A 72089-nucleotide genomic window follows, 5' to 3' on the forward strand; every position below is an offset into this window, starting at 1 on the left:
TTCACACCCGTACCCGTGTTGTGATTGAGCAGACCTTTGGCCTGTTGAAGGCGCGGTTCCGCTGCCTAAGCAGGTCTGGTGGGGCACTCCTTTATAGGCCTGAGAAGGTGGCAAAGATCACCATGGCTTGTGTCATGCTGAACAACATGTGCGTCCGAAGAAATGTACCACTGCCACCTGACATTAACATGCATGCACCGGGTGAGGATGATGAGGATGGAGACGGAGGTGAAGTAGCCCCCTTTCCAGTACATGATGCACGGGATGGCCATGCAGTACGCCAAGCACTGATTCACGAATACTTCTGAACCACAGGGACTATTATAGACATGTGTCAGTGACACACTGGGTCCATGTGGACATGCACACAGGGATTGTTGGGAGTTGGCCACAGAACACTGTCACACATTAAATGGATACACACAAAATGAACAATGTCCAGCCATTTAATGTTTTTTCTCACAACGGATGTATTAGTTCAAACAGCAAAAATATGACCACCCCCCATTCCCCAGTGAACTCACAAAACCACCCAACAAACTCCAGAACCCCCCCCCCAATGTACTCCATAAAATGCTCCTCCTCACCCCCAACCATGTGTCACACTCCCATTGTCCGCCCACACTACTTTCAGGACTTTTTGCTGTCCGGGGGTGGCATTTCGGTGTGCCGTGCACTCCTTCGGGTCTGGCGCACAGGGCTGGTGGGGACTGAGGAAGCAGGTGTTGTGGCTGATGATGAATCAGTGGCAGGTTCCACGCCTGCTCCAAGGCGTGGCCGCTGCATGTGGAGCAGGATTGAAGTAAGTACTTGTGTTACTGCCCCCAGACAGTCCCTCATTAGTACAGCCGACGCATTCAAAGCAGCTGTGTTTGCTGCAATGGCCGCTGTGGTCCCCGCAATGGCAGTGGCGATTCCCCGCCTGGTGTCCTCTCCATCGCAATGTATTGTCGCAGGAGCTCCAACATGGCCTCCTGTCGGGCCTCCTCCCTCGACAGACGTGACTCGGAGGGTGTTGGTGGGAGCTGGAGTGGTGGGTGGTGCACTCATGGGGCCTGCATTTTGGGTGCTGTCCTCCTCGAAGGGGCTCAGGTCTGAGTCATGGAGGCAGGGATCAGCAAGGCTGTAGGTGGGTGAGGGCTCCATATGGGGTGGGGGGGTGGACACAGGGCTTGGGCTGGGCGGACATGTCACTTCTTTGACTCCCTCCTGGTCCACATTGCCATCCATGTCATCCTCAGTGGTGTCCGGTGCTTGTATGGACTCCCCTTCAACTGGTGTGGGTGTGGGCTGCTGGGTCTCAAGTGTGTCAGGCACACTGGCAGCAGGTGTTGTTGGCTGTGTCTCGGCTCAGTCAGGCACACTGGCTGTGGGTGTGGCCTGCTTGGCTGCCACGGAGGTGGTGGTAGCCTTTTTCTTTGGGTGGGACGTGGATGCCCTTGCGGTGTTGTCTTGTCTGGCATCTTCCTCATTGGTGCCTGCTGGGTAGAAGAGATGCAGGGTATCAGTGATGGTGTTACATGCCAGAAGCATACAATGGTGCTGTTCATTATTCGTTTAATCATGCATTCATGTTTTACAGGTGTGTCACACAGGATATTCTGAAGGAGCATTTTGGCATTCACTGCATGGCAGGTGGCATGCCGCGAATTTGGGGTTTGTGTGATGTGTTACATGGGCACGGTCCAGTCGTGTTGGCTGTGTGTGGATTATGGGATTGACACTCAGCATGCATTTCTGTCTGGCAGGGTTTGGCCCGCCATCTGGACTTGGATATGTTAATGTGGGTGTTGGAACATGCATTGCCTTTCCTAGACTCTCTTCCACCTCACTTGTGCTACGTCATGGTTTCCCCTACAGGTATCTGCAGGGTCACTCACCTCCTTCTGGGGATGATGCCGCACCCGTCTCCATCTCCCCGAATCCCTTGATGGACTCTGGATCTATGAAGCTGCTTGCGGTCTGCTCCCAGGGCATCATTTTGGCAGGAGAGTGGGGACCCACGCCTGTGGCCATGGCCTGCCTCCTGTTGCTTGCCATGATGTTGGGGACCCTCAAGCGGAGGTCATCCCACCTCTTCCTGCAGTCCTTGACACTACGTGGGGTGGTTCCTACGGCCGACACCTTGCGGGCTACCTCCTGCCAGATGTCCTTCTTCATCTGCAGCCGGGGGGTGGTCTTCCGGGTAGCCTTAGACATTCTCAAAGTATTGGCACAGAGCTCTACAGGAATCAACTGGTGGTCTGGGAGGATTCCAATGGATTTTAAAGATGGCCGCCGGCCATTTCCCGTTCCGACGCAATGACGTTATTTCCGGGTCCGGTTTTTACGAGCTCGGTATTAGCATGTTGGTATTACCGGGTCAGTATTTAGGGGTTCCTCCTAGGCAGTGGCAGTATCGGCGGGTCCCGTGATGGCGCTATCGGGGGATTGGAGGGCCTTTTGCGGCATGCCGATATGGCCATTACCGGCATGGGGGTTCGTGCATGCTCGCGCACTCGTAATCACCCGCTATTAGCGGCATCATACGAGCACGGAACCGCTCGTTCCGCCATGCCAGTAATGACCCCGTTTTTACTGCGCTACTCGTAACGAGGGCCATTCTGTTCGGGAATACTTACTAGATTAAGAATTGTAGCTAAGACAGTTGATTTTTCTCCTTTCTCTATACATTGTTTAGCCCATGCATACAATTCTCTCTTCTCATCTTTAGAAACTGTACTTCGAGTCACTACTTTTGATTCAATAATCGCCCCTTCCTCATTAACAAGCGGAGCAGAACCACTTGGGACAGAGAGAGTAGACAGATCCTGTACAACAGGTAGTGGAGACACTACCGCTGGTAACAAAGAAGAAATTACTGGAACAGTAACAATCAGTAAAGGTGGCGGTACAGACAGAGGAACAACAATAGAAAGAGGAGCAATAACTGGTGGTGGTGGAGCAACGGGAAGAACATGAATTGCTACGGGAGGAGGTGCGACAGTGGGAAGAAGTAAGATAACAGGAATAGGTACATAAGGAGGTGGTGCAGTTGGACCAGGCCTATGTTCATTTAAGAGTTTATTAATTAGTTCATCTGAGACATGAAAATCTTTAGATGGATATATTTTCTGTATACCAAGTTGAAAAACCGTATCCATGTTTCTAACAGACTCTGACTATTTTTGTTGATCATATAATGATTTTTCTGAATTTGATATATGGCGACGTGTATGCTTCTCTTTGCTCTTAAGTTGCTGCATAGCTTCCCTTTTCCAATTCTGAATTACATCAAATGCTGCCGGTCTTGCTTTTTTCTTTAACAATATGGTTTCTAAATACTCTATTCGGGCAATCTCAAAGCTACCATTGACTGGCCACTCAAATTCGGAAGCATGTCTAGCTTGTCTGTGCCAAATATCGTTGAATACTATACTACCAATGCCGTACTTACAGTACATAGTACATACCGGTGACCCCTCCTGTGGCGCCGGTCGGCCAAATTCCAAAGATTGTCTATCTCTGCGGAATAACGCCCTGAAACAGTCAGACAATTTCCCAGGCATATCAGATTACTGGTTTTACCTGGCGTTGCCTGTGCTCGCGAGTACAGATCTGCAATCAAATATCAGCATACTTAGGAATCGGGGCACGACTCACCTGATTACAAAGGACAAAGTAGGTCCTATCGGATTACAAAGGACAAAGGACCCTTGAGGTTGGTGATTTCGGCAAATCTGCCCACCTCGATATGTGGAGCATCGTCAAGATGCTGTCTCGGTCCGCGTGCTCACCGTCCAGGGATCGGATTGTGCAGTACTGTTGAGGTATCGCGTTTCATCCTAAAGGGGCCCCCTTTTTCTCACCGTCCAATCCCGGTCCGATAGCCGCGTCTTTCCTTCAACGAGGTGGCATCAATCTTGAGGGTCAGTATTCGGGTGCCATCTTAAAGAACAGAGACATATTGAGGCTGAGTACCACAAATGAAATATACCAATCACGGTCTGAAAAGATACAAGTATCTTTTATTACTGTACAGTTTACAAAGCAAAACAGATAGCTATCTGGACCCAACACCTCGCCATGTGTACCAGCCGACACAGAGAGGAGAGTGAGGTACTGGACATCTAAACACTAGCATTTTTATACATTTCCTACAATATTGTACAGTCTCTCTTCACGTTAATAATTCATGTCTAGAGTTCATGCCTAGTTCATATGACAGATTTTACAATATTATGCAAAGGATTACATGAATTTACATTTCCATGATAATACAATGGTGGTATTGGTTCTCGAATCTGCGGTAAGCCTTGTGTCAAGAATCTTTCACAATATAGTTCACCTAAAACATACGATCGTCGTTTACTCTTCGTTGTTTCAATGTTTATACAAGGATGAGGCTTGTGAGCCCAGACAACACCCGAATAGCAGTTCATATGAAGCACAAGGTTTCTTTGTTTTGCTTAAACAGTCGGCTCGCAGACAACCTAAACATTAACAGAAATCAAAAGGTCGGTCGGCTCGACTATCAAGACGAAAACACAGACCACCATTTTAGAATATGGAACACGAATGAAAATCGAAATGGCGGAGAAGTAAAACTCAAAATCGGAGCTTTTGCAACACGGTTTTCCGTGTAATGCGATTGGGCTTAGGCCAATGTTAAATATAAGGAGGCACTATATAATTACGGTTTAACAGGTGGGCAGAGATACAATGTATAATAGTGCACAATTGTAAGAGAATCAAGGAGCAAGACAGGGAGACAGTCCAGAAGCGGCAAACTAACAAGGCAAAACTAGTGGAAAAGAAACTAAGTGAGGTTGTTGTCTAAGCACCAGTGATGGCACCGGCTCAGGGGGAAAGGACAGGAGACACTCAACAAATTGGGAATTGCGGCCCTATGGGATGAAGGAGGACAGGGGCAATGGGGCAGGGGAACAGTACCCCAACCCACAGTGGCAATATGAAAGAGCACCAAGGGGAAGAGGAGGATTTTGAGGAGCAAGAGAAGGAAGCTTTGGGGGGATAGGGCCTCGGGGAGGAGGATTGGGAACATCACAGTGCTGGTATTGTGGTAAATGGGGGTATTTCGCAAGGTAATGCAGGAACAGGCCTGGGATGAGATTTAATTATGGGCCATCACCTCCAGGGCAGGGATTCCAAGGGCCTCAAGGAATGGGACAACAGTAATTTGAGTGAGGGAATAAAAATCAGTTCCCTTATGGGACTGACAGGCAAGGGCAACAGGGGCAACAACTACAGCAGGGTGAGGGAACACAGTTTAACAGGATGGCAGGGGGAACTGGTGCCCCATTCCAAGGAGTTGCAATGGCGGGGGCAGCTCTTTTTCATTCTCTGGGACAAATACATATTCTGATTGGGACAGCCCACAGAGAGCACTCCCATGTCCAATCCTATTGATAACCGCAGCCCCTGAAGAGGAGCCTTTGGTGCAAGAGGAAATGGGAAAGAGGCAATTTATATTTATGGTAGATTAAGCTGCAACCAAAACATGCATTATGTAGGGAAACTTTCCATCATCAGGTAAAACTCTTTATACTCAAGGATTCTTTGGGGCTATTTCTATGCTTCCATACACTGAGGAGCTGGATATAAAAGTGGGCGGGGAGGAAGTATGCGCCCCCTTGTTATATTCAGAGAGTTCCCCTGTGAACTTGTTGAGTAGGGATCTGCTCAGTAAACTAAATATCACCATATCATTTACAGATCAAGGGGTAGTGTGTTCCACTTCAGGGATGTGTGTAGCTCGGGCACTGGTAATAATCAATGCAATGTCAAGGGAGTCAGTAGTACATGGGGTTCCTGTGGTCCCAGATATATTTTTCTAAAGTATTAAAGGAATTAGTAAAAGCAGTGCCTCCAATTGCGACTAAGTGTTGGCAACTGCCTACAGATTTTATTTTCCAACCCATGCGGCCACCTAAGATGGTGGCAGGGGACAATGTTGTCATTAGATTTGCAAGGACTAGTAGTGTCAGACAAAAGAATAGTGTTGATTGGAACAGACCAGGATGGTTGAGAGTGGCGCACAATATTCTGTATAGACCCGACAGTCTATTTGAGGAAAGTGAGTAAATGGGGAAATTATTTTGGGAATCTGCAAACCCTGTGATATCATGGTGCAGTATAGGAAGGTACAGTGCCCTCTGATGGCAGTGGTAACTCAGATGATTTTATTTTTTTAGGAGGACATGCGATATGTGCCAGCAAAATTATGGACTGTTAATCCACATGATGATGGGTTACTGAGAGATGTGATCCCAGTACAGATTACATTGAAGTAAGGTGCTTAGCACAATCAACCAGTATGTGGATGGTCGGTTGGTATGTAGTGAAAATGAACATCAGTGCAGGAGGGATGCAGGAGGGATTCTGTTGCATTATTGTAATTGCTGGCTCACAAAGGGACAAGGCAGATAAAAAGAAGCTACAATACTGCCAACAGGAGGGACTATACTTAGGACAACTCATTTTTTCTAAAAAGGTAAAAATATTACCAGATAGGGTGGCGGCAGTGCACGCCACCCCTATGTCCAGTACTGTGAAGGAAATGTAGCAGTTGTTTGGGCTTATGTAATTATTGTAGGGCATGGATCCTAGACGACGCAGTCTACACAAGGCCACTGTTACAAAGTCTAAGGGAAGGATAGAGAACAAAATGACTAGACAATTTGAGGACTTAAGCTATTTGCACAGCCCCTGTTTTAGCAACTCCGGATTATATACAGGAGTTTTATTTATTTTCCCACTCTGATGAACGGCTCATGCATTGATGGAAGGAGATATATTATAAGTTGGTGGGTCATAAATAATTGACAAGGGGACGGGACGGAAGCACACAAGGGCGGTAGTGGTGTTGCAGTAAAGGGGGAGAGAAATAGTGACCATCCCTGTAGAAAGTGAGACCACAGTTTCATACACAGCATTGCCCATATTACAACTGGATCAGTATTATCTGAGGATCTGATCAGCCCCAGGTTTAAAGGTCCGTATGAGGTGGTGTTCTGTAGTCCTCTCGCCGTCCATATGAAGGAGTTAGATATTGGGTGCATCTCTCGGATGTCCGAAGAGCACCTGAGACAAGGCAAAGTTTTGTAAGGACATAGCCAAAGAAGAAACATTTATGAGGATTTGTGCCAGGGTGGTGTGCATTGGTACACGCCTGAATTATTTTTTCTTTTTTCTTTCTTTTTTCATTTTTTCATTTTTTATTCTTTTTTCTTTTTTTAATCTTTTTTCAATTTTTTGAAGGTCCAGAACCTGGTCGGCCCTGTTGGAAAAAGGGTCCCCTGCTTTCCTTTTCTCTCTCTCTTTCACTTTCTCTTTCTCTTTCACCTTTTTTTCTCCTCTCCAAGAATAAGCAGAGGTGGCTGTCCGAACTCTCTGTTATGTAGGGATAAGATTAAAACAAGTCATTTCTTCTAGGAACTATGTATTATACAAAGTACTATGTTGTTTTGTGTGACACTGGTCGTGGTTGTTGGGGTGGATGAATGGATGTCTGTTATATGGGGTGGCCATGTAAAGGGGGGTGGACAGTTGGGGAAGCAATGCTAAAATTAATGTCTATAAAAAAGGAAATACAAAATGGCTAACTTTTTGCCAGCCACCCCTACAAGTTTTCTTAGACGAATGAAACAGGAAGTATGAATGATGTATGATTTATATAAGGGTTTGGGCTTTGACACCATTTCTGACATCTAGGGCCTCATTCCGACTCAGGCGTTAAGGGGTTTACGGCGCCGTAAACGGCGCCGACCCTTAACGCCTGATTACAAGGTTCCCTTTGCGGGATGGCTCTTTAACGCCTGCTTTTTGCAGGCGTTAAAAGCCATGCCGCAAAGGGACCTTGGCGATAATTACGGCACCGTAATTTACGGTGCCGTAATTATCGCCTTTCCCCATTCCCATTATGCCCTATGGGGCAAAAATGGGAATGGGGAAGGGGCCATTGGTGAATGGGGAATTACCGCCCCACTCACCTTGGAATGGGGCGGTAATTCCGCCATCCACCATGGCGGAATTGCAACCTTAGCGGCATGGACCATGGTGCTAATAGCACCATGGTCCTCCGCCAAGGTTGTAATGAGGCACCTAGCATTTAGAAACATTGAATAGCTGGTACTACGATATGCCCATTGCAGGAAGGAATATAATCAATGAAAGCTGTTATGTGTGTGCACTTATCCCAGACACATCAGGGGCTCCTAAGGTTTTAGTTCCACATCCAGTTCCAATTACAGAGGCACAATGCTTGGTACATCTTGCACTATACAGGATAAAGGTCACATTCCAGGCACATAGTGAGCAGATGAGGAGCATTGATCTAGACCCAGCGTTATGCAATGGCAACACAAAATACTGCCAGTGTCTACAAGTACCATATTTCTCCTTGGGAGGCTACTCAAATGACAATGACAAATGGCAGGGCACCACAGTCATGTGCCTGGTAGATGGACTGATCAAGTACAGCGGAGAAGCAATATCCCAAATAGAGATGTGTGCACAAATATGATCCAAACACTTCACAACGCTGACACGGATTGCAACAATGAAGAAGCCATTGTGAATACCTAGAGCCATAGACTCAATGAATTAACAGTTCCTGGTGGCACAAACACACAGTGCAACCACACTCTTGTGTGGCTGGGTTTGTGGCCGACCAGCCTACTTTCACCTCCCACTCTCATAGAGGGAAAAGCGTTCACTGGCCACCCTGAACTCAGTGCTACTAGTAATCCTGGAAGAACACCCGAAGGGAGAGGAAATGCCTGTTGAGGTGCCAACAGCCGCCCCAGCTCCTAAAGAAGCTTGCAGATCACACAAGAATTTTGTATGCTGCCAGAAAAAGGACGATTTCAATGGCGGGGAAGAAAGAAGAGCTCAAACTGTCTTAAAAGACTCTTCCTACTGCTTTTTTAGCTCATCAGATACTTTCTTGCTCATCTTTATTGGCTCCTGGGGTACAAGCAGCTGCTGCCCTTTATACCCCCGTAGGATGCTGACAATGGGTCACTATCCCACATCCTTAAGGTGGTGCACAATCTAGGTGTTCAAATGAAGAAAGAAGGTGGAGTTCAGAACACAGATTGGCTATCACTTGCTTTTGATTGGGTCTCATCATGGCTGGGGGCAGCAGGAAAACTACTGTTGCCTGTGATCGTGTTCTTATTGGTTCTCTTCTGCACGTGCCAATTGGGTCTCCGATGATGTGTTCATATAGTCCCTAACAGTGCAAAGATGATGGTATCAATTGGGGGATCTAAAACACCTTGCCATACAATAAACAGCAAAATTCAAGCTAATATTTCTGGGATTGTAGATATGTCGGGTGGGGATGAGTTTGTTACTGTAGAAGTAACGAAAGGAAGGAATGTCTACAGGAGCCAGCCACGGAAAACAGAATGCCGGTCGTCCTCTGCCCTCATCCTCATCTTTGTACAGATTAAAGTTTGTTATCCTTGCAAAATGAAGACTCATGGCCTTAATTCCCTAGAGGGGTGCATTTACTCTTGTGTGAGCATGATTATGGGTACCCCAATATATTTAAGGGGTACCCTGTAAGTTGGGCTACCTTTCAACAGTCTATTCTCCATGACAGTGGTTGTGGATTATGGAGCCAGTAAAACCCAGTGCCTTTCAGGACAAATGGATTGACCCTTAGTGTGTGCTGGAAAATGTTAGTGAGGTGAATTATCTCATTGCCGTGAAAGGACCTAAACAGACGTGCAGGGTCTTTTGCGTAAAGCATCTGAAATCCCAATATAGCCAGGATGACTTGGTCATGGCATTAGTGACTGATGGAGAGACTGGAGAGACTGAGGAGGAGACCGATCCCCTGCCAGACCTCCTGCACATTGAAGCACATTGAAGCCACAGATGGGTCAGTTGAACCGATTGCTCACGCCATTCCTCGGGCAGATGAGCTCATTGACAAGCTCGGCGCTGCCAATCTTTGACCTCACGGCAGGGTACTGGCAGGTCGGCTTGACAGCTGGAGCAAGAGAAAGGTCAACATTGTGAACCCCAGAAAGACATTCTCAGTTCACTGTGATGTCCTTCTGATTGAAGAATGCCCCTGACATTTTTCAGTGTATGGTTAACCAGGTTTTGTCTGGGCTGGAAAACTTCAGTGTTGCCTATTTAGACGACATTGCTGTGTTCAGCCACACTTGGGAGGATCACGTATTCCAATGGAAACAAGTGCTTCAGGTGCTGCAGAATGTAGGTCTGACTGTCAAGGCCACAGAATGCCAGATAGTACAGAGACTTACCTAGGCCACCTGGTCAGTGGAGGTAAGAAACAACCTATCGAAGCAAAGGTACAGGCTGTGAAGGACTGGTACATCCCCACCACACAGACGCAGGTGAGAGCCTTTCTATGTCCCACCGGGTAGTATCGGTCATTCATCAAGGGGTATGGGACCATTGCTATGGCCCTGATTGCTGTAAATTCCAAGAAAATGCTGACGAAGGTAACTTGGACCCCCATCTGTCAAACCTTCTTTCAGGATTTAAAGGATAGTTGGTGCAGGGCCCCAGTTCTGAAAGTTCCAGACTATAGTCAGGAGTTCATTATCCAGATAGATGACTCTGAGTTTGGGATTGGAGCAGTGTTAGGTCAGCTAAACTCTTAAGGGGGTAGAGTGACCTGTTGCCTACATTAGCAGGCAATTGACAAAAAGGGAAAGGAACTTGACCATCTTTGAAAAAGAGGCTTACGTGGTCATGTGGGCCATAAAGAAGCTGAACCCCCTACATCTTTGGGTCGCACTTCATGATCCTGAGAGACCACCTGCCTCTTCGATGGTCAATGGCCATGCAAGGGGAGAACACTAAGCTTCTTTGTTGGAGGATTAGATATGGACATCCAGCACAGAAATGGAGATGGAGATGACCTCAGCCGTTACTTTCGCCTTGATGCAAACCAGAACTTCAGTAGGCTGGTGGTTCACATGTTCAGGCTCGAGGGCATGTGATGAATTCGACCATCCACACCGTGGGTGTGCGCTCAGGTTGTCGTTTTTGAAATTGTAGATGAAATTGAATGATTGTAGATCAACGTCTGGAAAATGTGTGGGGCTCATCAGCACACATTTTCCTATGCTCACCGCACGACATATGCATAGACCTTTGTATCTAGGTGGACACAGCCCACAGCCTACAGGCGCATTCCCCTGTCATATTTAGTTGGGATATAAAAAGTGGCATACATAATCCATCTCCAGAAGGGGGAGGGCCAAACATTCCCCCTGCCATAGGCCAGCCTAATTAACCAACAAAGGATCCATGGATACATGTCCTTTTGTTGAGCCCTGTAGCTGGTGGTAGCATTCACATACTAATCAGATTTCAATTCAAACAGGACCTCCTGGGGCCTGGCTGCAGAGGCTAACAAAGGAGACAGGAAACTCCAGCACCCTTTCATATGCACTGTGTCAACCCAATGCCAGCTCCCGCCCTGAGAATCGATTGACAGTGAAATGTCATGTTTGGGACAATGTGTTTACAGTAGGGATCCCTGCAGAGAGACACCATTCAGAAGGTATGAGTATGTGGTTTAACAGAGCAAGAAGCCTGGTCTTGCCACAGCTTCAAGGGAGAACTGCCGCTTTAATCAGGAAACGCAGAGGGCTCCATTAACCAGAGGGACCCTTTGATCCACAACAGACCGGAAGATGGTTGGGGCTTAGTATTACATGTTTTCACCCCTTTACCTTTTCTGTTGCAAAGCACTCTGGGTATGACCTCACGCATACAGGCGATTGTTGGTGGGGACCCAGGATTAGTTTACTAGGGTAGGCTTAGCCTACACCAATCCCTGAGGTCCATTTGGCTTTAAAAGAGGGCTGATCCCCTCTTTTGGCAGATGATCGGAAGGCTTCACCAGAAGCAGAAGGAAGAACTCATCATTGGACCCTGGCTGAAGGTACAGGTCTGCCTTACTTTCTGCCAGTGAAGGAAGGCCAGGACCTCCAAGAGAAAAGCAGGATCCCTCCCCTAAACATCTCCGATGGAACAGAGGGAGATACCGAATCCAGAGGATCCTCCATCAGCTCCAGAACTGGTACCCAGCCAGAACACAGCATGCCCTGCCATGCACTGCAGCAAGCTTCCTAGGTGGGAAGTATCAGAGAGTCTCTGAACCAAACCAAGGACAAGGCAGCTGCCTGCAACACCTTCCTCCACTTTGGGCCGTCCGCCTTAAAGGACAACACAAGTCCAGTGAAGTTTCTACCAATGTCCACATTAAAGGACCTTTTTGAGCCAGTCGAGCCCCGCGAGATGCAACGGACTGCAACGCTGACTGTGGTTACACTGCAGTGAATAAAGCCATCCGAGAGACCTCTACCAATGCTTCAGAATCACTGATCAGCACTGAGACAACGATTCCTGACCTGAGCTTCCATGTAGGCCAGCCAGCAGCTGTCCATCCAGCTTTGCTTGCCGAACTAACTGCCGCTTGATACCTGCAGCTGTCTGCGATCTTGAACTCTGTCGCAGAAGCTGCAAGGTGCCCTGAAACCGACTCAAACCTGTTGAGCACCAGGAACTCCTACAGCAGAAGGTACATTGCGGTTCTGTCCCCGGTCCTTCTCCAAAAGCCCCTAGTGACATTTTACGACCCATTGCTCTCTTTGCGTTGAAACCAAGCATCCTTGAACTATTGTGATTAATTACTATACCGAATAACCTCCTGTTAGTATCCAGAGTGCATCCCTTTTCCTTCTTTGAAGCTGCCTGTCCTCTGCATTCCTTTAATGGGTGGGTTGTATTTTGTAGTGTACTAACTGTTTGTTGTGATAGTAATAAAGTAGATATTTTTATACCACCTGGACTCGACAGTCCCTTTTATCATGGGTTATTTTCGCTTTGTTGAATATAACCAATGATCCACGACCTTTTGGAGATAAGCCATTCAAGTTACCAAAATTGAGCAATGAGGTTTATCATTTTCTTGTGTTTCCAATCTGTTCGGATCCTTTCTGGTGTACCGATATTGGCTTATCTCTTAAACTAACACAATTGGTTACTTAATGCTTAGAGATGTGTTATGCCATAGCTAAACCGTACACTAGGTTGGACCCCTCTTTAGCTATAGAACAGCTGGTACTATGCAGTGAAGTTACCCCCTTCCATGTCCTAATGACAGGTATACCCATATTTGGTTTGGTAGCATGCACCCTGTTATTACCGCCTGGGAGCACTTGATAATATGAGGGAGTTCATATTTTCCATCCTATTCCAAATGGTTACCAACATGGCTGTGGGAGTTAATTACCGCATTGAAGCTCTTTGCCTGTCATCACGTTTCATGCTCTGAAATCTTCTGCGATCCCAAGCTAGATTTCTGAAGAATTCTGGGCCTCATTCCGAGTTGGCCGGTCTAGTAACAAAGTGCCGGTATCCCCGGATACTAGCATTTTACCAGACAGCCCGACTATTGGGGTGCCGGTGGGGCACCTGGGTTATCCCAGCTAAATGCTGGAGGTAAGCCAGGCACCCTGCTGGGCAAAAAAACCCTTGTTACTGCCACCCGTACTGCGGTGGCGATAATGATTGCAAATCCCCTCATGGAGTCCTATAGGACTCCATGAATGGGGATTTACACCGCTCCGCCGGCACGAGTAATCTGGCAGCAACGCCGCCGTACCAGGTGCCAGTAAAGGAAAGTACCAAGTACCAGATGCCAGTATCCTGGCGGCTCTAGCGCCAGGATTCCGGCATACTCGGAATGAGCCCATGTGATAAGCCTAGGTGCTGAGTGTATGAACTGGACGAACTATATGTGTGTATCTTCATAATTACTATGGGCCTCATTACGACCCTGGCGTTAAGGGTTTAACGGCGCCGTAAAAGGTGTCGGCGCTGTTAAACCCTTAACGCCTCATTACGAGTTCCCTTTGCGGGACCCGACCTTAACGCCTGCTTTTAGCAGGCGTTAAAGTAGGGTGCCGCAAAGGGACCTTGGTGCTAAGTACGGTGCCGCAATTTGCGGCACCGTACTTAGCGCCTTCCCCATTCCCATTGAGCCCCATGGGGCAAAAATGGGAATGGGGAAGGGCCCATGGTGAATGGGGAATTACCACCCCGCCAACCTTGGAATGGGGCGGTAATTCCACCATTCACCATGGCGGACCCCGGCATGGACCATGGTGCTAACAGCACCATGGTTTAGTGCCGGGGTCGTAATGAGGCCCTATTACTCTTGTACAAGGTGCGATATGAACTCTAACTGGATGAATTGATCATTTGGATGTTAACTGCAATTTTACGTTTAAAAAAAAACAAGGTAAATCGAAGAACACCCCTGCCACCGGCTGGCACCAATTAGGTAGGACCATCGGAGCAGATCATAGGTGTATTCTGGATGTAATGATTTTTTGTTTGTTTATGATGTTGTGCAAATAGTTGCATATAGCTTCATTCATTTAAATGTTGAAAGAATAAATGAAGCCATTTATTTTTCCACCAAAGTTTGTTCAATCGTAATTGGTGCCCACCTTGTCTATGAAACACCAGGCCACTAACGAAGCGTGGGGAGAAGGGGTTTGGCAGTCAATAGGTCAAGCTGAACAATGGGAACATAGCAGGAGGGGTTGGGCCCACCTGCTTGCGTCCATTGGCCAACAACTTACCTTGTTGGTAACTAGTGAAGAGATGTGGAGCCCAGGGACGTCATTTCACCAAAATGCCAGGGGTAGCGGAAGTGACATCACAATACCACACCCCCAAGAGTGGCATCACAGGAAGTGATGTCATTTGACCCTGCCCCGTGTGATATCACAGGAAGTGATGTCATTTGACCACACCCCACGTGACATCATAAAGCATTACCCCTCAGTACACTAAGAAAAAAATATGGTTACGATATCACTGTATTGTGACATTTTATACAAGAATGGATCACCATATGTACCGTTAATATCAATGCGTATAGGCCCATATTACCAAATCACTGTGAATGCAAGCAGACATCGAAGGCCAAATGAGAATTATGTGTTATTATATAGCACTTACGCTTAAGCGCTCCCCTATAGAACAAATATACATACAATATCACCCCACCTGCGTTGGTACTCATTTATCAACCTTAGCAGGATGAAAGCCTGAGTTGACCTTGCTGGGAGTTGCACCGGCAACCTGCAGATCACACACACATTGTATCAGCCAGCACTCAACCCAATGAGCTATCTTATCGGCTTCTTAGTGGCTTTCATCTGTCAATGTTCAGGTCAGCTCTGCTTGTGTGTTGCCATAGCTCCCAGAATTAGGGTGGTTTTATGGCTTGGCACACTAGGGCAATAGTATATAGTATATGTTGAATCGAGACAAGCTAGGTTGCAGGTTTAGTACCTACCCTGGGATGCAGTACCAAACTGTTTTCTTTATTACTCAAGGGATTAATTAACCAGATGGTTCACTTTGAGTGTGCAACGTGCGCTGGCAATGTTTGGAGGTGGGGGATTTGAGGTTTACTTTTGGCTCACGCGTTACAATTGAATAGCCCTTGTTGGGTGCTAGTTTCGCCGTGCAGACGGTCTACTATGTGCAATTATATGCCTTGTAAAATGATACTGATAATAGGGCCCAGGGGGCAGCCGCGTGGTTAATGACGGCATTAGGGCAAAGTGTCAGGGCTGCATGGTTCGTTGGAAAGCCTAAGACAGTTGGCAAGGGGTCACAGTGATCCGTTGTATAGCCATATTTAAGAGGTCTGAATCCACGCTGATCGTCCAGAAGGAACGTTGCACACATTTTAGAATAACACTAATAAGATTGTTGGCACGTTTTGGGTGCATGAAGAGTATGGTATGGTATGGCAGTTTCTATCTAACAATGCAACAAGGTAAGCCAAGTCGGTAATTGAGAGTACTTATATGGCAATGGAATTACATACAAGGATATCTGAATTGCAGGGAATAGGCAACAGGCCACTTGGTATTAATGAGGAATAACTCCACAATGCTGTGCGGAGGAATGACTAGCTTTCTGTCCATATGTTTCCGGGGGCCTGAAGGGCCACGGTGCCGCCTGGGGCGGGGAAGCCACAGGATAGGAGGATGGGTGTTATGCGCGGTCAGAGTAGGGGGGGCAGACTTGCCAATTACGCGTCCAGAGGCACAGTCTGATAATAAAATGTGCCAAGGATCACACAATGTACGAACTGACACGTCACAAATGCACCAGTGTACCGGTATTACATAGATAGTTTGATGGGATAGTGCACAAATGGTTGGACGATATAATGAGATCTGTGGTCAATGTGCCGCCAGATGTTTATTATATGCAGAGAAGCCATTTTTTTATAATAGGTAATGTGAGTTCATGCTGTGTTGCACGGTCAATGTGCTGCATTATGTTTGACGTTAGGCAAAAAAGTGGTTATACAAAGAGCAATTTTGCGCTCATGCTGTGATGCACGGTCAAGGTGCCGTGATATGTTCAAATCTATGCTGAAGCTCAAGCAGTGTGAGTTACATAATTGAGTAAGGACTACGGTATGGCCGTATGGCCTAGTATAGCTGCAAAATTCTTAAATCACGGAACCAACACATGGCTTGTTGTAGGGTACGGAAGAGCCACAGGCCTGGGGCTGCCAAATTTAAGTTACGTACGACGAGTGCATAGACCGTCGCAAACTCAGGGAGGAAGGGGCAAGCTCAAAAAAGAAAGGGTGGCAGCTGCCGCACCCCGTGGGGGTTCTTTATGGCCCAATTCAATACCTGGAAGGGGGAGGAGCGAGGAGTCAGGCGGCGCAAGGGATCAGGATGGCAATATGCCACGATATGTTGTTAAACTCAACGTAATATAAAGGCTGTTATCCTTTTGCTATAACTCAATGATGTAAATGCTGCATCCTCTGCTACAACACTACGTAATGTGAATGTCCATAATTATTTGTTGCAAGCTCAACGAAGGCCACCGAGCCGTATGAGCCAGTTTAATGAAGCATGGGGTACATGTGCACTCGTTATTGGCTAGACACTCTCCACTCCAATGTGACTTTTGCCTGGGCTTCAGTGGCTCTGGGGCAGTTTTCGAGTGAACACGTTAAAATGTTTTCGATTATTCTCTAACGGTGGGGACAGGGACCAGGGTTACACAAGCTTGAAGTGGTAAACTCTGGGCTTCCTGCTGTGCCCTGTGTTGCGAAATGCGTCCAGGCATGGAGCTGGAAGCCGCAGGTGTTAGGAGTGTGGCAGGGCAAAACGGGTTATGGGGGCTGGTGCAGACATACCCAGATGCATTTTCCCTTGCGGTGCTCCAAAGCACTAGTGCAAATGCCATGCGAAGCTGAACCTGAACTTGTGCCAGGTTTCTGTAATTTAGGGCTCGATCTCTGTTCTCTTACAGGACATTCAAACCTTACCTGTCCTGCACCAGTCCTGCCGCACTATGCTTGGAAGCTCAGCTCACTCCGTCGCGCCCATGCTGCAAACCGTCCTCAGTGTAGCTGGCTGGCTGCTGCAGTCATTGCTCTGCTCTTCAGCTCTGCTCTTTGACCCTGCCCCGGGCCCGGATGAGCTAGGGTTGCTAAGCAACCTCAAGTAATAGACATGAAGGGACCAGTGCCACACTGAAGGCACCAGCGCCTTGTTGCTTAGTGCTTCCACTGGCCAGGCCTGGCGTCAGGAGCTTGCTGGTTTTTTGTAAATAGTTTCAAACTATTTATAAAAAATGCAAGTTCCAGGGCGCCAGGCCAGAGGTCGCAAATGATACCAGAGGTCACTGGGGAAATGGCAGAGGTCGCTCTTACGAATTCTGGCGACCCCCAATTGATGTCCCTGGTGGAGCCACGCCTTCCTGTTGCTGAGGGTCCTGAAAAAGTTCTCAAGCAGTATTCAAGCAAGTGGCAGCTGGCGCTCTGTCTCTTGCCTTTCCCCTGACTCTACTGCCACTCTCAACCCATGCAGAGGGTGTGTTCTGTGTCATTTATCAGTGTCACCCACCATCACATCCCGGACACTAAGTTTTTGGAGAGATGGCAGCCTGAACTCACAGAAAAAGTCTTACTATATGCCCATCTTGTGTTCTTTGTGGTTCACACCGAAATTATTCAATTTTCCATCAACAGGCAACATCCATTCTGACCTGTGGTTAGAAGACAAACGATTGTTGTATGGTGGTTATGTGTCATGTCCCAGCGCCCTACTCTCCCCCGACTGGCACGATCTGGTAAAGCCATTGGAGTCGGGTGTGGGGGGTGTTAGGCAGAATCCTGTGCAGTGCCCTTAGGGACCACTACCAACAATTAAGACTACAAGTGGCAATACAAGTTTTACCTTTGGTACAAGCCTGTACTACTATGTTAAAGTGGTAGCAGTAGCGGAGCAGCCAGGCTTATCTCAAGAGTATATGAGCAGTAGAAGAGATTACACAAAGGGACCACAATCACTGTGACTTAAGCAAACACTGACTCAAGGTTTCAGGTAGAAAAATATAAGTACAACTATTTCACGGCTACTGTATGCAGACGACCTTATTCTACTGGACCAGACGGAGATAGGCCTACAGTACCAATTAAACAACTTGGCGACATACATGGAACAAAACAACCTACAAATAAATAAGAAAAAACCAAAAATTCTGACATTAAGAAGGAGAGATACAAAAAAAAACAGAAGTCACAAATGGTATCTGGATAAGGAAAAAATCGAGGTGGTTACTGACTACAAGTACTTAGGAGTCCTGATAGATGCCTCAAACCAAGAGGACTCCACGCAAACAACTCTTTGGAAAAAAGCAAAAAACCTGGCAGCACAGATGAGAACCCTGGATAGAAAATACGGGAAATTTTCTATCACTCCGGTCATCCAATTCTACAAAGGGAAAGTAGTCCCGACCATCACCTATGGGATGGGTGCCATGTTGAATATACCGAACACCATATGGCAGAAATTGGAAGGGTACCTGTGGAAACCTCTGCTAGGTCTACCTAATTCAGTTTCAGTGGACCTGATTAGCTGAGAGTTAGGCCTGCTCTCTCTAGAACAATCAGTAACATTGAGTGCCATGCAAATCCTAAGAAATACTTTACTACCAGAGGCCCCACCAACATATAAGATTATCAGAACTGAAATATCAAGTTGTAAACTGACCTCCTTAAACAGCTGGATGGACAAGCTAAAAGAGAAACTGGAGGAGGTGGCATGCACAGAAGCAGACTTGCAAGCAAACCCAGAAAGAGTAAAAGACAAATTGAAGGCCCAAGACTGGATAAACACCCTGGAAAAAGCACATGGAAATAAATTGGCAAAACATCTCCCACCGACCTTCAATAGCCTGAATAAACCGCTACCATACTGTACAAAGTTTCCGGATAAAAGATTAAGAGCATTCTACATGAGAGCACGTTTAAATCTCCTCCCGACACGAGAAATTCAGGCAATCCGACTAAAAATTGCACCTAAAGATTGCAGACTATGTGGAGAAACCGACAAACCGGAAACAGTAATGTTAATGGAGTGCCTGGAGAAAAAAACAATACGGACAGACTTCCTCAACAACCTGTGTACCAGCTGGGTAGGCGTACACGGAGAGGAACAAGCCACCTGGTGGAATAGACTAATGTCAGGTGAAAAGACTCCCTGGACCTTGGCCGCAGCAAAAATTCTGGAAGCAGCCTTCCAAAAAGTAAATGAACAAACTGAACAGAGACCCACCGGTGCAGCCAAAGACCCTGATGGAGGCAATTAACTTTATCTAATAACATTTCATCTTCTTCTTCCTCTTCTCTCCTGACTTCTGGGCGCGACCTTGCCACCAGGGCTTTGCTCTGCTCGACTTTTGGACTTATCTTCGTTCGTTCATCCTTCTTCTTTTATGTCTGTAATTTCTTAGCTCCTAAGGAATACTGCAAGATTCTTGTAAAAATTGCTAAAGCAATTATATACGAGTAAATAAAAAAATAAAACAAATATATACGTACATTTATTTTTAAACCATTTGTTATAAACACAACACTTCTATTAATTCAAAACCACACGTAAAATATACTACAACCAACCAATTCACTTTGGTACACTCTAACTCAAGGTAAGTATCCTGTGTTTTAATGGATCGGTGTTGCAAAACAAAAGACGTTACCGGGAATACACTTGCGATCACTTTTTGACAGCAATGACAGTTCGGTCTTACTAAAGAAACGCGTATCCGCGGCAAGAATTGTTACCGGGGCAAAAACACACTTAGCACCTGGGTTAACCAGAGAGAGTTGGGGGCAAAAATCTTAGGCAGTACTTTTGTCAAGGCAGACAGAATCAGAGAACACTATTTGACGGAAATTCAAGAGTCAATAGGCCGGAGCCACTGTCAAGTGGAACCGGGTTCCTGTTGTCGAGGATCGCAGAGTCGGACAGTTCGAAATTCAACGTTGCCAGGAGTACTTAGATATTGTCAACAGAGCAAGCAAACAGAGGAAGCAAAAGTTATAAGAAGGGGGAAGACAAGGGCAAGCCTTGGAAATGAAGAAAAGGGATTCACCCCTCATTCCTCAAGCAGAACACAGTACCTTGTTCAATGGAGAAGCTGGTGCCCTGGCAGTTGTTCCTGTTGGTTTCCTGCAGACCCATGGTTCCTGGAGCTTCGGTGCGAAGGGGGACGTCTGGAGGGGTCTCCACCATACAGGGAGGAAGCCGGCAGCAGCGACGATGAATAAAAGGTGCGCTCCTCAAAACAGGAGATGCTCTTCAGATGGCTATTCAGACCACTACAGCAGTGTGCAGCGATTTCAACCAAGAAGAGGATCCTCTGGCTGTGGAAGATGAGCTGGTTATCCCCACCAAGCTCAAGGGAAGAAGACTCCGGACTGGATCTTCTCTAGTCGTCGAAGGGTAGATAGTTCAAGACTGCAGCAGGGCTTCACCGGGACGGGATAGTTGCAGCAGCGGTCTTCTTCTCCGCTTCTCTTCGGTTCCTTGTAGTTCCAGTGGCGACTCTGACTTCTAGCCCAAGAGACCTGCTTTTATGCGAAAATCCCCTATTCACAGCAGAAGCCCGCCAAAAGACGGTGGACAAAGGTTTGCCGCGCAAAGTAAAACACAAGAACGACTTTAACAAAAATAAATGGCGAATAAACCCGACAGGAGCCAGAAGAAAAAGTATTTGGTCAAACGGGTTTAAGTTTGAGGCTAATATAATAGCCTAAAACAATACCACCTTTATCTACTACAATCGCGGTAGAAAAGTTAGGGTAGATACCACTGTCACCAGCGAAGTCTAACTGTTAAAAGAGCGAAACAAGGCTCTAGGAGGTGCAGATAAAAAAAAAGGGATACAGAGTAACCCTTTCCAGTACTCCATGTAAGATGGGTTGTACTGGATCTGTGGTTAAATGACTAAGTAAAGTTAATGGCAACGTTACCCTTTTCTGGGGGACTGTAGTCAGCCCCAGAAATGGAGTCGGTGGAAAGTCTAAAAGACAACTCTGTGTCACTGAAGGTGCTGTGTAACACACAAAAGAAGGGAACTATTGTTATTGTTATTGTTATTTTGCACTTATATAGCGCCTTATATACCATTGGTATGGTCTGAAGGCGCTGGTAGGTTGAACGCCCTTGGGAACCGAAGTTCAGATCAGTAGAGAGAGTAGGGAGAGTCAAAAGGTGCATGTGTGCACCGGATATGTGTGCAGCTCGTGCGGTACACGTGTGATAGCTGATTCTTATTGGTAGGTGTGGTGGTTGAGAGATCAGGAGAATGTGTTCGTTCAGGCAGGATTTATCCGGAACGGATGTGGCTGCGTTAGGCCTGAGGAAAACGCCTGGCTGGGGGTGTGAGACCGGCAGTGTTTACAAAGAATGATGTGGAGTAAGCGGCGGATGTTCGTATGAGAACAGTTATACCGAATGGTGTCATAGTATCACTGTGTTCTAGTTGAGTGGTGATGTAAAGGGGAGGGTAAGCGTGGGGTGTGGTAAGAGTGGTTATATGCTCTTTCAATGTGCAAACTTCTAAAATCAACTTTCCCAGAGAGGCTACCGGGCGAACTTCTAAGTACAATTTTCCATACAGAGGCTATTGGGAACATTTCTAAATTCAATTTATCAGTGAGGCTACTGGGCACACTTCTAAGTGTAACTCTCGCAGAGGCTATTGGGTACACTTCTAAATGCAATTTTCACAGAGCGTCTACTGGGCACATTTCTAAATTCAATTTTTAACTTTTAACTACTGAAGTGGTGTACTCCATAGTTCACAATCACAAAGAAACAGGTAAAAGACACATGGCAAAACATGGGTAAGAGTGGGGAAAAGCTCACACTCTAACCAAGTGAAAAAATAAACTCCAGAAGTCCAGCAAAGCTGCTGGGGGACTCACTAGGTGAGGGCAATTAGCCATAAATTAGAATTCTCCCTAACAGGGGGACAGAGTGGATCACAGGGATACCAATTGCTCCTGATAAATGTAAGAATTTACAGCATCACAAAGGGTGCCCACGCACCTTTACCAGTATCAACCGGGTTGTTGATTGCTATCGTAGAGGTGACGTTTGCTTTATTGGCATAGATTTGATCTCAGGTAATGTAATTGTGTAATTCACTTCATGAGCTGCTTTCAAAGTAGACAATGGGCCTCATTACGAGGAGGGCGGTAAGGGGTTAACGGTGCCGTAAAGGTGCCGGAGCCGTTAACCCCGTACCGCCCTATTATGAGGTCCCCTTGCGGGATCCGCTCTGGGCGTCTGGTTTTACCAGACGTCCTTTGCGGGTCCCACGAGGGGACAAGCATGCTAACAACAGGCCCATCATTAACGGGCCCTTTGTTAGCATGCTCCCCATTCCCATTGAGCCCTATGGGGCTCAAATGGGAATGGGGATTAATTTTTACCGGGTCCATGAAAAGGGCAATTACCGGATCCGTTTAGGTCGGCATGACCCGGTAATTGCCCATTTCATGGACCCTGTAAAAATTAATTTCCAGCGGCAGCCGTGCCCTTAATAAGGGTCCTAATGAGGCCCAATGTCTTAGATTATGGAAGTACATTTGGCAGGTTTTCGTTAATTCAAATTGTGTAAGAATAAAAACGTCCATCAATTTTTCGACCGAAGAATGTGATGGGATTTCTTGTGAACCCTAATTGGTGCCAGATTTGCCCATCTGGGAAAGAAGCGCTGCTTCTAGCATCTCCTTTTGGATCCCAGCCAAGAACTGTGAGCTTCTGTGCATCTCCTCTATGCAAAGGCCCACTGTGCAGACCACCCAGCCTTAAAACTTGTTTTGGCCAATTTGTCCCTTTGCAGCACCTTGAGGGAGAAGACCTCTCTTTCCCTCTGTCTGTTACATAAAGTGTGGTCTTCCAAGACCCAGCCACAATGATCAGTTTGCTTATGCTGTTAAAGGCCTCACAGCATAGAAGCAGTCTAGCTTGTGGCAATAGGGTGGTACAGCGTTCCTGGCACAGTCGCAGAGCCCGATAGACTCCTCTTATGCATCATAGTCTTCCCGATGGCTGAGGAAATGCAATGACCCATTTTACTTCAGCCGTGGTGGTGCTACAGATTTCATACGTCTACCGCTTTGAACTTATTGACTAAGATGCTGCAGTATAACTCTGGAGTCCCACCTAGATTTGCTAATTAATGCACTTCCTTTTCATGAACTTTCTAGGAACTCTAAAAGTAGTCTATGCAGGGCACGTTCTCCTTGCCTTGGTAGCAAAGTACTCAACATTAGACCTGACCTTTTCTAGAGACTCTAACAGCCTCATCCTGATCTACTCAGACACAGACATTTTCCGTACAAGAACGTTATGTTGTGTAGGGCCCACAAACCGATGTTTCATGGCATACATTCAGCAAATCATTCATCTGTCTAAAAATGACTGGACAAAGCCCTAATGACTGATCCTCGATATCGGTCAGGCAGTTTCCCCCAGTTACACAGCAGGGATCAGAAGGCACCCCGTCCCAATCGCCAGCTCCTCTAGGGTCTATACTAAGACGTATCATTGCCTATAGGGGTCAGGGAAAGTATATTTCAACTGTTAATGCATTATGGGCCTGTAGGAAAGAGATACAACTGCGATGTGTATTCTGTTTGTTGTTACTCCAAGAAAGGTTACAACTATTTCATTCAGATGTCCGTCATTACCTCTAGCTTTGCTTAAGTATATATTTTTCAATGAGATGTAGGCTACATGTGTACTACATAACCAGCAAAGACCCTGCTTTCTGAGATTTCATCTATGCCCTATGTTCATGCTGCATTTTATGTTCCTCAATCAAATTCTACAGAGCAAAGCCTGAACGTTCAGCCTTGCTACCAAATGATGGATCAGCTGTTCGTGTAAACCCCTTGTTTGACTGTAGATTTAGGGTCACACGTGCTTGGACATCTGGAAATTAAAAGGACAATCTTTGTACCGCCTCAAATTTCCCTGGAGTTTACATTGCACATCATCTGAAAAGTGTTGTACAGTTAAGGACTTCCTTTTTCTTATTGATCACACAAATTCAAAATCTTGACCGCTTGCCAGAGTCGGGATAATCAGCACTCAGCAGCTTGAAGGCTTTGAGATTCCATGGTAATACATGTATTAATTGCGTTGCACAGAAGCACAGGCTTCCTATTTATCAATGTAGTGTATAAATATAGCACCAGGGCCCCGGGTACGTGGTTACTCCAGGGCCCAGGCACCCCATAAAAGCCAACATCTAATAATGTTAATATCCTTTCTTAGGCAATGCCCTAAAATGTGGCTCCCCTGCATGGCAGGAACCATCCAAGGAAGTAACAGAGCTTGGTTGGATAAAGAGACAACCACGCCACTGCATCATAGGTATGTCCATGGAGTGCATGGGGGTGGCACGTGCTACCCCTGGAATCTGATTGACCACTCACCATCCCTGCATAAGTCAGTGCTCCGCTTGGGCCACGCCAGTCAAAAGAGTCTGCACACCCCACAGCATGAGGGGTACTGTATTATTCATGTCGAGTACAACACGATGCAATCAAAAGGGCATGCAAAGGGCACAGTCGAATATAAGACACACTGACAATTTGAGGTTGGGTTTCAGCCATAGGTTTGCCAGAAAAGACCACACTTGCATTAATTTTCAAAACTTGGCCTGATTTGGTTGCGCTCTAAGTTGAGGCCAACTTTGTTCCAGCCTTCAGGTCCCTTGACCAGCTAAGCTTCCCAAAGTCGTCAAATGCCGGAGCGTTTGAAAAGGCTATTGGTCCATTCAGGTTTGCCCATCCCCACGACTCATTAGGGATTTAATGTTCATCCACTTGTGAGGGGCAGGTTGATATGGGGCCCATGCAGCACATTTTGAAGGTGACCCTGTGCCTTGTAGGAAAGTTGTGGGGTGTGTTGTCAGCTTACACTCGGCCCACCATTTGCTTTTTTAGGATTGCTCTAATGCGGGCTGTTCTTTTGCACGCATCTAACCTAACCTAACTCTGTGACCGCACGGCTCTGCACCGTCTACTCCTGCACCAGCCCTCCCTGCGACAGGTTTGACTGATGACTTCCATTAAATAGTTAATCCGTCTGATTGAATGTTTGCTGCCGCCAAATTGAAACATTAAACAACAACGGGGGGAGAGGAGGCGACCGCAAATCAGTCATGAAGGATTCATCTCTGGCGGAATAATGCATCTCATGAGCTCTGCATGTATAAGTATCCGCGCGCCTCGCGCGACCCCCGGCAGCCCCGCTGCGGGAGACAGGAGTGTCCAAACTGCTTAGGCCCCTTTAACTCTTCGCGGCGCCCCCGGAGGACGGCGGCCGTCAGCGGCAAGGCGCGCCTGGTGCCTGCTCGGCAAATGGCTTTCTGCCGCCCGCCGGGCCTCCCTCGCTTCCCGCGCTGGCTCCTGACTGATATCCGGCGGCGGCGGCTGTGAAGCGGGAGGGGCGCGAGGCCGCGCTCCGGAAAGGGAGATGGATGGTCAACTTTACACAGCCTGACAAAGTGACTCTATTGCCTGGCCTGCCGCCTGACACTGGGGCCGGAAGTCCTGGGACAAGTGAGCAGCAATGCGTGGAGGGCCATGGATCTAGGATTGAAATGTTTATTTTAGTTGTCCTGTCCCTATGCTCTCCATAGACAACAGGACCCCCAAAGGAGGCCCGGCATAAACACCACGCCTGCCGGTGGGTCCAGTTAGTTATTCTGTAGCAGAGTGCACTTACTGTGGAGTAGCTCTGAACCAAGTTGTTGCCCCCGGCGGTAAAACACCCAATTTTGTTTTTGGCAGGTTAAAGCCCATGACTTATATGGATGTGAAAGGGGCTTGGCAGGTGACAGGGCTGCATACATGGCTTGTGAAACTCGCCAAATGCATGTACGTTGAGAGTTATGATGTGGGCAATAGACCCCGGTACGGACACAAAACGGACTGTGCATTCCCAGGCACTAAAACAGCTGTAACCAATGCGTTCTTAAACACGTGGCACATTTTTGGGAGCGTTTAGGAGCAATAATGTGGCTTTAAACCCTCGTTCCAAGGGTTTGAACAGGGTCTTAATGACATTAGCACCCTGGGTTACCAAAGCAGTAACCAAGGGTGCTAAAAAAAATAAGTATTTTCAGTCATTGAACTGGACGCGCTTGGCGACCCGTTCATTGACTGAAAATACTGTGCTAAAATGGCTGCCATGTAAAGGGAAGGGTTTTCCATAGCGGCCAGAGAAGCTGCGAAGCTGCTGCAGGTAAGTGGGATAGGGGAGTGGGGTTGAAAATTGTAAAACAAATAATAATAAATAAGGGGACAGAGGGTGGGGGGAAGATGGCGGTCGGGGGAACCAGCCATCAGGCCGCTTGTAACGCGGGCTGAGATCATAGGTTTCAGTCTGCGTTTCTAGCCACCTGATTGTCTGGTTCTCCCGTGGCGGGTGCTAATGTATTTTAAAACACATTGGACAAGCAGTTTTGATAGGTTCTGCACAGTGTGCCAATGCACATTAAAGTTGTTCACAATGGGCCGGAAAACTGGCACAGGCACACCGTACATTTCCATTGTTATGCTCTGAACCCGATCCATACCATAGCTCTCAACTCACACGCTTTTGGCGGGTGTCACCTGCCTTGTAAAGGGCTGACTCACCCGCCAAGCCCCCTGCACGGCCATTCATTCCAATGGGTGTCTCACCCGCCAAAAACAAAATCGGTGATTTCACTCGCCTTTGCAACACAAATGGTTGAGAGCTATGCCATACTGTACTTGCAAGCCAACTTCAGCGACATGTACTTTTCACCGAATGTCCCTTTGTGTACTGTGCTGAGTGTAATGTGTCTATGAGTACGTTCTGCACACTGCCTTATATTGTAATGTGTCCGTGAGGATAAAATGCAGTGTACTCAGTTGGCTAGTTTCCCCTTTGTTTACTGCGCCCAGAGTACAAAGAGAGGGGGTGTTTAGGGAATTCATGGGTAGGGTGAACCCAGGCCAAGCCAAACCAGAGGAAGTAACCAGGTTGAAATGACCAAACGCGAGATGTTCAGGAAAATGGCTGCATAATACATGGGATGCAATGTATTGCAAAGCAAATCAATGTTTAGTACTAAGAGAGCTAGTGCTGGTAATATATGTGAACAAATTACAGACTGGCCTCAAATTCCAGGCTCGCCACTTACAAAATATGTGATTCTGTGCAAATCCATCACTGTTGTATCTTCCCAAGCTGGGAGTCCCTAGAAGCAATTGTTTTTGCAGCTTCACATGTGATTTACTACAGCCATATGTGATAGAGACCATTCACATGTATCGCTCACCACAGGGTTATTTGGCTTTTACTCATGGCAAATTCTTGCTTGTGTCTTAATCATTCACATCTGCAGAGGATGGGAGAGGCAGTCGAGTGTGATGGGACGGGGAAAATGAATGGACCTGATGGTGGTGGCATACAGAAGAGACAAGGGCATGTAGCAGGCTATGTCGAATACCAGTGATTGCCACAATCCCCGATCTAAACCACAGAACAGACTATGGTGTGGTGAATGGGCCCACACATGTGATGAATCCAATGGTGGTGGCTAGGGAGAGAGAAAGGTAGCAGTGGGAGAGTAAAGGGGATGGCCTCTCTCTGGGAATAGGGCCCCAGCTCAGGATACAGATCGGGTGAACCCTGTGGCCTGCAATGCATTCCTTGTGGAGCACCATTTGGACATTAGTCCCCCAGCTACTCTCCTCCTCCACTACAATGAAAACATGAAGTGATTGGCATCTCTTTACTGCCATTGTCAATTATTGAGTGGTGGAGAGGCAGGACAGAAAGTCAGGTAGCAGCCATCTTGTATGTTCTGTGGTTCCGTGAGCAAAGATTATTAAAAAAAAATACTGCCATCTGTTTTTTGGGGTAAGGTGGGCAGCAGGTGAGGTTCAAGATCACTACAAACATTTAGGAGACACGAGGGTTACTATAAAAGGACTGTTCCTAGAACCAATTATGAACAAAACACATGTAAACACATGTAGCCCTTTCATACGTTCAAACACAGGTGGCCATATAAATGAATAAATACAAATGTATTCAGACAAGTAAAATACTTTCAAAAGAATAAGTACACAATGACTGTGATTTCACACATTGAAACGTAACATGAACAGATACAAAAATCACTCACACTTCTCATATTACCCTCTACATACATAGGGGGTCATTACGAGGTAGGCGGTAAGGGGTTAACGGCACCGGTAAAGGTGCCAGAGCTGTCAACCCCTTACCGCCCCATTACGAGTCTGCTTGCGGGACCCGCTAAGGACGCCTGGTAAAACCAGGCATCCTTAGCGGATCCCGCTAGCAGACGAGGATGCTAACAACGGGCCCGTTATTAATGGGCCCGTTGTTAGCATCATCCCCATTCCCATTGAGCCCTATGGGGGCTCAAATGGGAATGGGGATGGGTTCCTTGAATGAGGAATTAGCGGGCCCTCCAAGGTCGGAATGGCCCGGTAATTCTTCATTCAAGGAACCCGGACCTGGTACCCGGTAAGGGGTTAGCCATGCCGCTAATAGCGGCATGGTTACCTCCTACCTCGTAATGAACCCCCATAGTCTTTTACATATACATCTCATTAATAACTATTTTTTGTTCTAAAACAATGCATCTCTCAAGCCAACTATATATTTTTTTGGCTTATACAACACACTTTGAGATTTTAGCACCAAATAATTTGTGTCATCAGTTGCACACTGTTGATAATAACATTACAACACATATCCAACGTGTTTCTTTCCTTCATAAACATTGGGCCTCATTACAAATCGCCCGGTATGGAAACAACGGTGGCGGTAAACCCGCCGCCACCGTTGTTTCCATGCCGGGCGATCACAACTCCTGCAGGCGGGAGGTGATGTTCCCGCCAGGTCTGACCTGGCGGGTTTAACACCGCCCGCCTGCAGGTGGACGAGGAAAGACAGGCAGCATTACGAGATGCTGCCGGTGTTTCCATGATCCCCATTCCCATTGAGTCCGATAGGACTCAATGGGAATGGGGATTAACACCATTCCGCCTCTGTGATTCCCGGGAAACCGGGGTTGTAATGCCCCGTTAATTCCGGGAATCACGGAGGCGGAATGGTAATACGAGTCTGGCGGTAACCAGGCGGTTTTACCGCTGCGGTTACCGCCGGACTCGTAATGAGGCCCATTGATTTTTAGGAACTTCTTCATGGGACCAGAACCTAAACAAATACTATTGCACAGTTCCCATTCCTGCTATAATATTTAACAAAATCTACAGTCCTTACTGAGGCCAATCAGTTTGCTGTACGGATATCATAAAATTCCTTAAACAATCTATCCAGAGTCCCTCCATTCCTTAGTACTCTAATATAGATGTATGTTTATTCTTCACAAGCTCTTGCCACCTGCGGAGCAACATGAAGCCAGCATTATAATTGCTGCTTATTATCAATTGAAGAACCTGCCAACTTTCTCTTATTACTGGAGTAATTAAGCACTTACTTTATGCAATTCTCCCCAAAACAAATTATTTTCCTTTTTCCTAGGGCTTGTAGTCCAAATCAATTGGGAACATTCCTGTAAGAACATGAGCATAAACATACACTCATGTTTAAATCTACCTCCTTAGCGACAAATGAAAAAGGCACTTCAGACATCAAGCAGTGACGCATCGACTGAAATGTCATCCACTACTTGCCTCATGTGCAGCCTACACACCACTGTCATCAAGACGGAGCTAGCAAGGAACCGCACAGACACCTCATTGGTAGTTCTCAGGTGCCAAATTGATGCACCTAAACGTGCGTATTGAGACATGCTCAACCAAAGCCTTCAGCCCTTCTCCCACATTCACCTGTCATGCGCCAGCTTCATACTTGAGCTGGAGCTTCCAGTATTCTCTGCTCCTCCATATTCCAGTCTTGCTGACAGGTGAAAAAAGGGTCATTCGCTCGCTGTGTTTCCCTTCCAAATTACATCCATATCCAGTGATGTCATCCATCACTGAAGATGCTTTACTCTTCGACGGACCCCGTCTAGTGGGTTGCACAATGATCTATTGCACGGCCTTTCTCTTCAATGGCAGAGGCCATACTATTGCTTAGGTATGGTTCTATAAGCAACATTTTGGCCTATAGTAGTGACACAAAGGAGAATACACACATACATACCAGATAAATAACATTATAATGTTATTTCAAAGCTCATTGGACTTTATTCCATTCAATGCACTCATTGAGACCTTGTTCGTTACTTTTTGTCAAAAAAATCAGCAGTTGTTACTTTTTAGCCAATTTTTGCTTACTAACCACAGTATCACATCGTTTTCCTAATTTATCCAGGATATTACATCTCAAGTCTGCACATTTGTGTCCTTTAGATGTAAAATGCTCAACCAATGGAGCAGTCATAACTTTATCTCTAATACAGTTTTTGTGATCTGTTATTCTTATTCTTGCTTTGCTTTGTTTTACCTATGCAAAGCAGCTCTCACCACCAAATGGCATCAATACCCATGGACAAATGACAGTGAACATAGGTTATTGCCATAGTTGTGTCAAGCCGATATTGACTTCCATACAGTACGTGCACCGCCCACAGGGTGCATGGCCCACCGTTTTCGTGGATCCGCATATTTCAGTGAGCCTAGTCTGCTGTACTTTTGGTAGGACGAATGTCATTTTTCATGATGCAATCTTTTAAATTCTTGCTTCTTTTATAAGTGAACAAAGGTTGTATGAGGGGGCCTCCCCATCCTCTAAAATTCTCTAGTTCTTTCGTTAATGATTTTACTCATCCTTTCAGATAAGTTTGAAAAAGTACTGACAAAGACAATATTCTCCCAGTTACTCCTTTTCTTCGTACTATTGTATTCCAATAATACCTCTCTATTATTATCTTCATTGCCTTCTTAATGCATGTTCCAGGGTGCCCTTGTGCACTTAATTTCGTACCCAGTTCATCAATGAAAGATTGTTTACAGAGCTTTTTCTTTTCAACCTCAGGAACTGCCAGAGGGGGAGATTGTCACGTGCATATTTTGGATGGAAGCCTGTGTAGTTCCTATCCGTTGGTTTATGGAAGGGTTTGACTTTTAAAAGGCCAATTGTTGAGTCCACCCACATTGCAATATCCAAGAAATGTATCTCCATATTATTGGAGTTGGCTTTGAACCCGAGTGTATGTTTATACTCATATTGTTACTGGGATGTTCCCAATTGAATTGGACAGGATGCCTTAAGAAAAAGTAAATTAATTTGTTTTGTTTGAGAACAGCTTAAAGTATGTGCTTAATTACTCCAGTAGTAAGAGCAAAGTTGGAGGGTTGTTCAATTGATAATAAGCAGCAATAATAATGCTGGCTTTTATGTTGCTCCGCAGGTGGCAATAGCTTATGTAGAATAAACACACATCTGTAACAGAGTACTAAGAAATGGAGCAGACATGCCAACATTCGGAAACCCCTGGGAGGGAGATTTCACCACAGAAATCAGGAGAATGTATTATTTCCGTAGGATTGCAGTGAGGGTATAATTATTTTAGACGGGAGACAGTTAAAAAGTATCCCACCTAAATTGGGAGGGTTGACATGTTTGATGGAAGGACTCTGGATAGATCTTTTAAGGAATTCTGGGATATTCATACTGCAATTTGATTGGCCTCAGTGAATTCCAAGGTCTGTATATTTTGTTCAGTTGTAGTAGGAATGGGAAATGTGCAATCATATTTGTGTACGTTCTGGTCTCCTGAAGAAGTTCCTAAAAATCATTGTTTATGAAGGAACGGAACATGTTGGGTATGTGTTGCAATGTTGGGTATGTGTTGTAATGTTTTTATTGTCATCAATGCGCAACGGATGACAAAAATGATTTGGTGCTAAAATCACAAAGTGTGTTGTATAAGCCCCAAAAAATATTGGGCCTCATTACTAGTATGGTGGTCTGGAAATAAGGGTGCCGGTAGCAACGTACCGGCACCCTTTCCGGACGACCATACTCTGAGAATGCTGGTAGGGGCACAGATCCCTGGCAGGCCTGTCCTGCTGGGAAATCAGGCCACTACCGGCATGTCTCTCACCGAAGCACGGGCACTGTTAACAACGGTACCAGTGCTTCAGTGTCCCCATTCCCATGGAGTTCTATCGGACTCCACGGGAATGTGGATTTACCGTTCTGCCACCACTTGTGATATCCCGGTGGCACTGGGATATCAGGCAGTAGAATCAGTGTTACGGGATTGGCGGCAACCCACTGGCAGGTTACCGCCAACCTCGTAATGATGCCCATTGTTGGCTTGAGAGATGCATTGTTTTAGAACAAAATATAGTTATTAATGAGATGTATATGCAAAAGATTATGGAACTCATTACAAGATGGCCGGTCTGGAAAAAGAGTGCCAGTAACAATGTATACCAGCACCTTTCCGGACCGGCCAACTCCAAGTCTGCCGGTAGGGGCTCTAATCTATCGACAGCCTGACCTGCCAGTAGATGAGGCAGATAAATGCTTGAATCACCGGCACCTTTAGAAACGTTGCCGGTGATTTGGGAAACGCCATTCCATGAGTTACTGGTGTCTCCGCCACACATAATATCCCGGTAATACTGAGACATCGGGCAGCGGAGACAGTACAGTAGTTTCCCGGTATCCCGTCGGAATTACAAGAGGGATATTGGGGAACTCGGAATGAGCCCCAATGTGTGGATAGAGTACTACGAGGAGTTTGAGTGATTTCTATATCTGTTCACATTACATTTCTATGTTTGAAATCACAAGGGTGCAGTTCCGGTGCAATTTTCACAAATCAGCCTGTGCATTCTCCAAGATTTGGCACCAGTTTCTTATTAAAATCACAAGCTATCTATGCAATAACACAACTGAAGGTGAATTACGGGAAACAGTATTTAGGTGATGAAAATAGAGGTGCCAAACAAATGCAGCAAAGAAATGCACTTGCAGCAAACAACAATTTAACAGAATTGTGCTCATTGTAAACTAATAAACATTTGTTTGCATTAAACCATGAGGCCACTGTAAGAATGCTGTTTTCATCACGTGGTCAGCTTTCGAGCCAGTGTGCGTTGGACCCGAGAAGTTGTTCTGCTCCGGTTCAGTTTTCTATTGTGCCCAGTGCCTATGCACACGAGGACACGTCCTGACCAAATGAATTAGAGGGGACTTGTACATTTCCACAGCGCTTCTGTGCTTTATGTCCCAGCCATTCGACTGTGCGTCTAGAATTGACGAGAACTCCAGCCTTTGAAAAGAGGTTAATGTCACTTCCGGGCCTCATTTTCTACCCTTTAATCCCGCGAGTGAGTAATTGCCGGCCCTTCACGCTTATGAATAGCAGCTAAGTGGCTCTCAATGGCAGGCGGGCGGGGAGCCACATTTGTCTGTGTTTCGCCAGGTAGAGCTGGCAGATCTCCCAAGCCAACGGGTGGAACTTTGGTATCGCACCAGCCAGAAATCCCTTTTTTAATGAGAAATCGGTCCTTTTTATATGGCGGGCTAGATTCTCTTCCGGGTGGAGCATTTGTCATGGAATGCTGGAATTGTCAGCGCCCTCTTTGTGCCTGGAGCACGGGTGCAGACTGCTTCAGAACCCTGATAGCAAAGTACTGGATTTGCTCTGCACTGCCTGTACTCAATAATACACTTTACTTTTCATGTACACCCATTATCACTGATTAAAATGTAATCATTGGCACATGTTTGCCAGGTTTCCTGTGATGGAGACTGAAAACTCACCCTCAGTCTTCTGTGGGATAATTCTTGCCTAAATTCGAATTAGTTCTCATGTCTCTGCTCGGTGGGTTATCTTTAAGCCTATCCAACCACAGTGTGTCAAGAGTTTATGTAGAAGTTTGCATGTTCAGTCTGCTGGGTTGTGTCTTACTTGCCAGATGTTGGCTGCTTATGCTGAGAAGAATAGGTGTTCCGGGACATGGCCGCCACCTCTGTCCGCCTCCCAGAGGCCTCCTACATCTCCCCAGCTAGCAGCACAGATGGTTCCCCTCGGGTACATTGTCATCCTCCTATCCTTTGAACAGATCCATTCTCCCTCCAGCTCTGCATCCATCAGTTGAAGCGTATCATTTGAATGACAGTCAAAGTCAAGTGGTTGCTCCTGCCCCATCTGAGCGTTTGCTCAAAACAATTGTTTCTGCTTTGCAGCGGTCGGCTCAGGATCGCGCACAGGGTTGGTTAAAGGGAGGTCATACCACTAGAATGGAGGGAACGCCATGGTCGGTGTCTGGGGACATAGTGGGTCAAATGCTGAGTGAGCGCAGCACCCCAGCTCGGACGTAATGTGTTACCCCGTGACCTGCCATGTTGGAAGCAGAGAACGCTGGTGGCAGTTACTGTTTAATATGAAATGGGGCCGTTTGAAGACTTTTCTCTGGTCCTTCCGTATGATATGATGTAGTGGATGGTATACAAGCTAACACTCAGATTTTGCCTCACTCCTCTGATGCTACCAAACAGAGTTCAATACGCCAGGGGATGTACATTGTTAAATGTCTAACTAATTTGTCCAGAAAGCAACAGCGAACAAGTAGTAATGCACAGAAATTGTGCAACACCGCAGTGCAGCCAGCGATGAACATCAGGTGACTGCAAGACTCCCTTGAAGCACTGCTCACTGGAGGCCCACACCTGAAGGGGAATTTCATGAGTAGAAGCCTCTTTTTTCCTTACATAATTTGCGAATTACACATCTGCACAGCGAATATTATGGGATAAGCTATCCAAATATGAGTGGCAGGTGACTGTGAGGATGGGTTGGATGCATGGACTGCAATGCTCACGGTTTAAGGCCAGAACAAAGGCCCGGCATTGTTTTCGGTCATTTTTGTACATTCTTTTTTCTTTAACTGTAAACGAAATACTAAGCACAGCGTGCTGTGTTTGCATCACTTTTTGTTTATATAAAGAATGGCAACTTACTAATTCAATAAAGGAACATGCGGTTTACAGATTTGCCACACTTTTCACTAGGTAGGCGCAGTCCACCAGATAAGAATTTGAAGTGGGAGTATTTTACTCCCTTATTTTTAAAGTTGGGACTAAAATGATTTTTGAGGGAGTAAAAAAGTAAGTCAATTTCCTAGTTGGAGTATTTCTAAGGGAGTAAAATATCTTTTAACAGAAAAACAGAACTGTTTTTGAGTGCATGCTTCTTTCATGCACAATGAATTATACATTTTGACCTCTTCAAACGAGGTAGTAATGACATTAGTTTCTTCCTCAGGCACTACATGTACTGCTATTCCAAACATATCCATGGAGCTGCATGGGTCAAAGCAAGGGCACCAGCACTATATCTCTATATATTCCCAATTTTTGTTGAGCATATTTTTACTCCCTAATTACATTTTTGGGAGTATTTGCCTTTTTCGAGGGAGTAAAAAGTAGCTGATACACCCCATATCTGCAGGGCTGGGTTGATGGCAGCGAAAGGCTGATTAATTAAACAAAATGAAGTTATAATGAAAACTTTGATTCATAATTTGCAATGACCTCAATAACTGATAAAATCCCTTTACAACAAAGCATTGACACAAATTGTTCCCTGCTTTAAGAAGCCTGTAGTTTTAAAGTTAGTTTGGATGTGTGCAGTTGTACTTTCCGCCACACTGCCCAAGCGACAAGAGAGGTCACTTCAAGTCACTGGGCCTCATTACGACCCTGTCGCTAATGGGTTAACGGCGCTGTAAAAGGCTGCGGCGCCGTTAACCCATTAGCACCTTACCACGATGTCCCTTTGCGGGACCCGACCTGAACGGCTGGTCTAGACCAGCCGTTAAAGTAGGGACCCGCAAAGGGACCTTGGTGCTAAGTACGGTACCGCAATTTGCAGTACTGTACTTAGCGCCTTCCCCAGTCCCATTGACCCTATGGGGCAAAAATGGGAATGGGGAAGGGCCAATGTTCAATGGGGAATTACCACCCCGCCAACTTTGGAATGGGGTGGTAATTCCCCATTGAACATTGGCGGACTCGTTAGGATGCCGGCACCAACCATGGTGCTTATAGCGCCATGGTTTAGCGCCAGTATCGTAATGAGGGCCACTATCTTAGCTCCTGACTGGTTCTTATAACGGCCAGCTAAATCACTGACATGTTTTACTGAAATGAAGATTGGGAGTAATAAGTGTTAACAAATGATAGTAACATTTTCGCCTGGAGGAGGTGCGGTTACTAATATTATGGCGAATTCCCCGGAAGAGACAACTGGATGACACCTGTCATTTGGAAAAGGTATATGAGCTGTACGAAAGAAGGTTGCATACAAATCACAGGGAATCTTCTTAGCAGAAAAATCTCCTGGAATGATGTAATCATGTGTTCTGTCGAGAGGACTGTTCATTTGGCTGACTCGCCTCCTATACTGTCACCAGAAAGGCAAACTAGGGAACTAGGAATGGGTGAAGGCTGCAGGGCTCCCTCTCTACAGGACATGTGGGAACACATCTTGCAGTGTTGGAATGTCAGGATGCTGAAGTGGAGGCAGGCACATTTCCTTACACCGGATACATCTTTGACAGGACTATACTGACTGAATACTCACTGAAAATCCAGATCCAGCCCCTCTTTCTGATGCATACTGTCTGGCCCCAAGAGTCTTCCTGGATCTGAACCTATATGTGGACTGCTTTAGAAAAGAAGACCTGTGTCCTGGCCCCTTGACGAGCCTGCAGAGATTGCTTTGTGCAGAGGCATCCCCTGCTCATTAACCCTTTTGAGGCTGTTCAGGGTCCTCATGCATCTTTGTAGTTCCTGAGATCTTCTATGATCCTCGCTGCTGCCAAATGTTTGCATGACCCATACTGGATACTGACCTTGTTGGGAACAAAGCTGTATATTCTGAATGATGTCCAGTAGGCGAACAGCTCTTTTTGCATAGCACCTAGAAGTGAAAAGCATGAATCAGTCTTCCCAGTGACCTTGACGCTCTTAACACTGGATTAAGAACTGTTTATGTCTAGAGGAGACACATACTGCCCACGACCAGTTTTTCTTTCCAAGAAAATTGCTTTGAGCCATTGTCCGAAGTGTTGCTGAATCACCACAAAGACCAACAATCGCTGTGAAAAAGCATAAGTGAATGACTGACTTTTCTACTGACTGTCGATGCAAAATCCCTTAGATCCTAGACTGGACCTACTCTATCCTGGTACAAGACCAAGCAAACCCAATGTGGAATTAATCACAACCTAACCTGGACATTCATAGAGATCCACCGTCTGTAGCTTTATTACAGGTTTGCAAAAGATGCAAAGTTGTTTATAGAGTTAAAGGGGAGCTATAGATAAATGCTAGCCAGCTAGCCGGCATTGTGGAAGTCCATGGAAGCCAGTACAAAGGAGGAAAGTAAACAATCACTATCTACATGGAAACAGCAATGCAAACTTCTGCAGAGCTGCCCTCGCCACGCACTCCAAAGGCATGGTGAAAGCCACCCGAAATGAAGCATTGGATGTGGAGCCACATTGCAGCATGCACAACAACCTAGTACAGCTAGGGTGTTCTACATGCTTTGATATACTTCATATTCAAAGTTTTCAATGTATTAATTAATTTTTGTTCGGCCTAAAGAGTCGCGAGTGAATCTCTCAGTGATGTCCTGTGCCCACCGAAGAAGATAAGATGCTTGTCTTACTGGGGATCTCACTGAGGGGAACGCCCATGGGCCAGGGAGCCTTTCCTTGCCAGAAGAATGGGCCAGTTTTAGTCAACAGACGGTTCAGTAAATATTTAAGAATGTCATTTTTTGGTTGTTTATCATTGTTAATTGTGTTTGTATTGGGAAATTGATATTCTGGGTCTGTCAGAAAGAGCACTCTCAACAACCCATCTGGTCTGGGGACAGCTCGCTGTCAACAGAAAAAGCACTTGCATCCATAAACTACGCTTAGGTGGGGTTACCATAACTGTAGAAAGTACATATTTTAGTATGAACTGCTCTTGAATGAATGAGAATAAAAGAGGTCCGTGCACAATGTAAACCATTGGACAGCCTCGTAGCTATCGTGCAAGTCTCACTGGGCATCATAACCAGGAACATATTGTCGTATAGGGTCGGATGCAGAGAATACTGTATGGATGCTGAAAAGGGATTGTGTAAAAGGGTTTATTCTCTGCCCGTGTACCCGTTCCAAACCTGACTCATTTGTGCAGCCATAGAACCAGTGCTTCGAGATGTATAGATATGGTGAAGACTTTCTTTCTTTTTCTTGAGATGCCTCAGTTCCCGTGTTATCTCTTGGAAGCACCAGTGACAAGGACATCCATTTGGGGCTGTTACATGTTACATTTCTGATTCTGCACTCTCTTGGGTTTCTTTGAGATGCATCAGATACTCATGGACTGGCCTAAAGACTAACTGAACTACCATCTGAACATCCGTGCCAAGTGATGTCTCTGAGCACAGCAGCTGACCTGTGGAATGCCGTAGGCCTCCTAGATGGGTATGAATAGCCCTCCGTCGTCGAGAAGAGCACAGTTCTGGTGTGGCTGGCTCAAGTCCCAAGGCTGCTTCAGGCTGCCATGCAAAGACTTTATGCTGTTATGAAATGTTTTTCTCTCTCCCTGCTCGGGAAATGTTTTCATACATACAGTTAATGGGAGGAGAATAATATGTAGCTTCTGCATTGTACATAAGTAAAAGCCAGGCCTGGGAAGAGCAGAGACAAATGCATCCCTCCTAAGCACTGGTGTGTGTTAACATTACAGTGCTTTTCACCTAAATTCTGGCCTTGTGTATTATTTGTGTCCGAGTGCCAAGTGCCTGGAATGCCTGAGATGGTGTGAAGGATCTAGATGAGCACTGGTATCGTGGGGAGCAGGACGAACCTGTAACATGTGGTGCCAATCCCGAGAGCTCCCCTTCATGAAGTGCATGACTGGAGATTACAGCAATACAATGGGTAAGTGAAAAAAAAAATCCCTGTATCTTTTGCACGTTTGACTAGTGGAATTTGTGGAATTTTTAGTCTTCAGGGGCTCTAGGAATAATACAGAGATAGGGCCTCGGAGTGCTGTAGTGATACAGTACAGGGGTGCATGGGCAACTACATGACTGAAATAAGGGCAGAGCATTCGTAGGCACCTGTGATACAGTCAGAGCACCTGTTGTGGAGAGGCGGTGTAGGGTCAATGCTGTAAAGGGCACAGGGTGGGAGTGTGAGGTCTGAAGCTTGAGTTAAAGAGGAATAAGACAGATTACAGATCACGGTTTCAGTCACAATATGGCAGATGCAGGTCCACTGACCAGGCAAAAGGCGGGGGCAGATCTGTCATATAAGTCGGGGGTGAGGGCTGTGCTGGAGAGGCTGAGGAGCATGGTGGACAATTGGAAGGTGGTTCCCCAGTGGGTACAAAGGAATAAGGAGGTGGGGGCTGCCCAGGAACATCAGTTACAAAGGGTGCCACAGGGAACGGACAAGGGAGATAGTGCTGAATTCAAAGCAAAGCACAAATATATCACAAAGGGGATGAAGGTAGAGCGTGATCCGAGACGCTCAGATTTTGCAGTAATGCTAACACAAATTTTCATGAGGGCCACAATATGGCGGCTGCTGCCAGACGAGATAAGGAGGGTTGTGGAAGGGAATGTGGATGTGGAGGAAAGGTTAAGATCCGCCCAGGGGTGGGCATACATTCTGAATGCAACTGATGACGCATGGCTGAGACCAGTGAAGGAGTGGGAGGAGGGAGAACACACAGAGGGGCGGCAATGTGAGGTGCCTGTGGGGGTTGGGGTGGATGACGCAGAACGCTGTGGGGGTGGCTCTATGTATTTCCGAGGAAGGGGAGGAAGAGGAAGAGGTGGGAAACACAGGCTGGCTGGGTACCGGAGGAGGCAATGGTGTGCAACAGAAGGGAGGGAGGACATTATGGAAAAAAGGGGTGCACTGACGGATTTCGCAAATAGGGGCCTGCAAGGAGAGGGAGGCAGGTTACTGGTAGTCCCAATGGTTGTGGTGACTGCAATTACTAAGTGTACCACCCACATTCTGACACACACAAACAGGGTTCTGACAGCATGCAGGGAGACGTGCCCAGACAAAGGGGAAAGAAAACTGGATTTCAGAAGGACCGGTGACTGTGAATACATGTCAGCGATTGTCAAATCACAACAGAATGCTTTCAGGGCATGCGCACCAGAGAAGGACATTGACAGGACCACATATAAAGAAGGTGGTCAGTGTCAGCGTGACTTAATAGTGTTTGGGGGGAAAGTGCACAGTATGGTGGATTACAATCCGTGGTGTTGGAAACGGGAAGAAAGAAGATAATTCCATCTGAGCAAGAGTGGCCAGTAACACCTGACAATGACCTACAGCCACAGCTAATGGCATCCAAAGAAAATAAGGAGTGGCATGTGATGGCGGTCCCACAGCTTGAAGTGGTGGAGATTATCCTACAGAAGAGCAAGAAGGATGATCAAAGGAAATGTGAGCGGCTACTGGCCATTTGGAAAGGGGAAGATGTAGCAATGATGCAGCATATCCATGCAGAGAAAGGGCAAGACAATGCATTTCAGTGCCCGACAGAGATTGCCTGGTGGCCCATGGCAAAAGAATGCTGGCAGGAGCAAATGGACGTTTGTGCAGCTCATTAGAAGGAAAAAAAGGAATAGGAGCCAAAGAAGGAACAGTTCAAGTAGATGGATGTGAAAGGCACTCAGTGGGAAGACTGGCTGTTGTTTGTTCTCCGTGAACTACTGAAACAGCCGTCTGCAACCAGGTAGTCACCATGCAAGATGCTACTTGGGAAAAATATGACAAGCACTGACAAGTTGCTGCTGACACTGACTGCGGCTACACCTAGGGACTGGGAGGTACTAGAGGCTTACTATTTGCTGGTAAGTAAGAGAAACATTGACTTTGACTTGGGCAGTGCAAACAAACATGACAGACACGTGAAAGGAATGCAGTGCTGAATGTGAGAGTGACAGGGATGCTCAGAGCTGGAAAGGGCGGGACATGTAGTAATTCATGTTTTTGTTGTTTTAGATGCACCCTAGATTATGGCTGATGCTAATAGGTGGGGATGTTTATGCAACACAGTACAGTGAATGAATGGTTTTAGATTAGTTAAAACATAAATAAGTTGTCTTAATCTGATAATGTTTTTTTATTTTTCTTGTTTCCTTATTGAGTGAGAATAGTGTTATTGCAGTGTGTTTTAGTAAGCGATTCATAGATAAAATGAGAAGAGAGGAAAACAAGTTGGCACATGTTACATGTTACATTTCTGATTCTGCACTCTCTCTTGGCTTCTTTGAGATGCATTGGATATGAATGGACTGGCCTAAATACTAACTGGTCTAATATCTGAACATCCGTGCCAAGTGATGTCTCTGAGCACAGCAGCTGACCTGTGGAATGCCGTAGGCCTCGTAGATGGGCATGAACAGTCCTACCTCCTCAAGAAGTACACAGTTCTGATGCTGCTGGCTCAAGTCCTAAGGCTGCTTCAGCCTGCCATGCAACATTATGCTGTTACGAAATTTGTTTTTTCTCTCCCTGTTCAGGAAATGTTTTCATACGTACGGTTAATGGGAGGAGAACAATATGTAGCTTCTGCATTGTACATACATACATGAGCCAGGCCTGGGAGGAGCAGAGACGAATGCAGCCCTCCTAAGCACTGGTGTGTGTTAACATTGCAGTGCTTTTCACCCAATTTCTGTCCTTGTGTATTATTTGTGTCCGAGTGCCAAGAGCCTGGAATGCCTGAGATGGTGTGAGGGATCTAGATGAGCACTGGTATCGTGGGGAGCAGGACAAACCTGTAACAGGGTTACCCCAGCTCCAGCAGCTTTCACAAAGTAGATACCAGTGATCAAGACACCCAGCTAATCCCTCTTCCATTTCTACATTTCTGTTATTTCTATCAAAGATTTATATAGGCTTAACTATCTTTGCCTTTTGTGTGTGTGTAAGTTATTTGCCTTCCTTACTCTGTCCCTGCTTCCGTATCTGAACATAGACAATGCCTCAGTGCTGTAGTGTGGGGCATGATAACTGAGCAGCAGTCATGATCCATTCTTGAGTCTGGTTGTGTTTCAAAGCCATAGCATGAGCCATTGGAAAGAGTGGAGCAGACATCCTCATTAGCCAATCCTTTTCTTAACCCTGTGAGAATGGGAATAGGTCAATTGACGTACCACTTCTCCTTGTGGGAAGTTTAGTCATCTTTATGTACACAAATGATTAACCAAATACCTGCAAGTGTCTACATAAAGTATACTATTTTATGCAAGGAAATGTTTCAAAGCAATTCCTTGGGTAAGGTACCTTTGATCTTGAAAGGTTTGTCTATCCAAGTGCAGCTCTAGAGTGCCTGGGGTCGAAGGTTGATCAAACACAGCAGGGTTCCATCTTTGATAGGTAGGCAGAGGCAACTAAAAGGTGCTCTGAATCCAAAACGAGAGTTCTGAAAGATGCCCAGGCAGAACTTCCAGGAGGAACTGAAGGAGAGTGAGCAAATTTGGCAGTCCCTAAAAACGAGAAAGTTTTGAGTAGACTTTATATGGCATTCAAACGAGCACCCCCCACCAAAAGAATCTCCAGAAGATATCCTGCTATTTTGAACTCTATACATGATCAGGCATCAAATCCAAGCAGCTGCACCCAGCCTGTTATCTCCACTAGGAGGGGGGGCAGGTTCAATTTCAGGGCCCAGGGTCATCCCTCAGCGAACCTCCAGCATGTAGTCAATACACTTCTATTCGATCAGGGTAGGAAATGGGCCAGAGCAAGATGAGTAGAGCTCCAGCAAAGTTTCTCTTGTCAGAGCACTGCTGCAACTCCCGAGACCAATTTCCTAGCCCAAGAAACTCCCAGATCTGTTCCCAGCTGAGTTCTCCCCCGCGAGCAGCCAGCAGTTCGGAAGACTTAGTATACAAGACTGAATGCAGAAATAGCCAAAGCCTCACAACCTGTTCAGAAGCTGTCCAAATTGGTATATATGTCTTGCAATTTACATACATTTTTAGTATTATAACCAATGAAAGAGTTCAACTTCGATTACTCACTCAAACGGGTTTGTTGCTGAAGGTCTATCATAGACCGGTTTAACATTTAAAATTGTGCACATCTTATGCTCCACAATGCTCCTTGATTTTATGCAAACCGCCAGGCTTGGGTTCCATGAAGAGATGCTGTGTTGCATGACCTGGCCTGGGGCCACGCTGCTCAGCCCTGCCCCCAATCGCCCCCAAAGAGGAGGGAGCTCCCAGAGTAATTTTTCTCTCCACTTTCAGCATTGTATATGATCACTTGGAGGCTCATGGGTTTCAGCTATTGATGCGTTGCTTGATAGAGGACCAACCTCTAATATTTCTGGTGCCAGACCTTCATCAAATGCATCAGCAACCTTTGAAAAGTTCCCACTACACCTCCTTGAACTGATGCGGCAGCATACCCTTTAAGACAGTTTCCTAGGGCAGATAATGCAATAGTGACTGCACATGCCCAATGATGCTTTACTGATCTATTTAATATTGTGCAAAGACTTCCTAAAATCTGTGACAATCATGTTAAGATGCAAGAAGAATTGCAAGTTAGTATTGATTGATACAATCCTACTTGTGATGATCTCAGTCAGTTGTTAAGAACAGATATTCTTCCAGACACCTTCAATTTATTAAATCAAAAAAGTTACTGGCCATTGCAAGCACACCCTAGAGACAATCTAAAAGAATGTATGAACAGATTACTCCCAACTATTATAGAGATCTGCCCAACAAGACAGGACTAAGAAAAATGCATGCAAACAAAATGAGGGGGAGAGCGCGGACGATTATCTCGAGAGGCTTAATTGATGTTTTGATCAGTTTTCAGGTGTACCCAATAATTGCACAAGCCGTGGTTTCTGCATTCATAATGGGGCGGCAGCACAAGACTGCAGAAGTTATTAAAGGAATACCCTTCGGCGGGGAAGATAAGAATTTGACTGAAGTGTTGGCTGCTGTGAAGCAATGTCATGAAAAGGCATGGAGACAGAAATAGACTACTGAAGCTGCACAAAAGGAGTTACAATTCCAGCTGTTCCAGCATTCATTGGGAAACCTGGGGTACAAAGCAGGACCCAACTTCCAGGGAAGAGGGAGACCTAGAGAAAGAGGAATCTCCATTCATGTCGGAAAACGGAGAACTCAAGATTTTGATTGTGTACAACGATAATTGTAGCTATTGTAAAGTTTGGACACTGGAAATCCAAAAGCCTGAGTCAGCCTGCTCAGCAGATGGCTCAGCCAACACAGCTCCCGCCTTCTTTCTAGCAGTTATTTCCACCACTTTCAACGTCTGTTATGTTCAAAACACGATAGGAGAGGCCGTGGGCCAGTCATATTGTTGCTCCACTGATTCCACTTGATCCTTCTACTCCTTATGTAAACTCTCCCAATAGTGGGAAGAATGCTTCTTGCCTGGTTGGCACTAGCACATCATGATCACATTTGAGAGCCTCTGAATGTCCCCATGTTCTTTGTTCATACAAGGTGGAAAATGCAATGGGTGTTAGAGGTCAGCCGATAACTCATTCAGTTATACAACCTTTGTCCATCACTTTGGGTCCTACCTTTGAGCATCATGCATTTCTATTGAGTCCTTCTACACCAGTAAATTATTATTATGATTGTCTCTTTTGTGTAAAATAGGTTGCACTGTCTATTGTTCCACTGATAGTGTCTATTTAAATGATCTGACACATAGGGAAACTGGAGTTTGGACTGTGTTCAAGAGAATCTCAGTTTGAAAAAGTCACAATGGGACGACACTACCTTGTTACAACAGAGATTGTTGGACCGAGTTCCTCCCCCGTTATGGTCCACCCATGCTATTGAATGTGGAACCAGTACACATTACTCTGAACCCAGCCACACCTCTTCTGTCCCACAGTAACCCGTTTAAAAAGAAATGGAAGAGGGTATCCAACTTCCCATTGAGCCATTGCTTAAGAAAGACATTATTTTACCCACCCATTTGAATTACTCCCATTTTCTTCTTAAGAAACCTGGGAAAGGACTGTACCATTGTATACAAGGCCTTAAGGCTATCAATGCAGCAGACATGCCCACTTCCCCTGTCACGAATGCCAGAACTTATTTCTCTTGCAATCCCACAACTGCAATGCATTTCACAGCAGTAGATGTGCGTCTTGCATTCTTTTCCAAGTCAACCTGCCAGTAAATAGCTATTACCTTTTTCTTATAACTCCCTGCAATATCAATATACTCATTTACCACAGGTGAACATGGAAAGCCTGACTCCCTTCTATCAGATTTTAAAGAGAGATCATGATTTGCCGGTGTTCAAAGAGCTGGGGGGTCCATTCTGATTCAGTATGTCGATGGCCTTTATTGGTGTACGCGTCCGAGAAAAGATTGTCTTGATTTACTGAGGACTTTTGCATTGAAAGGACACAAACCCTCTGTGTGACATGAGAGTCTATCATCTAGGTCATGATATATCTTCTAGGTGGAGGCACCTGTCTAAAGACTGAATTAATGCGATTTTGCAAAAGCCCACATCTGAAAGCAAATGAGAGCATTCCATGGAATGTCTTGTAAGTGCCACACATGGACAACGGGTTATGCTTTAATTATAAAATCCCTACAGGACCTCACTCTTGATTCGACATTAGAACCCCATATTTGGTTACCCTAGGCTGACGAGGCACTTGCTAATTCAAGCAAGAGCTGTCAGACGCAGCGGCTTTAGGTCTACCAAATTATCATAACTCTTTTATTCTACGCTGTGATTAATTTGAAGTTGTTGCTTTGGGAATGTCGACTCAAATGCTTGGTGATAAGCACCACCTTAATGCATATTACAGTGCCTCATTAGATCATGTGACTGCCAGTTTACCACCTTGTCTATCCAAGGTGGCTGCAAATGCATTGTTGATAGAAAAAGCAGACACCCTGGAACAGGGGCATCCGGTTAGTGTAGCGGGATCTGATGCTGTTCTAGCGCTACCTTTTGAAAGGAAAGCTGCAACCATTTCTAACTCTCTTTTAACTAAATATGGAAAGATACTGCTCTCTCCTGCCAATGTAAATATAACCCTTTGTTCTATACTGATTTTTGGTACTTTTCTCCTGATGTCCACTGATGAGGAGCCACATGATTGCTTGTGTGTTAGAAACTCTTGAATCTGACTCGCAACATTGATTGTACATAGATGTACCTTTGCAGAACCCCAAGATGATTTCTTGTTTGAGTCTCTTTTTGACAAAATTCTCTGGGAAGGATTTCTTAGGGTTTCACAGTATGTACACAATTTCAGTTTTTGGCAGGCACTCAGCGACCAAATGTTCTTTCTGCTGAGGCTGCTGAACTGATATCTCTTACTAGTGAATGCCTGCTGGCGAGGGCTTAATCCACCACAATTTACGCCAATTCCAGCTATGCCCATGATGTTGTTCCTGACATTGGTCAACTGTGGAAGCATGATATCAGCAGGTACTGCTATATGCAATGGTCTTTATGTTTCTGCCTTATTGGAAACCTTGTTGCTGCCCACTGCACAGATAGTTGTGAAATGCAAGGCACATAATTTAATTAGATCATTAGTGGTGATAGGAAGCTCATCGGCTGGTAAATCAGCACAAACGGCACCCTAAAAAGCCACCTGGCTGCTAATGATGTTCTTAGCTGTGCTTCAGGTGAACAATCACTGATGGCAACTCTTTCTAGCGTGGCTGTGCTGCTGTGTCTAGCACCAGAAAATGAACGGAACACTGGCCCTGTAAGAACTGCCATAGAGGGACTGTTGTAATTGCCGGAAAGACCCTGCCACTCTTAAATCTGGTGGCTGGGTTTACACATGAGTACATCCGAGAAAATCAGCACTGCCACCATGTGGGTGGAGGCCGCACCAGATCCTCCATACCACAAAGACACCCATAAAATGCAAGGAGACCCTGGCATGGGTCTGTGTCTCCTGCCCCCAACTGCAGGAAGGGGCATTTTTCTTCTGAAGCACCAGGTTTGACCGTGCTATCTCCAGTGATCCCTACGTCACTTGCTTCTGGAATGATTGTGCCATCAGGAACATCCACATCCGAATTGATGCCTGCTCCGAATGGTGGAGCTGCTTCAGCATAGACCTCATTCCCAGCTCCAGTCGACAGCTCAGTCTCATCGCCAGTGAGTAGTGACACAGGAGCAGAGTGAGATCAGCATCCTGCTTCTCTCCCTCTGCAAGATCCTTCTTCCTTTCAGAGCCAGTATCATTTCCGGCCACGCAGATGACAGTTATATTTGAGTGATTTATTGAAAATGAACACCTGACAAGAGGTTCAGGGGCCTCGCAGCCAATCGGGAAGCACAACATGTAGGCTATCCCTCATGGCATTGCCAGCGTTCCAAGCTTCCTCAGAAGCGGGATGCCACCATCTTCACTGCTGAGTAACAGGTATGTCTCCCTTCCCCTTTTCCCCTGCATTTCTGAATTTCTACCTCCCTTGCCCACCCCCTATAACCCCTGCCCCACTTACCAGCAGCTGCCTCATCCCTCGCTGGTGTACCAGAACACTCGCTGTTCTGGCACGTCCCCTCTGCTGCAGTGCCCGTCATGGAAAACGAGATGGGACTACATGTAGTTCCCTTCGCCCGTCATCCATGCCAGCAATTTGGTGGAGAAATGGCAACTGCGTAATTTTTCTGCTTAAAAGAAAAAAACACTATTAAACACTGGAAAGCACACCAGGTGCAAATAGCTATATACCCTTCTGTCGGAGGGCTTTACCGATCAGGTAATGGCCTGGGGCCCACCTTATCTCAGACCCCAGGTCATTGCATTGGATTAAAGTAAGCACCCAAACATAGATATATGGTTGAAAACGACCCCAAAGAGTTGGTAGATAACTATGGTTATTGTGGGTTTATATTGTGGCCACATTATCATGGGTCCTGCAGATTACATATGCTAAAACTAAGATGAAACAAACCTCTGGTTCGCTATTGGACTTGTATAGTAAACTAGTAAGCGTTCCAGTTAAACCAGCTATTGAAGTAAAGAACACTTAATCGATCACACAGGTCCTAAAAGAGGCAATAGGGTGTTTGTTGGCTTTATTTTGGTGAATGTTTTAACGTTATTTGGAACGCTTTCTTAAAAATACTCTTGGGAGTAAGAAATTCAGTTGCTCATATCATAGTTCATATTAAAGTTAGCATGCTCTGGATTAGTCAAATATTTCTATATAATGGGACAAGGACACAGCTTAAAATGTATCTTGGGGAAGGTATTTCCCTTTGCAAGGATACGATCAATTAAGTGCAACCAATCAGCACATCAGACCTATTGTCCATTCTCCCGCCTGTCCACTATCCTGGATGGATCACTATGCTATATTCCTCTCCCTCGAGCACCCTTCCTTCGCTGCCCCCGCCAACTCCTGCCTTCTATCCCCCGCCCCACAGTACCCCTCTGGAATAAAGTAATCATAAACTCTGATCTGGACAATTTCCTTCTAAACACCCTTCCAGTCCTCCCGTCACAGGGTGGATACCCATCCATCGATCTTTTCGATACTTGGATCACCAATGCCCTGATCCCCCCCACAACGATCAGACACACCTCTCAAAGACCAGGCCCCATCCAAAGTGGTACACACCCTCGCTCAAATCCCTTAAAACCATCAAGCGGCTAGAGAAAACTTGGAGGGCTAATCCCTCTCCCCAAAACAACATTTCTTTTGTACGACTAAATCGGGCCTACTTGACCGAAATAAGAAAAGCCAAAATAAATCTTCAATGAAAACAGGATTTCTAACTCCAAAAACCTAAGCAGGAAACTACACAAAATCACCACTGAATTCCAGACTCCTAGCTGCTCAACTCCTGACTCACCACACTCCCAAGCTTTCTGCAGCACACTATCTGACTATTTTAACAACATTGTTATGGAAAGACACTGCCTCATCCTCTCCAAACTAGCTGTGACCCCTGCCCTCCAACCTTCTACCCTATCCCTCCTTGGCCCACTAGATCAGTCCTCCCCACATTCTCACCTATCCCCCACTCGCAGTACCTCAAACTCCTAGCACTAATATGGTCCTCAGACTTTTCTGGAGATCTCTGTCTCATTACACTTCTCAAAGTAATCCTAACTACAACATGTGCTGGCAACGCTGCTCGGGCCATTATTAACAATTCTCTCTCATCTGGTATCTTTCCGGGAGCCTTCAACACCTCATATCTCAAAGCCCTTTTAAAAGAAATCCTCTCTTGACCTCCTCCTTCCTTCAAGCTACAGACCTATCTCCAAGACCCATTTCATTGCAAAACTCCTTGACCGTGCGGCTTACAAGCAACTCTGCCTTTTCTCAGAAGCCAGCATGCTCCTCGACCCCAGCCCAATTTGCCTTCAGATCCCTTCAAGGAACTGAATCTGCTCTTGTGTCCATCTGGGACTATCTAAAAAGAACAGCTGACTCAGAAGGATATGCGGCAATCATCCTGCTCGATCTATCTGCTGCTTTTCACTCTATTGACCACACGTTTCTAATGAGCAGGCTTCACACACTAGGTATCAAAGAATAGATCTCATAATTCCTCTCTAAACGATCGCAAATCATGCTCCTTCCTCTTTTCACTTCTGTCCCTTACCCTGTCCCGAAAGGGGCCCCCTAGGGAGCCTCCCAGGCACCAATTCTCTTCAACCTCTACATCAGCACTCTGCCGGAACACATCCACTCTCACAACCTTTCATGCAATAACTATGCAGATGACACCCAGGTGATTTTCAGGATCCCCAAAACACCTACTTCGTCCCAACCGGACCTCTTTTCCGCCTCTCTGCAATCGATCACTGGATGACAGACAGCCACCTTATCCTCAACCCCAGAAAAACTGAAATACTACTATGTGGCAATACTGCTCTCATCCCCAACCAATACCCTGGCCAATCACCATAGGAACCCCACTGGCAATTTCAATCCCTGCAAAAAATCTGGGATGTACAATGAAATTAACTATCCTACCCTCATAGACTCTGCAATACTTGCCATTATCTCTTCTGCCTGGATTATGCCAACACCCTCTATCTGGGAGACCCAGCACATCAGCTCAGGAAACTCCAACAAATCCAAATTTCTGCGGCCAGACTCCTGCTCGCCCTCTCACCTAGAAAACATATTACCCCCACCCTCAGAACACTACACTGGCTCCATATCAGCCGTCGGGCCAACTTTAAAGCCATGTGCTTCACTCACGGCGCCCTCCACCACACTGGTCCAGAGTTCCTCCAGGACAAGATCACTCGCTACCATCCAACCAGATCACTCCGATCAGGCTTGGCACTCCTTTTTTGTAATCCTCCCCACAACTCCATCAGAGTGGGAGAATCTGCTTTTTCTATCCAAGCCCCCTCCATCTGGAACGCCTTTCCACTATCCATCCGCAGCAACAAACAATACCTCCCCTTCAGAAAGGACCTAAAAACGTGGCTATTTTCAGTGGTGTCCTGAAGCGTGTAGTGGAAGGGAGTCCCTCCCCCATCTCCACCATGACATCATCACTTTTCTTGCCATAGATGAGTCCCTATCCAAACTAGTTTGTCTGGGAAAGGTGTAAGAGAACACCATCCTGCCATCCTCCAATAATGACTTTGCAAACTCCTCAGGGACATGACTTGACATGCCAGGCGGTGCCGGCCATTGTCGCGGGTGACGCGTTGGCAACCCCAAGCGGTGTCAGCGTTATCGCAGTGGTCTGCATCTCAAAACAGCAACCTTTATCCACACTATCCACACTACTCAATCTTTCTTCGATTACGGACATGCAAGGCTGTAGCAAATGTTGCTAATACTTAACTGCTATAGGTATGAAATGTGTCACTTGGATTGCTGGGAGTAGGAAACCTATTGCACTTAGATGGGCTGTGAAGGATAGAAAATGTGTTAGACTTAGATGGACTGTTGAGAGTTGGAAATGTGTTGCACCTAGATGTTTTTGCGAGGGATAGGAAAGGTGTTACACTTAGATGGATTGGTGGGGTAGGACATGCACACTCTGATTGCTGGGGGTAGGAAATGTAGTGCACTAAGATGGTTTGTGAGGGATAGGAAATGTGTTAGACTTTAATGGACTGTTGGGGCTAGGAAACACGTTACACTTGGATGGTTTGCGAGGGATAGGAAATGTGTCACACTTAGATGGATTGCTCAGGGTAGTAAATGTGCTACACTTAGAAGGTTTTGTGAGGGACAGAAAATGTGTTGCACCTGGATGGGTCATTGGAAGGGCGGGGGGTGGGAATTGTATTGCACAAGGATGGATGGATCTTCCTGTGGGAAACGTATGTTGCATTTGGATGGTTTTTTGGGGGTAGGGAAAGACACTGCACTTAAGACTGCACATGTAGGCCAACACGTGTGTTGCACCTGAAGCAAACGGTGTAGGTTACAGCATGCACTGCACTTGAATATCTAAGACTAGTACATGCTTGGCACTGGTAAAACAGCATGTAATGTTAGCCATCCTTTATGCTCAAGATCTATGCTGGTAACCTTCATCGCACCTATAGACCCTAAATCAGCATTGGTATCCTGATTCATCATTTATTAGATGGCCGCTAGTAGTGCTTATAAGAACTGGAAAGTGTAAGGGAGGCATGGTATCACAAGTATGACACTGACATTAAAGGTACAATTTGTAATACCTTTATTAAAGTTTCAATGTGTTTGGAGAAACTCCTACTTTGACTTATAGCTAGGATGGCAGTAGTCCCGACTATCAAATCATAAACAAAGAGTCCTAGTTGTGTCCATCAAATCAAAATGGCCTATACTAATAAAAACCTAATGCCTAATTGTTTGGTATTCAGCCTTCTCCACGTATCTTTCACAGCCTTTTGGAGGCAACAACCTCCTGCAGGGAACTCCTGGGGTTCTCTACTTGTGGCTCTTGTCCCTCGGTCTGTTGCTCTGCTCCAGTAGGTTTGCCTTCGCCCCAGAGGTTCTGCTCTTACTCGTGTTCCACCTGATCAGAGTGTGTCTCTATGTTCTGCCTCTTATCCATGTGAGGAGAGCAAATTGGTATCAGATGTATGCACTTAGAGTCAAGTGCCTGACTTTGCCTTACCCAATTAGCAGGACATGTACAATGCGAAGTATATGAGTCAGCATTGTTACTCTGTTGCCCTCTTCCTCAGCCCAGTGCTTGTGTGGAAACGGGGGGGACTTGAAACATTGTGGAATCCTATGAAATAGGATGGGTTAATTGTATGGGAAAGGGGGGAATACCTTGTCTCACCATAGGCTTTCTCACCCACACTCCCCAAGACCCCTCACGCAGGTGATCCTCCCACACTAGTCCACCCCTAGGGTCTGGAATCAAAGGTGATGGCCGTGCCCTGGCCATCTGAGGGAGAGATACCCGGGGACTAGCAGGTTAGACACCTTTTGGTCTCACACATACCCTTCCCCTTTGCGATGTAGCCGCATCTGTTTCACAGGCAACCCATGAAAGGAAATTGATGTTCCCCTGTTCCTTTCCTTTTCAGTGTTCCACAGTGAAACAGTAGGGTTGCAGGTCTAAGAAACATCACATGACTGGAGGGTTAGGGTCCTTGCATTGATTTATTCATACCAAAGGTGAGTGGTCAGTAACAAGTGTGAAAGTTCTCCCCAGAAGATATTACCTCAGATGAATAATTGCCCATTTGATGGCAAGGGCCTCTAATTCCAATACAGAGTAGTTTTTCTCATGTGGGAAGAGTTTACGACTAGTGAATAGGATGGGGTGTTCTAATACATCACATATTTGTGACAGTACTGCTCCTAATCCTGTGAGGGAGGCTTCCGTCTGTAATACAATTCCTTTGACAAGTCTACCACTTTTAGTATTGGATGTTGGCATAAGGTTTGCTTCAGATTATTATAACACACATCGCCCTCATCAGACCAACACATTTTTTGGGGCTATGCACTTCTTAGTTTGTCAGTCTGGCTGTTATATCTGAAAGATTTGAGATAAACCTACAGTATTACCAATTAATCTGAGGAATGCGCTGAGGTCTCGCTTGGTCTTGGCTGTAGGGGCATCTAGGACGGCTTTCACTTTTTCTTGTTGGGGCTAGACACTGTCATTCCCTACAAAGAAGCCTGGGTATTTCACAGCGATTGAGCTAGCTTACATTTTGATGGATTGGCAGTTTAGCTGGCCTCTCTAAGGGTTCTCATAATAATAGAAAGATGAAAAAGATGGTTTCCCAAGTTTTACTATAAATGACTATGTCATCAATATAGGCCCCACATAAATCAGACTATGGCTGTAATATCCTGTCCATAGGTCGTTGGAAAGTGTGGTGGCCTCATGCAGTCTGTAATACAAATTCCTTTGACAAGTCTGCCACTTTTAGTATTGGATTTTGGCATAAGGGTTGCTTCAGATTATTATAACATGCATCGCCCTCATCAGACCAATGAATTTTTTGGGGCTCTGCGTTTCTTAGTTTGTCAGTCTGGCTGTTATATCAGAAATATTCGGGATAAACCTACAGTATTACCAATTAATCTGAGGAATGCGCTGAGGTATCTCTTGGTCTTTCTTGGCTGTAGGGGCATCTAGGACAGTTTTCACTTTTTCTTGTTGGGGCTGGACACTGCCATTCCCTACAAAGAAGCCTAGGTATTTCATGGCCGATTGAGCTAGCTTACATTTTGATGGATTGGCAGTTTAGCCGGCCTCTCGAAGGGTTCTCATAATAGTAGAAAGATGAAAAAGATGGTCTTCCCACGTTTTACTATAAATGACTATGTTATCAATATAGGCCCCACAGAAATCAGAGTACGGCTGTAATATGTTGTCTATAAGTCGTTGGAAAGTGTGGCAGCACCATGCAGTCCAAAAGGGAGGACTTTGAATTGGAATAGTCCCGTTGGTGTCCAGAAAGCTGTCTTTTGTTTATCAGGTCCATATACAGGGATATGCCTGGGCTCAGGTTTTCTCCATATGATTGTAGATTAGACCCGTACGAGTTTCATATGAACTTGCAATCGGGTAGCTGTCTGTGAGACGGGGATAGGTGCCTCTTCTCTTTCTTCCCAGCTCTCCCGGAGAATGTCTAAGACATCTCTGTGTTCTATACCGTAGAGTAACTCAAAAGGAGTGAATCTGGTGGATGCCTGCGGGGTATTTCTTACAGCAAATAGGGCCCATGGTATCATACGATCCCAGTCCTTCCATTCTCATCTACCAATTGTCTCAAAATCATTTTGAGGGTTTTGTTAAATCTTTCTACAAATCCGTCCGTTTGGAGGTGGTAAACTGAGGTTCTTGAGGTGGTAATTGCTTGACTTCACCCATAAGCTTAATCATGAAATTGGATCCCTGATACGTTAGAATTTCCTGGGGAAACCAACCCTAGAAAACAATGGCAGTAGGTGTTTCAAAATTTGCTGGGTGGTGTTCTGCATGGTGAATGCTTCTGGGTACCGGGTAGCATAATCAACGATTACTAGGACATATTAATCATCCAGTCTGGAAGTTTCCAACAGCCCAATGATGTCCATCCCTATTCGGGAGAAAGGGACTTCTATTATCAGTAATGGGTTTAGGGGGGCAGGTAAGAGAATATGTGACCTTTTTTTTTGCATATCTCACATGTCTGAATGAAGTTCTTTATGTCAACATGGATACCCGGTCAATAGAATTTCCCACTGATGGAAGCTTTGGTTTTCGATTGTCCCAAGTGTCCCCCTGTCAAATGAGTGTGTAATCTCTAGTGTGATTTTGCAATGGGTTTTAGGTATTACTGAGTTTTAGTTTGGCCTTCCCTGTAGGTTTCCCTTCTATATAGTAATCCCTCTTGCAGGAAGAAAAAGGGAATTCCCTTCTCTTGTCCTTCACCCTCAGGGATCACTTGGAAGAAAGCCTCTGCGAGTACTGGATAGTTTCGCTGGGCGAAAGCTAGATCGGGAAGGATGGTAGGTTCCTCTTCCCTTTTTGCCTCAGTGATACGTGTATCATCAGCCTCTCCAAAGCCTAAGCTACCTCTCTGTTCCCTCTGGTTCACTTTCTTCCTCAAAATGGGGAAACCGAGCCATCTCAAGAATTCCCTGTGCAATTATGTCCCGAGGTCGTATTTCAAATGGAGTTTCGCCTGCTAGGACATCTAGACCAAACTTCCAGGCCAAGCCAGATTTTGGGGGCAATCTTATAGAACAACCTGCAGAGGGTATTAAGACTAAGTCCATGGGAATCATCCCTCTTTTCCTGGGATGTCAAAGCTTATGGATTCTTTTGTGGCGGTAAAGGGGTCTTAGGCTCTGTCACTAAGTTTCTGAAACTTTAGGGCCTCCCAATATGTCTCAATTGAGTCGCATCCCACTCTTGACACCATGCTGCCCCTTAGTTCTGGCAAGTGAAGGCTCCGGAAAACTCGCTACCCCATCTGCAGAACTATCTTGGGCCTCCGTTATATGCTTTATCGACTAACGAGGCGTCACTGATGAGCTAATGCTATCAAGCATCCATATACCCACCTGGCCATGTGAGTAAACCAGCACTCTGCTATACCCAACACTTTATGCCCATTGTGCCAGTGTATTAGATGGATGGTCATCCAGTTCGTATAACACGGTCTTGACAATCACACTGTCTTAAGTGCTATAGCGTTCCACGGGGACTCTGAATTTAGGCGTTCTAGCTATAGATTGCAGCCTATCTGGCCTTGGTTGCTAAGACGTACAATATATCACTCAATTTTCTACACCCTTTCCTTTTTGCTGCCTCGCTCTGCACTCGCCCGTTTACTCCGGTGGCAAGTGCTGGTCTATCTATAGAGCCTAATACCTGTTTGGTTCATGAATGCTAACTGACCTCATTTGTCTGTGTTGTGCTTTATGGTCACTAGCAGACCACATTTAGACTGTCTTGTGCCTTATGGTCACTAACAGACCACATTTAGACTGTGTTGTGCCTTATGGTCACTAGCAGACCACACTCAGACTGTGTTGTGCTTTATGGTCACTAGCAGACCACATTTAGACTGTGCTGTGCCTTATGGTCACTAACAGACCACATTTAGACTGTGCTGTGCCTTATGGTCACTAGCAGACCACATTTAGACTGTGCTGTGCGTTATGGTCACTAGCAGACCACATTTAGACTGTGTTGTGCCTTATGGTCACTAACAGACCACATTTAGACTGTGTTGTGCCTTATGGTCACTAGCAGACCACACTCAGACTGTGTTGTGGCCTATGGTCACTAGTAGACCACATTTAGACTGTGTTGTGCCTTACAGTCACTGCTTTAGTCACTGCAGCTGCCCAACCATTATATGACAATTGTACTCAGAACTAGACCTCCTCACACACTGCTCACGGCTGCACACCTCTCTCAAACCATACTGTGATGCAATACAGATACACACAGACCACTAGAATTGTGTCGTACCCTATGGTCGCTAACAGACCACTAGAATTGTGTTGTACCCTATGGTCGCTAACAGACCACCAGAACTGAGTTGTGCCCTATGGTCGCTAACAGACCCTCTGATGTATGCATTTTAGTCAATGTCAGGAATTGTCACACCTAGGTGCCCTCTGATGTATGCATTTTAGTCAATGTCAGGAATTGTCACACCTAGGAGCCCCCTGATGTATGCATCTTAGTCAATGTCAGGAATTGTCACATCTAGGTGCCCCTCTTGTATGCTCCAACCTCACAACTAGTTGTATCCAATTTAGATAATATAGTGCACAGGCTGTACCTGACCGATTCTACCCAACTCTAACCAGCCACCAACTATCTTAGTCTGGCCTGCTCCCCACCAGCGCCACTAGACTCCACCACTATCCACAGACCATGATCTTCTGGCTCGCCCTAACCATGTTCCCTTTTTGCTTAATACAGGACAATGTACCTTGTAGCAACAATAGCTACATAGCCCACCAGGACGGCCTGGCTAAACTAGGGTGCCCCAGACACCAGCCCATCCCTTGCCCCACTCCTTTCCTACCCTCCACACCCCCTTTCCCCTCCACTTACCACCACCCTCTCACATCCACATCCATCATCATCCATGGCCTACCTACCAACAGCCACCACAGTCCCATTGCTAAGTCTAACCAAACCAAAATGACCACCAAACCTCCCACCCGCTTTAAGCTGCCCGGGCCAACCCCCCCCTCCTTTATTCCCAACATCACAGCCCGCAATGACAGATTAGGCTCCAGGCTCCCCACCACAGATTCTAAACCTAACGCCAGACCTTACACCAAAACTAATACAAAGCACATTGCACCAAACAAGCCCACTCCTCCCCCACTAAAAGGCGCCCTACTCAACATCAGATCCCTGGCAGCCCACCCCACAGAAATTGCAGACATCATCCTCACCAATGACCTTGACTTCTTAGCCCTAACAGAAACTTGGCTTCATGAGGCGTCCGGACCCTATTTATCGCTAACCATCCCAGACAAATACACTATCCTCAGAGCGGACAGACCAAACGCCAGAGGTGGAGGTGTAGCGATCATTTCCAAATCCGCCCTAAGCCTTAGACCAACCGACACAGTCGCATTCACATCCTGCGAGTTACTCACAACCAAACTACAAACCTCCCCCACAACCACGATCACCATCCACCTCATATATAGACCCCCAGGACCCCCTGGGACCTTCGAAGAAGACATCACATCCCTCATCACCGAAATCTCCAAACCAACAGCACAAATCATGATCCTCGGAGACTTCAACCTCGGCTACCAAGACCCAAACGATGCACATGCTGCATCCCTAGCCAATGTCCTAACCGATCATGGTCTCACTCAACTCATTGCACTCCCCACCCACCAAAAAGGCAGAACCATTGATTGGGTAGCAACCCACAATTGCAACACAACCTGCAAAGACCCCCAACCTCTGGCATGGACCGATCACCACATGATCCCCCTTGAGGTTAACACCAATCAGGTACTGCCCAATAAGCACCCCATTGCACCAGCATGCCCCACCAGGAATAAACGCAACATCACTGCTGAAGCCCTACTACCACTGGTCTTACCTACCCTCAATGGTCTCCCAGCTAACGCTGACTTAAACCTGCTGATCGACACCTTCAATGATTCCATGGCCAGAGCAATGGACACAGTTGCCCCCTTGAAAATACGCAAAGTTAAACCCAAAGCTCATCTGAACTCGTGGTACACCCCTGAGCTCAAACTACTCAGGAAAGAGAAAGCTAAGGCTCACCACACCTGGAAGACTAACCCCACTGTGGAAAACAAATCCAACCTCACTAACTTATCCTCACTTTACAAAAGCGAGATAATCCGGACCAAAAAAGATACATACAACACCAGGATCACTCAGGCAGGATCCTCCACTAAAGAATTGTTCAAAATTCTGAAGGAACTAGAAAACCCTATTTCACCTCCGGAAACCTGCCTGAAAGACAAATCCTGGTGCACCAACATCCAGAACGCCCTCAACAATAAAATTTTAGGACTCCAAACTAAAATCGAAGACAAACGGCAACAACTCTTCAACAATAATGTCACCAACCTTAGCCTACCCACACCTAACAACACTAGCGCAGCCTTTTCGTTCAAAAAAGTCACCATCCCGGAAGTTCATAAAATCATCACCTCCCTGAAATCCTCTAACTGTAAAGGAGACAGCTGCCCGGCACAGATCATAAAAGATGTAGCCAGAGAGCTCTCCCCCTTCATCACCAAACTCATCAACCTATCCTTCACCAATAGCTCTATCCCCAGCAACTTAAAACAATCATGGGTTCTCCCTCTCCTGAAAAAACAATCCCTCGACCCGGCCACACCCACAAACTACAGGCCCATCACCACAGTCCCCTTCCTACTGAAAATCCTGGACAGAGTCGCCTACATCCAAATTCAGGAATACCTAGAATCCAACCAACTGCTAGGAATACGTCAATCTGGCCTCAGACCTCAACACGGAACTGAAACCGCCCTTGTTGATCTCAAAAGCCAGATTGATGAAATTAAAGACAAAGGCAATGCCGCAATCCTACTCCTCCTAGACCTCTCAGCGGCCTTTGACCTGGTCAGCCATGAAGTCCTCTGTAATCACCTTGCCACCGCAGCCCACTTCTCCTCCCCTGCCATCACATGGATACAATCCTTCCTGGCAAACAGAACCATACAAGTCTTTTCCACTACAGCTGCAGCAGACCCCATCCCCATCACATGCGGGGTCCCACAAGGTTCCTGTGTATCCTCCACTTTGTACAACATATTTAAAAAGCCTCTATTTTATTTGACCAACTGGACCATCTGGGTGTCACCTACACAAACTACGCAGATGACACCCAGATACTCCTCACTATCTCTGGTAATTACCAAGAAGACTCCGCCCGGATCAACAAAATATTCTCCATCATTCAGGCATGGATGGCCTCCCATGGTCTCTGCCTGAATGATGAGAAGACAGAGCTCCTAATCGTCGGCTCCCCCAACACGCTAACTAAACTTGACCCTAGCTATAACAACATCACCATCGATGGTCATTCAATTCCCATAGCCAAAAGCGTAAAAACCCTTGGTTTCCATCTAGATGCCAACACCAACCTTAGCAAACACACCAATATGACCGCCTCAGCCGCTGCCTATACCGGCAAGCTCATTAGGGCCAGCAGACCCTTCCTATCACCCAACAGCTGCCTCACCCTTGCCAGGGCCCTAATACAATCCAAACTGGATTACTGTAACAGCCTGTACCTAGGTGCTAATCAATCCGTACTCAACAAATTGCAGGTAATACAAAATAACGCCTTGCGCACAGCCCTCAACATTCCCAGACAAGAGCATATCTCTGCTACTAGGAAAGCCTGCAAATGGTTATCCATACGCCAAAAAATTGATCTAAAAACCATCTGCCTCACGTACAAAGCCCTCAATCACCTAGCACCACCTTATCTAGCTAATAAACTCACCCTGAAACCTGCCACCAGATTCACCAGATCCTCCAAACTCTTTGCCTATTAGTGCCCAGGTTCCACCTAAAAAGAGCTGGAGGGGTAAGCTTCACAGTGCTTGCCCCCCAACTCTGGAACTCCCTACCGCTTAACATCAAAACTGTCGAATCCTTCCAGATCTTTAAGAAGCAGGTCATCAGCTGGCTGCTAAACAAAGAATAACACCACTAACTCTAGACCCGTGCGGTAACTGGCTTAGACACTGTATTTATTCTGAAAATTGTATATTGTACGTATTGCATATGTTCTGTTTATTGACCACTGTATATATATGTATATATTATAAACTTGTACGAAGTATGCAACACAAAGATACTTCTCAAAGCTGTAACCAAATTCTTAAGCGCCCTTCTACCTCTGGGTTTGGAGCGCCATACAAATAAAATAAACAAACAAACAAACAAACAATATGTAAGGGAGGCATGGAATCACAAGTATGACACTGACCCAAAAGGTACAATTTGTAAAACCGCTATTAAAAAATAATTGGGTTGGGATAAACTCCTAATTTGCCCTATGGCTAGGATGGGAGTAATCTCGACCATCAAATCATAAACAAGGGGTCCTAGTTGTGTCCATCAAATCAAAATTGCCTATACTTATAAAAACCTAATGCTTGCCCTATATCTAGTACAAAAAGTGTGAAAAGGAATATATCTATATAAAAGAAAATCAAAGTTCAAAAGAATAAATGTGGCTGAGTCAGCTCTCATCCCCACATTGGACAGCACAGGATAAGGCGGTCCCTGTAGACAAGACAACACACTCTGGACCAGGCCCTGAACTCAAGGCAGTTGAAAACATGTATCGAGACCCGCCTGGCCTTCCACATTAAAAGTCTTACTTACCAATTTCCACAAACACAGCTTAACAAAAGGGTCAAGGCCATCCCCCGCTGTTGGGCTCAGACCTCTTACAGCAAAAGTTCACGTCAGTCCCCCTCTGTTGGTTTTCACAGCAGAAAGTTCACAACACCTGTAAGGGTTCCCTTCCCCAAGCTTACCTCATATACTTAAGGGGTTCCCTTCCCCTAACTTATTGTACATTTCCGGTCTTCCTCAGTTAGGCTCGGACCGTTTCCTGTTGTCGAAGACTTGCAAATGTGCGTGGTCTTTGTGACAGACCTTTGCAGGACTACTTTGGCTTTGCAGCTTTCAACTCACATGCCTATATTATTTACCCCAGTGCTTTCTGGTCTAGGTATTTCACTGTATTATGTACCACAGTTTAACATTCAGCTTTTCACATTCCCCTTCTCTCAGGGATAAATTCAATCACCTTGCTTTTACAGTTTGTTCACTTTATCGATACAACCTATTTTACCTTTCACAGAGTCCTCCGAGTGGGCTACTTCCTTTCGCCAGACCACTCCATTACTCAGTATCGATGACTTTTCAGCTATCGTTACTTCAAATGTTATTTGCAGGTCTGCCTTTCTTCATGTCTCACCCACATGCATGCAGCCTTCAATTTTGTGATATGATGTTGCCACTTCACTCTTTCTTTAGCACACACCGGTCTCTCACGTTGCTTCCCAACTCACCGGCTGTGTGCGTTTCTTTCTTATCTTTTACTTTCTTTCAATTTGTGAGTCAAGTTTTGTACCACAGGCTTGGCCTCATCTCCCCAACTCTGCCGTTCACCGGGGAGGGTCGCTGGCGTCCTTGGAACAAAATGCAGCTTTCTTGTTTGTGATTCCGCCTTCTCCGCGGATCTTCTGTGGCCTTTTGGAGGCAACAACCTCTTGCAGGGAACTCCTGGGGTTCTCTAACCATGGCTCTCGTCCCTCGGTCCGTTGCTCTGCTCCAGTAGGTTTGCCTTTGCCCCCGAAGTTCTGCTCTTATTCATGTTCCACTTTGCTCAAAGTGCGTCTCTGTGTTCCACCTTTTATCCGTGTGAAGAGAGCTAATTGGTATCAGATGTATGCACTTAGGGTCAAGTGTCTGACCCAATTAGCGCAAAATGTCCAATGTGATGTATAAGAGTCAGCATTGTTACTCTCAGTCGTCCCCTCTCCTTCGGCCCAGTGTTTGTGTACAAACGGGGGGGAGTTGGGACATCAGGGAATCCCATGAAATAGGATGGGTTAGGTGTACAGCAAAGGGGGGAATACCGTGCCTCAACATAGGCTGTCTCACCCCCACGCCCCGAAGACCTCTCACCCAGGTGATACTCCCACACTGGTCCACCCCTAAGGTCTGGATCCAAAGGCCATGGTCGTGCCCTTGCCACCTGAGAGAGAGATCCCCACGAAGTAACAGGTGAGACACCACTTGGTTTCTCACAGAAGATAGTTTCTGTAAGACTGTCTGATGCTTTCAGAATCCCATATCCTTGATCCCATGGTAGCCTGCTTGCACTTAGAAGACTTGAGGACAGCCTACCAATAGTGCCCAGAAAATTCTACTAATCGTAGCTGGCTTTTTGTCCCCACAGCAACATCAAAGATAAGCTCCATCGGAGCCATGCACCACTTCAGTTGACCTCTGCCACAGGCACGGCTATCCATCCATGCACATTAGAATGCAGCTATGACCTATGAAAAAATTCAGTCTAGCTGGACACTTAATGTTTTTAAGCCTACTTACCCCAGACTTGCCTCAACACCTCTGCCATTGGAATACAGCGACAACCTATGACATAATTGCGGTTTAGCTGGAAACATAACAAATCTCTTGCACTCGCACACAATCGTGTCCTCCCTCACCACCCAGCCACATGCCTGATCTCTTGGGTTGCTTAAAAAGCCAAGCCAGCCTAAGTAATCCCTAATCTTGGCCATATGCAAACACATATTCTAAACCTCTAGGAGAATTTCCTGTACTCTGGACTGCGGTCCCCAAGGGTGTTCCCATCACAAGTGCATTGAAGACTAAAGTAATGGTAAAAGGTGCTATATAAATAACAATTACTATTACAATACCATCAAAAGAAATCTGGTGGTTAACACATATCAGACAAGTGATGCATTTAATTTGGTAACAAGGTGTGGTTCCTTGATCCTCCCGCCCCAAGCCAAACACATATTGAAAGGTACAGTCCTACCCAATAGATTTGATATCCACTGGGATGATGGACAGAATAATCACTCTTTCTTTGATATCCAGGTGTATCTTTCTAGTGTCTGAGGAGTTCTTATCTCACCAAGGCTGAACTAAAAGCATGATTAGTTCACATTGAATTGTATCCTTGTAGTGAAGAAAGGCCTATTGTCTGGATGCTGTCCTGTAGGTGAAGCACTAACACAGCACATTACATAGAAGCATCAAGTACACACCACAGCAAGTCTGAGGAGATGCGGCCCAACTCAATTGCTTTGAGAACTGAGTGGGCCTTGAGGTAACCATCTCAGCCTTCTTGATGGCCTGTGTGCTGTCTTTCATTTTGTGGCCATTGATTTGAGCAATTTCTGAGGTATTTCTGAATCCTTTTGGTGCCAATATGATAAAGGTTGCTAATATCATCAAAACATTCCAATGTTTACAAGAAGTGATTCTGACACCCTTAGGCTTCCAGTATCGGTAGAGTCAGATTTTCTAAATTAGTTTTCTAAAAATGTTCTTGTTCAGAGAGAAAGCAGGCGATATTTCATTCCATATAGTATATAGAATGGGGTTCTGAAAACATGGGCATTTCTGATGCATACCTTGTCACTACCTGCAAAAAAGGGTAATCTTGTCCATCTTCCTCATCCCACTTCCTCTTACTTTTCCTACTCACTCATCCTCAACCTACTCACTTATCCTCTTCTTCATCATCATCCCACATCCACTTCTTTTTGCTAATTCTGTGGCCTTTACTCTCCCTAATTCCTCTCTATCTTCCTAGCTGTTATTCCTTGTCCTAGTCCAAGTTTTTCATACTAGCTCCTCTTTCATATCATAATCCCTGTACCCTTCCCATCTTTCACATCCAAATCACTCTTCCTCAACATAATCACTCTTCTACTTTCTCATCCTAGTCCACCTTCCTCCTCCTACTTCCTTGTTCTCATCCTAGTCCCACTTCCTCAGGCTACTCCCCCTTTTGCTTCCTCTTTCTCCTTAGTCCCTTCCCCTTGTACATCTTCCTCTTCCTCATTCCTTTTCCTATTCTGCATTTTATTCCCTCTTCCTAGTTCACCTTTCTCATCCTTACCATTGTCCCTCTTCCTAAAACATCTTTCTCACCCCAGTACCTCTTCCACATGCCTCTTCTTCATCCTAGACCCTCTTCATCTTCCTTTTCCTAGTCCCGATTCCTATTCCATATCACTTTTCCTCTGCCTTGTTCCCCTCCTTCTTCTTCTTCTTTTTCTTCTTCGTCTTCATCTTCTTCTTTGTCTTCACTATCGTAGCCACTATTACTCTTCCTTGTTCTAGTCGCTCTTCCTTGTCCCTACACTTTATTTATTTATTTATTTATTTATTTTACATTTATAAAGCGCTCACACAGCCCGCAGGCATCGAGGCGCTGTTACAGGAATTGTTTTTTTTTTTGTTTTTCTTAGTTGCGTAATTGTGTGTTTTTTTTTTTCTTAGTTACGTATTTATAACGCGCTTAAACACCCAGAGGTTTCTAAGCGCGGACCCGGGGATCGAACCTGTTGTTGCTTCGTGTCGTCTTGCTTCCAAAACGCGCACGCTGCCGCTGATCTATCCTCCCGGGATGTTAGTCACTCTTCCTCATCATAGTCCTTATCCTGTACCTACTCTTCTGGATCCCTTTCGTTATCCTACCCCCTCTTTGCCAACCCTTTCTTATCCATCTTCCATTCTCTAATTGTTTTACCTGCCCTCGTCCGTGTTCCTCTTCTGAGTCACTTATCCAAGTCCTCCTTCCTTTTCTTTATCCCTCTTCCATTTCCTACTTTCCATTTCTCATCTTTTTCCAAGCCCCTCCTCTTCACTATTTTTCCTCTTTCTACCTTAGTCTCGCTCCTGATTCCTCGACCTAGTCCATCCTTCTCATTCTAGTCCCTTTTCCTTATTCATATCCCTCTACCTCATAAAGGTCCCTCTACCTCTTTCTCATCCTAGTCCCTTTTCATCACCCTTATCATTCTCCTATATCATAATCCCTCTTCTTTTACTTCCTGGTCTCTCTTCCACATCATAGCCAAGTTCCCTCACCCTAGTCCTTCTTCCTCTTTTTAGTACCCTATCCTCATCCAAGTCCTTCTTTCTCATCCTAAACCCTCTTCCTTGCCAGAGACCCTCATCATAGTCTCTCTTCCTTTTAGTTGTCCTTGTTCCTCTTGCTCAACTTTGCCCCTCTTGTCCCTCTTCCCTGGCCAAGTCCCTTGTCCTAGTCACTCATTCTCTTCATTTTCTTAGTCCCTCATTCAAGTCTCTTGCCCTAGTCCCTATTCAACATTTACATTCTACTCCATTTTCCTAGTTCCTCGTACTTACTCTAGCCACTTATCTTCATTCCTGTCCCTCTTTCTCATCCTAATCCATCTTCCTAAAACTTTTCCTTCTCCCTTTTTCTCATGCCAGACTCTCCTCTTATCCTAGTCCATGTTCTTGAACCTTGTCCCTCTCTCTCATAATATCTTGTCCAAACCCCTCTGCTTCATGTTAGTCCCTCTCCCAAATCCTTGTCCATCATCCTTGTCCTAGTCCCTCTTCCCACCCTAATCCTTCACCTATTTCCTAGTCCCTTTCTGTATCCGAGTCCCACTTCCTCTTCTTACACACACATCCTCATACTTGTCCCTCTACCTCAAACTAGCCCCTCATTCAAGACCCTCTTCCTTTTCCTAGCCCCTCTTCCTCATGTGAGTCCCTCTTCCTCATACTTCCTCTTCATCCTAGTCCTTCTTCATCATTGTAATCCTTCTTCATAATTTTAGTCCCCCTTCCTCATCCCTCTTCTTTGTCCATCTTCTGCATCCTCATCCCTCTCCCGTCCTAGTCCCTCTTCCTTGTCCAAAACACACACCCTCATTCTAGTCCCTAACCCATATCCTCTTTCATTTCTGTCAGCTTGGCCCCCTTACACTTCTTTCTCCCTCATTCTCGTCCTTGTGCCCCTTCTTCATTCTTTTTCTTCCTTGTCCTAGTCTCTTGCTCATCCATCCATCCATCCATCCATCCATCCATCCATCCATCCATCCATCCATCCATCCATCCATCGATCTGCCTCATCTAAATCATTCTAGTTCCTCATTCTCTTTGTCATCCTAGTCCCTCTTCATCATCTGAGTCCCTCTTCCTTGTGCTAACCCTTCTTACTCTTCTTAATCCCTCTTCCTTATATTTCTTCCTCTGCATCATCCCTCATACTCTTCCTCACTTCAGTCCTTCTTCGTCTTCCTCATCCTAGTCCTTCTTCCTCCACCCTCTTCCTTATTTTGGTCTGCTGCATTGTCCTGTTCCCTATTCATCACTCTAGACCCTCTCCCATGTACCGGTCCCTCTCCCTTATTCTAGATCCTCTTCCACATCCTAGGTCCTCTTCCCCAGCATAGTCCCACTTCCTTGTCTTAGTCCTTCATTGTTATCCTAGTCTCTCTCCCACTTCCTAGTCCCTTTTCATCATCCCAGTGTCTTCTTTCTCTTCTTCATCCTAGTCCTTCATTCTAGTTCCTTATCCTAAGCCTCTTCATCTTCCTTGTTCAAAACCCTCTATCTCCATTCAAGTGCCTTTCATGAATCCCTCTTATTTGTCATACTCCAGCTTCATCGTTCTAGTCATTATTGGTTGTCCTTGTCCCACTTAATCATCTCTCTTGCTCGTACTAGTTCCCATGCTAGCCCTTGCCCCTCTTCCTCCTCTTAGTCCCACCTCCTCATCCTAATCAGTCATCCACATGTTTCTTTTCTTGCCCTTCTTCCTCACCTCTTTTCCGTGTCCCTCTTCCTTATTCTAGCCCATCTTCTTACCCATCATATCTCTTATTCTCCATCATCTCTGTTCCTCACCCTAGTGTACCTTCCTCTATTCCCTCATCCTAGACTCTCTACTTCATCCTAGTCCCTCTTAGTCACCTGTACCTGTGCCCCTTGCCCTAATTCTTCTTCCTCGTTCTAGTCCTTCTTCTTTGTCCTAGTACCACTTTGACATCCTAGTTGCTCTCACCTGTCCCTATTCCTTGTCCATATTTATCAACCCCGTCTTTCTACAATGTTCTTGTCCCATTTCCTTCACCATAGTCCCTCTTCTATTTACTCCTTTGTCCTCACCCATGCCCCACTCCCTCATCTTTGTTATGATCACTCTTCCTCATCCCATTCCTCATACCTCCTCTTCATCCTAATCCCTCTTCCTCGTGTTAGTCCCTCTTCCTCACCCCTCTTCCTCGTCCTTCTTCTGCATCCTCATCCCTGTCCTAGTCCCTTTTTCTTGTCCAAATTACTCACCTTCACCCTAGTGTCTCCCCCATATCCTCTTTCCTTTCTGTCAGCTTGGCCCCCTTACACCTCGTTCTCCCTCATGCTCATCTTTGCCCCACTTCTTAATCCTTTTTCTTCCTTGTCCCAGTCTCTCTTTCTCATCCATCTATCCATCATCCATCCTCCTCATCCTAATTATTCTAGTTCCTCATTCTCTTTGTCGTCCTAGACTCTCTTCATCATCTGAATCCCTCTCCCTTGTGTTAGCCCTTTGTAACCTTTCTAATCCCTCTTCCTCATACTTCTTCCACTGCATCATCCCTCATCGTCTTCCTCAATTCAGTCCTTCTTCCTCACCTAGTCCTTATTCCTCAACCCTCTTCCTCCTTTTGGACTGCTGCATTGTCCTGTTCCCTATTCATCACTCTAAACCCTCTCACATATATCGGCCCCCTACCTTATTCTAGGTTCTCTTCCCCAGCATAGTCCCACTTCCTAGTCTTAGTTATTTGTTTTTCTCCCAGTCTCTCTCCCACTTTCTAGTCCCTTTGAATCATCACAGTTCATTTTTTTTCTTCTTCATCCTAGTCCTTGATTCTATTTCCTTATCCTAAGCCCTCTTGACCTTCCTTGTTCAAAACCCTCTTCCCTATCCAAGTGCCTTTTATTAATTCCTCTTTTGTCCTACTCCAGCTTCCTCATCATAGTAATACTTGGTTGGCCTTGTCCCACTTACTCATCTCTCTTGCTCATCATAGTTCCCATCCTAGCCCTTGCTCCTCTTCCTCCCCTTAGTTCCACCTCTTCATCCCAATCAGTCATCCTCATGTTTTCCCTCTTCCTTGTTATGTAAGTTTCTTCCTTGTCCCGCTTCCCTATGCTAGCCCATCTTCCTATCCATCCTCTCTCTTCTTCTCCTTCATCTCTGTTCCTCACCCTAGTGTACCTTTCCTCACTCTATTCCCTCATCCTAGACCATCTTCCTCATCCTAGTCTCTCTTAGTCATCTGTAGCCCTTGCTCTAATTCTTCTTCCTCATTGTAGTTCTTCTTTGTACTATTACTGCTTTGGCATCCTAGTTCCTTTCACCTATCCTAGTCTCTTGTACCCTTGTCTCTTTATCTCATCCCAGTCTTTCTCCAATGTTCTTGTCCCATTTCCTTCACCATAGTTCCTTTTCCTCTTTACTCCCCCTGTCCTCACCCATGTCCCACTCCCTCATTCTTGCCATAATCACTCTTCCTCATCCCAGACATTCTTGCTTATCCTAGTCCCCCTTCCTCATCCTTATGTAGTATCCTCATTCTAGTTCCTCCTCCATGCCCTAGTCCCTCCTTCTCATCCTAAATCTTCTCCCCCATCCTAATCCATGTCCCGTATCCCAGTTCTTCTTCCTTTCCCTCATTCTAGTCAGCATAGTCTCCATTCCTCTTCCTTGTCCTAGTCTTTAGTCCTCATCCTAATCCCTGTCCCTTGTCCAGCCTAGTATTCCTAATTGCTGTTCCTTATTCTAGTCCTCTTGCTTGTCCTTATCATAGTCTCTGTAGCTCAGCCTAGCTCCTCCTCCTCATCCTCGTATCTCTTCCTCATCCCTCTTCCCTTCTCATCCTAGTCCCTGTTTCTCTTCCTCATCCTATTCCCCATTCCTCTAAATGCTACATTATCCCTAATCCTCTACCTCTCCTTAGTTCCTCTTCCCCACCCTAGGCCCTCATGATAGTCCCTCTCATTTATCCTAGCCCCTCTTCCTCATCTTCATCATAGTTCCCCTTCGTCAATCCTCTTGCTCGTTGTAGTTTGTCTTTCTTGTTCTTCTGTCTCTTCCTTTCCTATCTCCTTCTACCTTCTTCCTCATCCTCATTATAGTCCCTTTTCAACATCCTTGTTCCCTTTCCTCTTCCTTACCCATCGTCATCATCCTCATTATGGTCCTTCTTCCTCTTATTCATCCTAGATCCGATCCCATATCATTTCATTTCATTTATTGTGATTTATAATGTGCTTTCGCCAAAGTGCCAGTTACAAACAATTAAAATAACAACTGAACTGGGGTATCCGACCCAGCCCTTTAAGACGAGGTAGCAATACTTTGAGATGGATGGAAATGCAGAATATACTCAAACATCAATAACCAAATTAACTCAGGAAGTTGGAAAAGTGTAACTGTTTTAATGTCAATGGGCCTCATTACAACTCAGGCGTTAAGGGTTAACGCCACCGTTAACCCTTAACGCCTGATTCTGATTTTAACGCCTGCACTTAGCACCAAGGTTGTAATGAGGCCCAATGATCTTAAACCGGGAGTTACAATGAATATCAACAAATTTGCTCGATGTTCGCACTCAATTCATTTCATGAAAAAACCAACTATTATACTAGAAACTCGTCATCATTGACGTATACCTATGTTGCAAACTACAAAAACATACTTGGGAAAGTGATAGGATTACAGGGAACATCTAGGTATACGTTCCATACTTGTTGGGAAGGTGGTTGGGTCTCTAACATCAGGTGGGGCAACCAAGCCCTGACTTAGTGCAGGTGACTACGAACGTCATCAAATACACCATTGGTTATACAAACTATAGGGCTCTTTATTACGTGGCCCTCTATAATTAGTTGGGACCCTTGTACCCCTCTGTAATATCAAAAGAACAGAATCTGAGTCAAAGGCTACCTCTCCCTGATAGCGCTAGAGCAGTTGTGGACAAGATTCTAAAGCCTAGTGTAACATAATTAGATTACACCAGAGGGGCACTGAAGTGAACTAAAAACAAATTTATTCTAGTAAATTAGACACAGTGAAAACATTAATACAATATCAGTTGTAGTTGTGTTTAAAAATACAACAACAATTTCTAATAGACACAAGTCAGAATAGAAACATGACAAGAAATCAGATGTTAACATTATTTTTTACTGTGTTTTAAGCATCAGAGTGTTTTGATTTTTTTGTAATGAGCTATGATTGAATGTATGGCTCATGTCATGTTGACAAGTCCTGACATGAGCCATACATTCAATCATAGCTCATTACAGTAGGCTTTAGAATCTTGTCCACAACTGCTGTAGCGCTATCAGGGAGAGGTAGCCTTTGACTCAGTTTCTGTTCTTTTGATATTGTTACAACCCTCATGAGTCAGGCCCCTGTTACCAAAAAAAGAGGGTACACTAGCCTTTGTTTTTTTGTCTGTCCCCTCTGTAATATTCCACCTAGGCAAGCACACAGTCTAACATCCAGGTGCTGGTGGGCTTGTCATAACCATAGCTTCCCACCAATTAGCCTGTCATCTATCATCACCCTTGCAGTCTGCCAGTCAATTAAGCTTTGAACGTAGCCTTTAAAATGTTCTCTGATCTCAAGAATATGAGGGAGTATAGGCATACTCTGTCTTCTTGGTTTCGATACAGCTCGTCCCAGTGTCTATTTTCATCCAACCACGTGACTGCAGACCATGTTTTTGAGTCTTTCTGCAATTATAATACTATTAAATCATGAACATCTGACGTCTTCAATGTTTTCTCTCCTCACCTAAAACAGGAGTTTTGTTCTTTCACAAGTTCTGTAACTAGTGTGCAGACATTCAGGCCCAAGGTGGCATTGACTTCTTGGTGTTGAACCAGCCAAGCCCTTCCTTGGTTCACCTCCATGGTTAAGTTTTCGATTTCTAACTGTAACACACTGAAACCCTTCCTTTTCACTGGATTTAGCTCTGCTAAAGTGCGCTGTGGAATCATCCATAGTTCATACGTTTCCTATGCATATACATTGGGGCATCGCCGCAGTCTATTTACTACATAGCTAGCCTTTAAGAATACTTTGTCTAGTTGCGTTACTGCTTCTGTACAAATGTAAAACGACTTGATATCTTCATCATTATTTCTATTAACATGAGCATCTTCATCTCGAGCCCGAAATGTTGCTCATCTTTTGACATCTTCTCTTCATAGTGTCTATAGACTGTTTATGTTCTCTCATCTCTGCATCTCTTCTGGGTGCCTCAGCTCTATTCTTTATGACATCACCAATCTTCTCTTTTGCTCAGTTTTCAAACCTCTTCTTGGATTTCATTGAAATGGCCATCGTATTGTAGTGTATGCATGTATGGTTTTCTCAATGGGAATCTTACTTCCAGGATTCTCTTAGGTATTGGTACTCTCAATGGTATTGCACGTGTCTCACATTCTGGCTCACAACATATAGGCCATATGGGGGAGGAGCTTTGGGTGGGGGTACTGGGCTCCACCTCTACCAGTACAATCATAAATGAGCAGTGGAGTGAGGAATGGGATAGAAGATACATTTTGAGACCAGTACGGAAAAGAGAATAAGTAGAAGAAGAGCGAA

The sequence above is a fragment of the Ambystoma mexicanum genome, chromosome 1q (assembly GCF_040938575.1).
Source record: "Ambystoma mexicanum isolate Mex_15411 chromosome 1q, UKY_AmexF1_1, whole genome shotgun sequence".
NCBI lineage: Eukaryota > Metazoa > Chordata > Amphibia > Caudata > Ambystomatidae > Ambystoma > Ambystoma mexicanum.